The sequence below is a fragment of the Molothrus ater genome, chromosome 15 (genome assembly GCF_012460135.2).
Source record: "Molothrus ater isolate BHLD 08-10-18 breed brown headed cowbird chromosome 15, BPBGC_Mater_1.1, whole genome shotgun sequence".
Classification (NCBI taxonomy): Eukaryota; Metazoa; Chordata; class Aves; order Passeriformes; family Icteridae; genus Molothrus; species Molothrus ater.
In genome coordinates, this window is record NC_050492.2 from 9,591,515 (window position 1) to 9,661,756 (window position 70,242).

General features: G+C 45.2%; 3 protein-coding genes across 6 annotated transcripts in view; 2 read left to right on the forward strand and 1 right to left on the reverse strand.

Annotated features, from left to right (window-relative positions):
* Positions 1 to 10,352: 10,352 nt before the first annotated feature.
* Positions 10,353 to 22,855, forward strand: LOC118692085 (F-box/LRR-repeat protein 21-like). Of its 4 annotated transcripts, none has more exons than XM_036391686.2 (7): positions 10,353 to 10,465; positions 13,637 to 13,758; positions 15,087 to 15,312; positions 17,865 to 18,314; positions 19,035 to 19,157; positions 19,645 to 19,816; positions 20,963 to 22,855. In XM_036391686.2, the coding sequence occupies exons 4-7, from the start codon at positions 17,943 to 17,945 to the stop codon at positions 21,604 to 21,606; spliced, it is 1,311 nt and encodes a 436-aa protein (XP_036247579.1). In that variant the 5' UTR covers positions 10,353 to 10,465; positions 13,637 to 13,758; positions 15,087 to 15,312; positions 17,865 to 17,942; the 3' UTR covers positions 21,607 to 22,855. The 4 variants fall into 4 exon arrangements, with proteins under 4 accessions (XP_036247579.1, XP_036247578.1, XP_036247576.1 ...); XM_036391685.2 differs by having other exon boundaries at positions 15,132 to 15,312; XM_036391683.2 differs by having other exon boundaries at positions 15,172 to 15,312.
* Positions 22,856 to 24,555: 1,700 nt separating this feature from the next.
* LECT2 (leukocyte cell derived chemotaxin 2) lies at positions 24,556 to 29,506 on the reverse strand. The gene is made up of 7 exons (XM_036391752.1): positions 29,461 to 29,506; positions 28,756 to 28,888; positions 26,950 to 27,101; positions 26,268 to 26,438; positions 25,822 to 25,936; positions 25,152 to 25,303; positions 24,556 to 24,746 (listed from the first exon to the last, which is right to left on the reverse strand). The coding sequence occupies exons 1-7, from the start codon at positions 29,504 to 29,506 to the stop codon at positions 24,556 to 24,558; spliced, it is 960 nt and encodes a 319-aa protein (XP_036247645.1).
* A 40,471-nt stretch (positions 29,507 to 69,977) lies between these two features.
* TGFBI (transforming growth factor beta induced) overlaps positions 69,978 to 70,242 on the forward strand; it is a 21,351-nt gene continuing 21,086 nt past the window's right edge. Inside the window, 1 exon segment of the mRNA XM_036391603.2 lies at positions 69,978 to 70,100. Coding sequence (XP_036247496.1) covers positions 69,991 to 70,100 — 110 coding nt within the window. The 5' untranslated portion in view covers positions 69,978 to 69,990.

Below are 70,242 nucleotides of genomic sequence, written 5' to 3' on the forward strand. Positions count from 1 at the left end.
GGAACAAACTGATTATAGGGATCCAGAGATTCCCAGGCTCTGAGAATTCCCCTTGCATGAAGGGAAACCCACGAGGGCAGTGGAGCAGTGTGGATGAAGCAGAAGCAAGAGGTGCAGGAATGCTCTGCTGCCAACCCCATGACTGCTGACAGCAAGGCAATACCAGTGACAGAAATGAACAGAGAATCTTTACTCTGATTTTATACTTATTTAACACAAGGAAGAAGGACTATTACCAAGTTCATGAGCAAAACCTCTGTCTGGGTGTATGGATGAGAGATGCATTAGGCAGTAGCCATGGAGGCATACAGAAGCCTAGCCTGGTACTGGTTTGATACTAGAGATATTTATCAAAGGAAATAAATGAAGAGCATGACCATGTCCTAGGAATGGTCATGCTCTTCAATACAAATATGTTATGAAATTATTTAGAATGTACTCAGTCAAAATACAGACAGAATTCCTGCTATAAACAAAGTATCTGAAGTTATTGGCAAGATATTATAGGCTGACTATAATATCAAAACAGAAGCTCCAAAAATTCTCCAGAGAAGCAGTGATTAGAAGATACTGACCAGCAAGTGACACCTTTGCTACTACTGACCCCAGGAGGTGATGGGGTGACTACAAAAGGCCTGGGACTTTGGAACAAGGTGGCTGTACCTAAACAGTTTTGTATGCAGAAAACGTGGCTATGTGGGATGGAAAAGTGTCCCATCCAAAAATAATTGTTCATTTTCCATCCAACACTTCACACAGGAGGGAGAGGGCAAAGAAGAATGAGACTCACTGGGTGCCCTCAGTTAAGTAAGTGTATTTTGAAATTAGATTAGGCATATCATTAAATGATACTTGGACAAGCTGTCAGTTTCTCTGTTCACAAAGGCCAACTCTAAGTACATTCATTAAAGGTATCTTTTCAATCAACATCCAGGTAAGTACTTGTGGCAGCAAGTTTTATCCATTCAGATTTATCAGTAACGAAAGGAAATCTGGCAGAATTATCACTCCTTACAAGTCTTATCTGATACAGTAAACATAATGGATGGATCTATGATGAATCCTTTCATCCTAAGTGTCTTTGTCTCAAAACAAAACTATTTTCAGGCAACACCTATCTGTTCTTACTGGAAAACTATATTCTTAATGAAAACTTTCAGAAATGTTGTTCATTTTCAGCAAGTGAAAACTAAGGAAAAACCCCTATTTTTCAATGAAGTGTTCTGAGAAAACCTTAGGAGAATTAATAATAAGGAGTACATGCTTCTTGTTCCCATTTGATTCTTCCTCAAAATTTCTTGGAATCAAGCAAATCTGTCATGTGTTCTACAGCTGGCACTCCTCTGGCTCCATTTTGAAAAGAAGCTCAGTTATTGCTGTGCTTTGGTTTTACTTCACACTACAAATTTGCAGTCATCCCTACTGAAATTCCTGATGAAGCTGGAAGACCAGTTATTGCAGATTAATCCACAAGGATTAGATTAGCTAGAGCCCAGACTCAAAAATAACACACACCCTTTTCCAAGGAGGACCACACAGGCTTGTAATTTGGCTGTGTATATTACAAAAAGACACACCAGTAAAGAGCATCTAAAAGTGTATCAAGACACAAATCAACTCCAGAATCAGCAGCACACAAAAATATAGCAGTTAAAAGATACAGCCTTGAGAGGGTCTTTCTAGCAGTGTTTGTGCCCACATCCAGGTTGTGGTACCACACACAGAATTGCAGAATCCCAGAATCATTTAAATTAGCAAAGATCTCTGAAATCTCTGAGTCCAGCCTGTGACTGAACACCACCATGTCACCAGACCACAGCACTGAGTGCCATGTTCCATCTTTCCTTTAACACCTCTAGGGATGGTGACTCCACTGCCTCCCTGGACAGCCCACTCCAATGTCTAATCGCATCTTCTGGGGAGAAATTCTTTCTAATGTCCAACCTAAGCCTCCCCTGAAGCAACTTAAGACAATGTCCTCTCATCAGCTGGTTGCCTGGGAAAAGAGGCTGACCCCCACCTGGCTGCACCCTCCTTTCAGCAGTTATTATACAGAGTGGTAAGGTCCCCCCAGAGCCTCCTCCTCTCAAAGGATGTGATAAATTCTAACAGCATGAGACACGCTCTTGGCTGCTACACCTGGCTTGCGGTCTAACATTATTTGTAGTTTTTCTGGACTAATCCCAGTCTTTAAAGATTTTGAAAATTAGATTGTGCAAACTTTGTTATCCCGCAAAATCAAACTAATAAGATAATGGCATGCAGGTGTGGTGCAGCTATACAGGTAATTAGACTAATAAATCAGATGTAGAGATTATAGATAATGATTACTTACGCATTACCTTCTCTTAGAAGTTTCAGGGCTAGGAGCTGTATTATCTATCAAAACTGACAGATATCAACTCTGATTCACAGATCAGTAAGCAAGTTCAGGTTAGGAAAGCTGATTTCTATCCTTAGTGGCTTTCACTGAATAAACAAGAACCAGTTTAATAGAATCAACTCTGGGCTTCTTGAATCCAAACATCTCCTCCCAGATCTCAAAACATGTAATAGCTCTTCTACTTCATCCCTTTGGGGCAGGACACCTCTTTTCTCAAAGGGCCCCAAATCCATTGCAGCACATCAGTGACGTGCAGCCCAACAGCCCCTGCACGTGCAGCAGTGTCTCCAGCCACGGTGGGGATGTTCTCCACAAGGCTGCAGTTGAAGGGTGGCACTTGAACAGAAATAACACTTGAAGGGAGCTCAGGAACCCATGGAGTCACAGGACAAAATGGAAAATGTGCAAAAAGGACATGATGCACCTGAAAGACAAATCAAGCAGTTTGCCTGAGGGCTGCAAGTGTCACCTGATGGTCTGTCCCCTGCTCCAGTGGGACTGCAGTGCTTCACTGCCATGTGATGAGCCAAAAGGCCACTGCAATCTGACAGCAGTGCTGTTGTATTTGTTAATATGTGTGAGGGACCAGACACACCCCAGGGGCGAGACAAGGTGGCCCATGTTCACAGAGGAAGCTGACTCCTATTCCCAGGAAACCAACCACGCTGAGCATCCACAGCTCAAACAGCAGCAAACCCAGATCCTCAACTGCAAGCTGTGCATGGGCTGTGTTCTCCAGGAGCTGGACAGAAGCAGCAGCAAGGTTCAAAGAAAAGTTCCCACACTGTGCTCAGTTTATTAGGGAGATTTAACATGTGCTTTTTTTGAGGAACCTGCAAATACAATAGCAGGATTACTGGGCAATTTCTTGATTGGGAACATCAGTGTAGGAAGATGTAGATAGCAATGATGTTCTGAGGACAACATTAGTTGTCAAGTTAGAAAGCTCTGGATTTATAACTTAATTTATTTTAGAAATATGAACCTTAAGCAGGTTGGATAACAATCTATGATGTTGTCACTGGCACCTAGCAGAAATTGGAATTAATTAGTATTTGAGTCTTCTCCTTCAGCAAATGCATTTAACAATCAAATTATATTCATATACATTAAATACCATAAATTCTGGAAAACATCCCACGTACTGTCAAGTTTTGGCTAGCAAATCACTCTCTGAAGAGATGAAGAGCAGATAGTTCAAATAAAGAGCTGCTCAAACTTTTTTGGTGGGAACAATCCCTGCTGGTCAGGCTTTAATGGACAAAGCACGTTCTGCTCCATCCTCATACCATTAGTACTGGTTTTGAGATTTACAGAACTGCACAGTGGGTACAGAGATAAGCCATAACCCATGAGCATATATCTATGAGTGTAAATATACACCCATGAGCATAAAAAAAAGCTATTTCTGGGCCATTCTAAGGCTCTTTTCTACTGTCATGCCTGCTAGGGTATGTTGGTGAGGCATTGTTCCTTATTTAAATGAGTGGCTTCCCTTCTTTGGTAACTAGAAGGCGTGAATATATAAATAAATGTAGATGTATATACACACATTTACACCCCTGGCACATATGCATATCCTGCTATCTCTTTATCAGTCTGCAGAGTGCTCCAAGTTCTAATATAAAAATAAATCCCAGAGACTGATATGCGAGTTCCCTCTTGTGACCAAGTGATGTTATAGCAATACCTGAAAGGACACAGAATGTGTTTGAAAAAACACATTAAGAGAGAAAAGAAACAATGCAAACTGCAGCAAATCCGTCAGTTTTGCTTTTCTTTTTTGTTCACCAGCCATTGCTTTAACATTAAAAGAAATTAAAAAAAACACCATCTGTGCATAGTACAGGAAAGAATGAACTAGAATATGTCTGTGAAGAAGATTGTCAGTAAAATGAATTAAAAAGCAAGATGAGGATGCTAAAGCTAAGATACTATTTCATCTATGCATAAATCCTAGACCTCACAGATGAAATCGAAATAAAGTGGAGAAAAATGGTTGATACCCCTTCTATAACCTTTATTGTTGTCAGAATTTCCCTTCCTGGCACAGGACCTGCAACAAACCTACTTCCTCCTCCTGCCAAATGGGTGAACAGATTTTCTCAAATCTGTGAAAAAAAAGCCCAGCACTTGGCAATGGCAGAAAAATAAGATAAGGACATAAAGAGAGCATGAAAGATTGCAATATAGGATTGAAGGGGAACTTGCACAGTTGTTGAATCCCTTCCTCTGATCTGAAGTATGGTCTTGTATGTCTGCACAATCCTTATCCAAAATTTTCTTACCTGCTCTGAGGTTTTCCAAAGAGGGCTCTGGAGGCTTCATAAGCAGCTTTGCCAAGCTATAACTCAGCTATAAAACTACACAGCTTTTTCTGGTATTAAAGCTTAAAATGTTTGCCACTACATCAGGTGCTGACTTAGCAGGTATTTCTTTTACCAGCTATTTTTCTGATCAAATCAAATATTCAGCTGCCTGCTATGGACAGCCTTAGTTCTCTAAGGCCTGTGTTTGCTCAGTGTGAAGGGCATCTATTTATTAAAGAGGGTAATCAGAATCAAAAGTATTACAGATGGCATCTTAAAGACAATTTTTTTGTGTGCTCAACTCAAACACATTTATCAGAACCTCAGTGGATATGGCCATTTCAGAGGATTTCATTACTCAGGCCAGACACTGTGATCTTTATATCAACACCAATAAACAGAAGCTGAATTAGCTGGCAGGTTATTTTTAACTCTGCTTAGATAATATTGAGTCAGAGGATCAAATAACCTGTGCTTTACAGATTAGTGGGCAGTTACTCATCGAAAGTGTCACAGCACTAATACATTAATAACCTAATAGGCACCAACAGCCCTGAAGAGCCCAGGCCTCACCCCCAGCCTTGCCCCAGGGCCCCAAGTGCCCATTAAAGCTCAGCTCTGGCCTGTGAACCCCTCCCTGAGCAAAGCAGGAGCTTGTGCTGGAACCACTGCCACCCCTGAGCCTGCCCAGGAGTCCTGACCCAGCCTGACCACGGACCTGCCCCACCTGCAGGGACCTGCTCCATGGTGTGGCTGAACCTGGCTGTCACCTGTGGACCTGCCTTGCTGAGCTGGGTGCCAGACCCTGGCTCCCAGCCGGCCCTCATCTTACTGGAACCTTCATCAAAAAGTTAATGATTGAAAAACTGTTTGTTTTTTTTTTTGCTAGATAGAGATTATAACTATACAGATATATGTATTGGAATTAAAGAATAAAACACATTGGCCCCATGGGGTTTGAACAGCATGCCTACAGTACACCACAGGAATACAGCAGTTTCTCTACACAGTTTATTTTCAGACAAATTATAAACTATTAATACACCTTTGTGCTGGCTCTTTCCACAGAAAGTACAAACAGCACCTCTATCAATAATTTTCTTATCTTGTTTTGCAGTTTGATGGGCACTGTTAACTGTACCTATTAACAATTTTGTCTAAAATGTATGTCTAGCATAAATACATATATAGGAACTGTAATATAATATCTTATAGAATCACAGAATTAAACAATGGGATTGTATTGGACTGCAACACACCTAGAGTTACTCCCTTCAGTGACTCATTCTTATTTCTGGAGAGACAATAATAGACTGCTGTTGCATTTCTAAAAGTGCATCTCATAAAGATTTGGTCATATAAACCCATGTTTTATCTCATAATTATAAAGGAACGCTTTTGCAAAGAGGCATATAGATAGACCATTGTTTTCCTAATTGTATTTCAAGTTCAGTGTGTACACTAGGAACTTTTACAAAATAACTTGGTGATTTCTATTCCCAAGGCTGTTTCTTGCTGCCTGCCTGGGCAGCAGCTGGTGTCTAGCAGAGCAGCTCATGAGCCTCCAGCAAACACGACATACTAACCCACTTTCTGGGCAGGAGCCTCATTCACTGCTCCAGTCTGCTCTGTTAGGTTTAAATTGTTAATGCTGCCGAATTTGATCAAAAAGTTTAAGTATTTGGGTTTTAAATTAAGAATTATAATTAAAATTTTAAAAGGAATGGCTACAATATAGGACTTATTTGGCTTAGCACACTGATACAAATGCAACTGCTTTCAGAGCCAAGCTAAGACTGACCCTGAATACCCTTCAGCACGGAAATGATGGGACCTGTGTGAGTTCCAGCCAAAGCCCAGCACCATGGCCTCTTCTGTGATCTTCCAAGAGCTGAAGACAGCACTCCCCCAAGAGCTGTGTCCTTTGGTTATGCGGATTTGTCAGAATCATGATCACAATGAAAATGAAGCAGAGCTTGCATTAAAATAAGTCCTGCAATGAAGTTCAGCTATGCCAAAGTATGTGTGTCAAAAAAGCTGGTGGTGAGTTCTTTTTGAGACCTCCCTGTATGAACTGGGTTTGTGCAGCAATATGTACTGTATGGCTTCCTGCCTGATTTTACAATAAACAGCCTAATTTCCTTAATTTTTTTTCTGAACTCTCTCCTCTCACTTTCACAGTCTGTCTGTTAAAAACTAGTAAAGAAATGGCCAATAATTTCTAGAATTTTCACACAGTCCTTGTAAAGCTTTCAAGTTCATGGCATACAGATTCTGAATTGACACATATTCAATCTTTGGTCTCAGGGAAATTTTGATTTCCTGAATGCTTTCTTATACTAATTAACTCATGGCTTTATTCAAACCGTTTTTTTGATTACTACTTCAAAGACCAGTGATAAAAAATCTGAGTATCATTCTTGATCAAAGGGCAGAAAGAGTATGTATTATGAAACCTGTGTGAATTACGATGCACAACATTCCTGTAAACACCATAAACACGAGAAGTGTATCTTTCTGTGAATCTGGTTTGAGGAGAGACAACCACAGGAGGAAGGCTAAGCTTGACTGTGAGTGGCTTTGACGTGGGCAGTAAGGGCTTGGGAAAGGAGAGCCTGGATGCAGGGCACCTGTGCCAGGGCCAGCCTGGAGGGGCTCTGAGCAGCCTGCTCTAGGGGAAGGTGTCCCCTGCAAGGGGTTGGAGCAGCCTGGCCTTTAAGGTCCTTTCCACCCAAACCATTCAGTGGTTCTATGATCCAGGGATGCACCTTCCCTTTATCTTGTATATGACATGAGGGATTTGGAGATACCAAGCTCTGGTGTCAGGCCCCTGGGGTATGAGTAGAATGAGAAGACAGAATCTCCTGGGTGGGCCCATGTTTGTGCCTATTTCCTTCCAGTACTGTCAAATCCATAGCTGAATTTTTTAAAATTCAAATATACCTGTAAGCATCTGAGCAATAATGACTACAGCTATAAAATGCATAGAATTCTTCTACACTATTTTATACTTGTCCATTAGGTATAAAATGGACAAGTATAGGTATAAAATGTGTTTTATAAACACATTTAGGTATAAAATGTTTTTCTGCTAGACCATATCAAAACAGGAAACTCTTCTATACAGAAAGCCTCAGAGATTAACCTATATGAATCTGACTAAGGTACATTTGAACCTGTTCCTGCACAGCAGCCAAAAGGTTACTGGCAATGCACCAGAGAAACCCATGACTGGTGGATTTAGATAGTAGCTGCAAATCTGCACTAATCTCTGTTTACAATCTATCCTCTACTACTGTCTACAGAGAGTAACTAAGCTGAAGATGGCTTTCATAGCAGTACATACTGAAAAAAATCAGTTTTAAATCATCTACTAGGTACAAAATACTTGAAAAATTTACCTGGAACCTAATCTCCTACTTCCTGTAAACTCTGAAAAAACGCAGTCAAGAACCATATAGGTAAGAGTAATTTTGGTAGATTTTCTAAACTATACTGATTTTAAGACTGTGGTGCATTTTGTCTCTCTGTTTGAAGAAACTGAAGATGACTTGAGGAATTGAGGAATTTGAAGACATCACAGTGACTGTATGACAAATATTCCTTTCAGTTTGTTTCATTAGCCTTTCAACATGCTAATTTTCTAGGCTTCTGGATGTGTGGGAATAAACTGTATTTTGAGGTCACATGAATAATCAGTTAATTTTTGCCAGCTTTGGTTTTATGTAGGGCAGATATAATCTACCATGGAAATGCTGCACATGTTTAGCACTACCTCTTCATAAAAATATTATTTAAAGGTCTATTATTGCTATATGCAAGAGCCAGGAAATTTGTGGCTGCAAGTGTTTTGCAGTTGGCAATAAAAGCTCCATTGCTCAGATACAGCAAGATATAACTACAATAATAAAGCGGCACTGATTAGCGATGCACTGTTCTGCAGTGTGTCTGCACAGATTAAATCTGCAAGGTTTTTAAAAATTATGCTTTAGTTAACACATTAAAAGGCATACTTTGGGCATCTGCAGCTTGGACACGATGCAGTGCTCAGCCCTCTCTCAGTAGGGTGCTTTGGAGAGGTCCCAGAGAGGATGCACGCAGCAAGCAGAGAAAGCCCTGCTGCTCAGGATAGGGCCCTTTTTGGCCAAAAGATTGCTCGGAAATCAGTAATAGCTGCTTGCACACCATCCTTCTTTGAGTCTCTGATTCTATTTCTAGCTCCCCCAGGAAAGGTAGGGGACAGCTCTGCCTGGAGGGAGCAAGCCCTGGAAGAGGCTGGTAGGGCAGTTTCCAAGGCTAGGCTCAAGGACGATGAGGGCTTACAGGCATTTCATGTCAGGAAATGATGGAAAATACATGTGGCAGGAAATGAATATGAGCCAGTGTGTGCTCAGATGGCCAAGAAGGGCAATGGGACCTGGTCTGTATCAGCAACAGTGCGGCATTGGGACCAGAGAAGGGACTGACCCTGCACTTGGCACTGGTGGGCCACACTTCCAGGGCTGTGTCCAGTTCTGGTGCCATCACTGCACAAACACTGCAGGACTGGAGTGGGTCCAGAGAACAGCAACTGAGCTGGGGAAGGGTCTGGGGCACAACTCTGGGCAGGAGCAGCTGAGGGAGCTGTGGGGCTCAGCTTGGGGATAAGGAGACTCCAGGGGGACCTTCTTGCTCTCCACAAGTCCCTGACAGGAGGGTGCAGCCAGGTGGGAGTCAGTGACCAGGTAACCAGGAATAGGACAAGGGGACATGGTCTGAAGAGAAGGTTTAGGTTGGGCATTAGGAAGATTTTCTTCCCAGAAAATGTCATCAGACATTGGAATGGGCTGCCCAGTGGTGTCACCGTTCCTGGTGGTATTAAAGGAAAAGCTAGACATGACACTCAGTGCTGTACCAAAAATCATGCTAGGAAAAGCCAGTGTCCAGGAAGGAGAGAGAGGAGCCCAGAAACTTCATTCCAGTAAAGGAAGAGAGGCCACTGGGGAACAGGCCCATGGAGTCTTTCTTCTCCTGAGCTTTTGGAGGGCACAGTCTCCTTTTATGCTAAACTCCTGTCTGCCCATTGCCCTCTTCCTTACCCCTCAGCTGAGGCAGTAGGAAGGTACAGCCTTCCCCAACCACCTACCCCATATCCCCCCTCAAACCTGTATTTTTACCCCAAAGTTCAGAAACTCAGGCTTGTGCATTTTCCCTGTTTCAGGAGTCAAACCATCTGGGTTCTGTAACAAACCCATGGCTTGACGTGGGTAGAAACATTAAGACCTCTTTCGAAGACGTTAACACCCATACCCTCACCCACGGACTTGCTCGGAAAGACACGAGCACACATCCTTCCTATCAGTGCCCCAGTGTGTTTGACAAGTTGGTGTTCGGTTCGACATCAGACTCGATGATCGCAGAGCTATTTTCCAAGCTAAGTGACTGTGTAATTCTGAGATGGAGGCCTGGTGAGGGGGAACCGACGGCCTCCTGTTCTGCTCTGCGGGCCAGGAGCAGAGCGCATCCCTGTGGGGCTGCCACTGCCGGCCCCAAGCCCACACCTCGGCCCCCCCCATTTTACCGCGGGCCGAGGGCGGCGGGCGCGAAATGGCGCCGCCGTCACGTGCCCGCCGCCAGCGGCCTCGCCCGGCGCCTGCGCTGGGGCGGCGGGGCCGCGGCTCCGCCCTCGGCGTGTCCCGGGCGCTGCGGGCTGAGCGCGGTGCTGGCCCTGCTCTGCCCCTGCTCGGCGCCTCGGCCCGGCCTCACGCTGCGAGGGAGCCGCGCACCGGCGGCGGTGAGCGGCGGGGCGGCCGCGGGGACCGGCCCTTGCGCGGCGGCCGGGGGGGGGGGGTGGTGCGGGACAGGCCGCAGGGACGGCCCGGGTTGCGGAGACAGACGGGAGGACGGACTGACGGACGGACGGACAGACAGGCGCACTCCGCGCCTGGAGGCTTAAATTCAAGCTGAGCGCCCAACCTCGTGAGGGGCTCGGTGTGCGGTGCCCTGGGTTTGTGCCATGCCGAGAGCTCTCACCGAGCGCGGTGCCTGGGAGCTGTTTTCCCGTGTAAACAGCTTCAACGGCTTGTTAAAGTCGGGTAGGAAGGTTTCAAGAGAACCTATAGAAGTAACGATTGTTTTTCATTCCTGCCGTGGGCGTGTTGGTGAACGCACAAGAAAGCTTTTCTAAAGAGCTGTGCAGCTTTAGATGTTGAGTAAAACGAGGGGTCCTGGGCATGGGGCACAGGGGGTGGCTTCCTTCTAAAAATAATGCATCACTGGAAGTCCAATATCTACATTTCACCACCGAAATAGGACTAAAAGTGGCAATGCATTTGTATTTTTTGAGTTAAAATTAATGCAAGCATTAAGATGTTCAGCTGAATGTGGTTATTTTTAGAACTCTGAGGGTTTGTCATAAACGTACTAAAAATGTGGTAAATCCCTTGAGTCAGAGGCTCAGTTTTGAGAAGAAATAAGGAGAGATTAAAAAAACTAAATAATCCTCTTCAGAAGCAAAAATGCCATCCATTAAAAGTCTGATAAGCCCTAGATGAAGAAAAAGCTTAATCTCTGAGCTCATCATCCTGAAGGACTAGATCTTCTGAGAATTCGGCTTAAAATGTGTTTTTTACCTATGTTTTGCACCATACGCAGTGGTTGAATTTGTGGTGGCAGCAGTTTTCCAGGGCTGCCTGCCCAGACTCTGAATTCCGAGTTCCTTAACGTGGTGAGGGGGTGGCCTCGGGTGCTGTCACTGAACTGCGATTTCTTTAAAGACTCTGTGATTGATGGGACTGGTATTTCAGCCGTGTAAAGCAGGTCTGTAAACATTAATTTTCAGATGTTAGAAAGTTAAAGCTTAATGATAAAGATGCCAGCTTTGTCCCAGAATATTTCCAAGCTTGTTTATTTGGAAGGGTTTTTATTTTTCAGGAACTGAATTTTTGTTGCATTTGGTTGGTTGCTACTGTTTCTACTAGAAATCTGATTTTATGGTGTTTTATTAATTCCTGTTGAATCCTGCTGTTAAGAACTGGAAGGGAAATCCAGAAATCAGAGGAAGCAGTTACTTCTTTGTGGCTTGGATCTGTGATAAGTTTGTTTACACTATTGAAACCTTTTTTTGAACTTACTTGGTAGCCTGGGTGGTAGTGGACAGCTACTGAAGGCTGGTTTAACAGAGCCACTGCTGACCACTTTTCAAATCGTCCACCAAGCCCCCATGCCACGGGAGAGGTTTTAATGTCTTAATTTTAGCAGAAGTTTACAGCTCTGTTGGCAGGAGAAGTTGCAGAAACAGTTAATTAACTTGATTTTTTCTGAATCCTGTTGGCTTTAGTGCATTTGAGGTAGTTTGAGTAGGATAATGTGCAGCTGTCAAAATACTGGATCACAGGTAGAACTGTGTGGGGGGCATGCACCAATTTTTGATTCTTTGCTTATACAAATGAGGATATTAATAGATTTGGTGCATCTCAGCAGTTATCAAAGTGTTTCATTTCAGTGACTGTGTTGCTGCTGTTTATCTTTGATAATCATTTGGATAACTACCTTAGATAACAATTCACTGCTGTTTGCGTAACAAGCTTGTATTTGATTGCATCTCTGATAACAGTAATATTTTACTATATACATTTCTGCTTACATAAGCTAATATTTGCATTGCTTTGGATGGCTCTTTTGGCCTTAGACACTCAGATGTACATTGGATGTACATCTGATTAAGTTTTTACTGCTAACAGTCACTTCCAGTAACATTTTTTTTAATGTATTATCTAAAATTCTGCTACTTATTATCTGCAGTGTAAAAGTATGAACTTCCTTCTCTTCTGAGGGGTCTTGGGACAGGTCTGTTCAAGAGAAGCTCTTTTCCTCAAGGATACTCTTGGTCATTTGCCTGTTACAAGTCCCAGCTCTGTGAAATTCACAAGCCTGCTGAGCATTGTAGGTAGTCTTTATTGACTACCTATATTTGATACAATTATTATTGCAAAAGGATATTACTTTCCTTTCCTTGATTTTCAGATGTCAGTTTACTGTTAGTAATTACTTTGGGCTGTGGCCACATGAGGAGTGTTGGGAAGAATACTGAAATCCTGAGTTCAGAGCAGGTGGAAGGGTACTCATCCCCTACCCCCATGATGGGGTATGTAAAAGCAATGTAAAGCTTATCACACCAAAGATTTCAGGGTTTTGTTGTGTTTTTGTTGTGTTCCTGGGGGCAAAGCTTTGAATGATTACTTGTTATGGAAGACTGGAACATAAACGTTCCTGTAATGTCATATTAAAAGAAAACAATGTGGAGGGAGGTAAGAGACTTGTGATCTGAAGGCCTTGTGCAGTGCCTTGTGATGCAGCCTGGCCAGGTGGCCCGGGCTGTCACCTGGCTGCCAGGAGCTCATAAACAGGGAGGTGCCTGCGGCCTGGCTGCTCTCAGGTTGTCGGGAGCAGCTCCTGCCGTGTGACTGCAGCCAGGCCTGGGCTGTGCACGTTTGTGGTGGGCAGCTGAGCCATGTGGCCTCTGTGTGTTCATCACAGGCCATTAGACAGCCTTGCCACACAAGGGAAGAAGGCAGGAAAAAAACATTTGGGTGGGTTTTTTTTCCCCTCTGTTTTTCATGACTCTTAGATTACTTTGGTGGCTACGGTGTTGTTTGCCAAGTTTCACTAGTAGTGATAATGATAATGCAAATACTGAATAACTTGCTGTTTACATTGTACTATTGACCAGTAAATGTAAATGCAGTTGCAACATTTGTTTCCCATCACTTTTATGCTTAATCTGAGCTCATGTTTCTTTCCGTGATAATATTTGCATTGTGGGATAAGCTACCTTGTGTTAAGATGATCCCTCTTAAGCTCCTTTACAAAAGCAAGAAAATTTATAAATGGATGTCAATGTATTTCCCCATCATTTTTGCATTGGATGTAATACGAAATTATTTTTTTTTCAAAACTAACACAGGTTTTTGTGGCATTTTATCTGGACAGGAGGGGAAAGCAGACAGATGCATGTGAGTGCCCCATGGCTGCAGCTGCCTCAGTTCACTCATTTATTGCCTATTGTAACTTGGAAGAATTCTTTAGGTAAGAAAGTTGCTTCAAAATACGTGGTTTATAAACTTAATACACTTCTCTGTTGAATCTTTAAATTGCACCTCAGTGTTTTGTGCTCTCAGTTATAATGTTATTTAAGCATTCTGGTTATATGTGGCATTATAAACCTTTTACTTGTTAGACACTGACAGTACTTATGAAAATGAATGCTAGGTGCTGTACAGACTCTGCTCATTTCACAGGAGAGGGAACATGTGATACTTGCAGACTGTGCAATACAAGGCCACCATAAATGACAGATTTCTTCAGGTGCCACCCACAAACAGAGTTACTAATGAGTATCAGCTTTCTCTTTATAGACAAGCATGACTACTCAGCTCTAAATGTTCTGGTGTGTGAGCTGAGCAGCAGCATTACTTGCACAGATTGCAGTACTCGAGTTTGATTCTCTGTGCAAGATGGGGGCTGCTTCCCATGTATTCATAAATAGTGTATACTACACCTTTGTTAAGCTTGGCAGCTATAAAGCTTATGTTAACTGGTAATTTTTCTAAAGATGATGATATGATCTGGGACAATCTAGAGTCTTGTCCAATTTTTAAAGAAAAATAGAGAAGTTCAGCATTGGAAGATTTCTGTAGGTGTTATTACTGGTTGAGCACAATACCTGGTAAACATTTTCTGTTTCCACAATCTGTCATGATTTAGTGAGGTGGGTGTTGCTGTTCTTGTAGCTTTCCATTAAAGCATCTTCAGATAATGTAAAATTGGTAACTGGATTTGGGGGGTTTGGGTCTATTTTCTCATAGTGCACCGAGATACTCTGTCATACTAAGACACAGGATGGTTTCTTCATTAGTATGTGGGAGGATATTTGTACATTATTGATATATTTTTTTCCAGATACAGTTTAATTAGCCAAAATTGTTTGTTTACTGTCAAGATTATCATGGTGCAGTAAGCATACTTTTGGAGTAAAATTGAGTAAAGTTTAATATCAAGAGTCTTTAAATGTCAAAGTATCAGAGGTCCTGTCTTTAAGTGTAACTTTTGATTCACATGGTTTTGGTATAGACTGAAAAAACATAGCCTATATATAGGCTGAAAAAAATTAAATGTTTGTTTTCAAGGTTTGTAGTGTTCTTTGGGTAATACATGAGTGTTCAGAGGTGTATCTGTGTTGTTGCAACAGAGTACTTATGTGACTAAAACTGTAGATAATACAAAAGCTATTTTTTTGCCAACAATTACTCATTCCCCTTAGTTAAATGGTATTTTTCAGATAATGTTTGGTAAGACTAATGTGCTTGTTACATTCTGTTGCTCGTCTTCCACATCTGCCCTTCTGTTCATCTCAGTCTCTGTTCCAGAATTGATGTCAATCTTTTCTGTGGATTTCCCAGACACTGCAGAACAGTTTTTCTTTGGTTGGTGGCTTCACAGGTCGGTTCATCTTCTGGGACCCATCCCTGCCTTCTGGTTAAGGAATCCATGCACACATACAGGATGACTCAACAGTGGGATGGATGTTCAGATACCAGAAAGGTGCTGGTAACTTGACAGGAACCTCCACATTCTTTGGAGGTAGGGCTGTGTGTGTGTGCGTGTAAATCTCTCATTTGAATGCTGCCTGGGTTATATCACATGGGACTGTCATTTAGCCAACTTTGGTTGTGCTTTAAAATACATACTGTTCACAAGGATTCAGAATGAAATAAGGATTCTTATTATTGCAGTAAATATTGGGGCTTCATGTTTGTTGAAATGTTACAATGCATAACCAATGGTACCTTTTTCTGGCTTTGCACCCCACGCTGAATAATAGGAATTCATTTTGCTAGATAAAAAGGACTGTAGTCTAGAATACTAAACATAGAAATTCAGGAGACAGCAGTTTCTAAAAGCTGTAGCAACAAGAACAAGTTCTGGCCAAATTCCAGCAGGCAGAGCATAGATGCTGTGTATACCAGCAATACCACCATGCTGCCTCTCTTCCTACATCTGGAGTGCTGCTTCTGGTCTGTTGCTTGACCTGTTGTTTAGGGAAATGCCCTTTCTGGTTGTTCTCAGATGTCAGAGCTTCCTTGTTGGTGCCAAATCAGCACCCATGAAGTTCAAGTAAGTTTCAAGTAAGATAGGAGAAATTTCCATTTTTATCAGAGATCGATCTTTAACCAAGATGTTGCAGATCTGCATGAGAGCAGCAATAGCAAGGAGAAGCTTCTCAAACAATAGGATGTGTTCAATTTCATTTTTTTGTTCTGGACTTTTGTTTTAGTAAATAGCCAAGTCTGTAATTCCTCTGAAGTAGGGAGGAAGAAGAACAAGCAGCAGGTGTATTTGACTCAAAAGTTATTTAGCCTTTGCTAAATTTAGCAAGGCTATGATCAACTATAAGAGAGAGTTTTGTAATGGTTAATTACTACATCCACACTTAATGGTTTGGAATGCCCATTTGTTGTGTGACTTAAAGTAGTCTAAAGTCATAAAACGTGGTTGTGTAGATGATAACTTGATGGTCTAATAGCAAAATGTTTATTCATGCTGAGCCTGCATCTTCATTACAGTAGTAACACTGTTAGTGTAAGCCATGTGTCTACTCAGGGAAGAAAAACTATTATTTAATATAATTTGAAGAGTGTTGCTGGTTTATCTGTCTGCATATATTGCTGATGGAAATTTAAATAGACTGGGTGAATATGTACAACAACTGCTAAAATGAATTCCTTGGTGATTGAGATAATTTGTCAGGAAGTCAAGCAGTAGTTGAAGCTGGTCATATGGACAGCCCATAATAAATTGGCTGTATTTTTCTTTCCAGTTTCTCAATGAATGCACATGCTTTTTTTTTCATGAAAATGGAGTCTATCAGACATTCATGAGCCAAACAGATCAGATTTTATAGGTTAGGGAGAATGCCAGGTAAATTTTTGATAGGATAGTATGTATTTTTGGCAGCTGTTTTTGCAATACATGGATTTGTGTTTTTTTTTTTTTTCTTCCTTTCCACCTCCCCTCCATAATAAAGATACTATGGAAAATTTTCAGTCCAGAAAAAGCAGGTTGTGGGGGTTGCCATGGAACCCCCACAGTAAAAATAGATAATAGGCTCTGTTTATCAGTAAAAATAGATAATAGACTCTGTTCTTTCTTGAAAAATGCATGGTCTGAGAATACTCACTTCACACAGGTTGGGAAGAGAGAAGGTTTGGATCAACATCTGGTTAGTGGGATATTTGAGAAGGAACTTCAACCTCTACAAAAATGAAGTGGCAAAGCCAGTTGTTGAAAATTGACTGAGCAACAGAATTCAGTCTAGAATGGACTTGGTTAGTTGAACTGCTTCAGCCTGTGAAAGCAGAGCTTTCTTATTATGCTGCTCTTCTGAGCTCTGGCTCGTGAGGCAGACATCCCTTGCTGAACCAGATCTGTGCAGTTTGCTGATTTCCAAGGTCACTGTCCTTCTCCTGCTGAAAAACAGCACGTGAACCTCAGTTGCTTTGCCCTGCTTTGATAGGTGGCCTCTGAAGTTTTTTACTGTTAGTTATGCAGACACTCTGCATTATTTGGGAAAAAAAGTAAACTAAGGAAGGTGGGCAAAACTTTTCAATCTGACTCTTCTGAACATGCCTGTTCCAAGTTTATCTGTGTTTAAAAAAGGAGTTTATGAATTAGGTTTTTAAGTTGATAAACCTTTTTTAGTTACCAACCTTTAGTTGATAAACCTTTTTTAGAGATCATGAGTAGATTCCATATTTTGTCAACTGAGTTTAAATTTAAACAATCCATTTTCTACTTCTAAATTAAACAATCAATTTTCTACTTCTGAATTAAATTACTCTTAAATACTTCTTGATCCTACAAAATGCTTTATGTACTATGAAATACTACTACATGAAACTACACATGGTAAATTAACAAGTCCAAGTTCTCTAAATTAACAACATCCAAGTTGTACAAAATAAAAGGTGTTGAAAGAGAAGGTCCTTGCCAACATCTGTTCCCTGGATATTGACATATGGATATGCTTCTTTTCAAAATAATGTGCTGTATTTAAATGTTATTAACTTGTTATTGCTTACTGTGTTTCCACTGGCCTTTCTCCTTTCCTCCCATCATCTTCTGTGTTTTTCTAGAGACCTGTTGTACGTGAGACCTTTCAGAAACCTGTGTAGTTTGAATACCTTGGATTGTTACATTCTGAAACTTTCACCATGAAGAGAGCTGGGCAGAAGGTGATGGCTGGAACTGAAGCTCCTGGAACATCACAGACAAGCAAAAAACAGAAAACTAGTATATGTGACTCAGGGTTTGGGGACTCTGACCCGTGCACCGCGATGGACTGGGGCAGCCTTCCACACCACGTGATCCTGCGTGTTTTTCAGTTCCTGACTTTAGTGGATAGAGCCAGGGCATCTTCTGTTTGTCGAAGGTGGAATGAAGTCTTTCACATCCCAGATCTCTGGAGGAGGTTTGAGTTTGAACTTAGCCAGCCAGCCACTTCTTATTTAAAGTCTACACATCCAGATCTCATTCAGCAGATTATCAAGAGGCACGCTGACCATCTGCAGTACGTCAGCTTCAAGGTAAGCTGTGGCTGAGCTGTGGGTCAGTGGCACGTCACTGAGCACGAGGGATGCAGCTGTTCTGTGTCAGCTGCCTTAAGGGTTGTACCTGGCAAGTCTTATGTTTAAAAATGCAACTACTGCAACATTTTATTTCCACCTGTGCAGACAGTTTCATCCAATTTTGTACACTCTAACCTCTGCAGAGGTAAGAAATAGTGAATGTGGTGTGAAACAGAAGTGGAAGGTGAGGCAAAATAAGAGATTTGCTCAAAGTTACTTTTCAGGCTTACAAATTTTGAATCAGTTCATTATTTAAGGTGCAAAAGTGTTGTCCATGTAGATAAAATGGATTCATTTGCTGGAGCAAGGACTTTGCCAAGTCTTTTATGGGCCCTAAAAATTAGCATTTAAAAAAAATGTATACACGTCACTGTGTGTTGCAGCACCAGTACTGTTACAGTATTGCAGTAACATGAGGTTATTTGAAGGCAAGACTTAGATTTAAGGTTTATGTTCATACTAGAATTACCCAGCAGTCACACTCAGGAAAATTTTCTAATAGTAACTTCCCTGAACTCTTTCTGGTCTTGAAATTTTCAGTCAGTGTTGCTCTTTGTGCCTGTGATGATTGCAGTCAGGAGCTGAATAGATGTGGAATCTGCAGTCTTGGGTATCCATGGTGCTGTTTTCTAAATAATACTGCAGAATGACTTCACTATTTTTAAATTGCTTTTATAGGTTGATAGTAGTACTGAGTCAGCAGAAGCAGCCTGTGACATCCTTTCTCAGTTGGTGAACTGTTCTATCAAAACACTGGGTTTGATCTCTACAGCAAAACCAAGCTTCATGAATGTCTCTAAGGTAAAGTTTTACAAACTGTAACTAGCATTTTTTAATTCACTTTTAAACCACTCTAGCTTTCTTAATGTTCTGTTCTTAAGTTGATGGCAATTTTATGAAACAGTCTCTAGTTACTTTGTAATAACAGAAGAATTACTTTCTGGGAAATAAAGGCCATTTCTTTTTTTTTCTGCAGAAAAACTCCAGATACTTCAGGCTCATCATTGTATCCAGTTTTCCCTGTAGTTATCAATGTATTACACTGAAATGATAAATCAGAATAGATAAATAATGAGTGTAAGGTTAATTTTGTCACATCCAGCAGCATGTTTTTAAATAAAGATCCCCTCTGTTTATGTTGAAATAATTCTTTGTTACATGAAAAAGGGGATCCATGGGAAGTGTTTATTTTTGTACTTTCTGCCTGTGTAGAATGTGAGGTCAAAGCCCTGAAGTTTTGCTCATCTTTTCATAAGAATTTTTTCCCTCTTTCAATTTCCGTAAATAGGCTCATTTTGCATCAGCACTGACAGTAGTTTTTGTGAATTCCAAGTCATTATCATCAATCAAGATAGATGACACACCCCTTGATGATCCTTCCTTGAAGGTTCTTGTTGCTAACAACAGTGATACTCTAAAACTATTAAAAATGAGCAGCTGTCCTCATGTTTCACCTGCTGGTGAGTACTGAATGCATGTGAAAAATGGAGTTGTAAAATATCATAATTGACTTAGTCTTGAGTTTGGACAGTTGGAAGATGAGGAAGAAGGTTGTTGTTAGTGAATGAGTTGGGTTGATGAAGGTGGGGGTGCTACTCACTTGATTGCATCCTCTGGAATCCTGGGGATGTTGTTTCATTTTCTCCAGCTGCTTTGCTACCTCTGATGATAGGCCTTGAGGAGGAAAGGCCTTCAAAATTAGTGCTAGCCTTTCACACAGACTCAAAGGATGTGATGTTCATTGCTGTACCATGTGAGGGTAACCAAATGGCTCCTTAATGTGTGTGCAGATTTGTAAGCTTAACTAACTGCTGTTCTTTGGGAACACCACAGAATCCCTGATCCATGAATCAGCCACTGCTTGGTGGGATAAAGGAGATTATAACAGTTGTCAGTAATTGTTTTGCAGAGTGTTGAGAGTGTGTACAAATTTCAGAAACCTGTGGTGTTTGACTGTGAGTGTTTCCAGCTTCCACAGTGCCCTCATGTGTCCAGATCTGGGACTGGTGACTTTCTCATTGGTTGGTGAAGGACTCACTTCAGAATACAGCCTTGCTGAAATTTCAGAGGGCTTCAGGATCCCTTCTCACTTTCCTTTCTCCTTAGTGCTAGGAAAAGAGAGTCTGGGTCTGGTCTATTTATTTATTCTTTTCTGGAGTCCACAAAAGAGGACTTAATCTGTGCTCTTCATATTCCAGCAGATTAGGAGAAGTTAACATTATTTAGGTGTTAATTCACAGAAGGTTGTAGCTGTTAAACTGAGTGGTGGTGATTTAAATGGATGAAAGTTGAAGGAATGAGCATTAGGGAAGGGAATGGCAGCAACTTCAGCTGAATCTGACTTGATTTCAGTTGCTCCTTCGAAGCTGAGGAAATTCTGCATAGGGAGGGGTGAAGAGGAGAAACGCAGATCCAAGATGAATGTGACTTGTGTCTTTTACTGTGAAGTATTAATGGCCAGAACTCTGCAAATTGTTGTGGATACCTGGAACTTGGGCATTTCATGGGGTTTGGATATAAGCATGAAAACTCAAGCCAACTTTACAGAGAGCAGTTGTGCTTATATTCACTTTTCATTTTAGAGAGTAAATTTTTTTGTTCCTCAGGCATTCTTTGTGTGGCTGATCAGTGCCATGGACTTAAGGAGCTGGCTTTGAACTACTACATATTAAGTGATGAACTGCTGCTGGCTCTTTCCAGTGAAAAGCACGTTGATCTGGAGCACCTTCGCATTGACGTCGTGAGTGAAAATCCCGGACAAGTTCAATTTCACACCATTAAAAAACAAAGCTGGGACGCTCTTGTTAAACACTCCCCCAAAGTCAACATTGTCATGTATTTCTTCTTGTATGAGGATGAATTTGATGCTTTCTTCAGAGAGGAAACACCTGTCACACACCTGTACTTCGGCCGCGCAGTCAGCAAGGCCATGCTGGGCCGCATTGGCATGAACTGCCCCAGGCTGATCGAGCTGGTCGTGTGCGCCAATGGGCTTCAGCCTCTGGATGATGAACTGATCCAGATCGCTGAGCGCTGCAAGAACCTCACTGCCATGGGGCTGGGGGAGTGTGAGGTCACCTGCAGAGGTTTTATTGAATTTGTCAAGATGTGCGGGGGCAGGCTTACTCAGCTTTCCATCATGGAGGAGGTGCTGATTCCAGATAGTGATTACAGCTTGGATCGGCTCCATCTGGAAGTCTCCAAACACCTTGGAAGAATGTGGTTTCCTGATATGATGCCCACATGGTAAATTCTCTGTGTGATAAAATTGTGGGAACGGGGTGCTGCTTTCTATGCAAATAAAAAAATTTAAAAATCAAATGTGAAAATTTTCTTCCAGATTTGAGTTTTTCTTCCTTGAGAAAACCTCTATTAGACTAACAGCAAAACACTCTAAAATATTAATTATATATTGAAATAGAAAATAGATTTAAGTGTACTTAACAGTTCTGAAAGTATGTCTGTGGTTTACAGGTGCTTCAAACTTCAATGAATTTTGGCTTCTCTGAGCTTCAGTTTAAACATTCCATTTACTTTAAAGTGGGTTTGGGCTTTGGGGTTTTTTTTTATGTCTTTGTTTACTCTTTCTGATCTAGTCAGAAGAGAAGCTATTTTCCTTTAGGAAATCTATCTGTGGAAAGCTGGATAAAACTTTGAGTACAGTATTATTTGTCATGATGTTTTATATAGCTATTTTTTTTAATAATTCATGTTTTAATTGTAAAAGCTTGTATATTAAAATACACTGTCCCAGATTAATCAGATGTAATCTACCTTAAATTCATGGCAGTATAATAAAATGTTAATAAGCTTATGCCTACAAAAAAATTTCCAGCTTTAAATTGCACTTTAAGTAATTTTGTCAGATTACAGAAACTAGGGAATGCATTGTACAGTATGTTGTTTTTGTCTTACGAGTTAAAAGGATGAGAAGGAGATTTTGTTAAAATTACTGATTATAAGTTTGGTTCTAGATTGATTGCTTGAGTGATTAATAAAGCACTTTGGAAACTGTCAGGACAATAAGGAATAGCTTTGGATTTGGGCTCAAGTCTTTGTAATCAGAGACTGATGTCTGAATGCTGTTCCATGCTTTCATTGCTAAGAAATAAGAAAGATTTCATAAATGTAGCTGGTAAGAAGGAAAGATAAAGGCAATACAATTGTCTTTGATCAATTTATATTTGGAATCAAGAATTTATAGCACTTAAAATTGTCACTTGGAGGGCTAAATGGACTGTAGTTATCTCACCTGTTTCTTCCAGAGCTTTGTGTAAGCCCTGATTTCTAGAGAAAGGCTTGCTGAAAGTAATCCTGAAACTTTTATTTCAGGACTGTTTAATACTTGTTGCTATTAATTGTTTTTGAGACAGAGTGTATTATATTTATTTTCTTAAAAGGGGAAAGGCATGGTGAGTTGATGTAAATTAGAGTATGTATTTTTGTGTTAACATTTTGCACACTGTAAATGCATTGTATATAAATTTTTGCTGTAATGATTTTGGTGCCACACTTGTTGCATCTTCCTATTGATAATGAGAAGTCTACAAGAATTTGCTGGTGGTGGTTGTCAGTGTCATGGCTTAACCCTGGCTGTCAGCTGAGCCCCTCACAGCCAGAGGGAGGGGGGAGAGAATCAGAAGGTAAAAGTGAGAAAACTCATGGCTGGACATAAAGAGTTTAATAGTAAAGCAAGAGCCACACAGGCAGGCAGCCCCCAGCAAGGGAATCCATTCACCACTTCCCTCAGCCATGTCCAGGAAAGCAGGGCTCCATCCCCCATAAACTGCCCCCTTCCTCCACCTTCCCCCAGCTTTATATGCTGAGCCTGATGTCACACAGTATGGAATGTCCCCTGGGTCAGCTGGCCTCAGCTGTCCCTGTCACCTCAGGCTGTGCACCCTCAGCCTCCTGCCTGCTGGGGCAGTACAGGACACAGAGCTGCTTTGAGCTCTGTAGGCACTGCTCAGCAAAAACATCCCCGTGTTACCAGTGCTGTTTCCAGCAGAAATCCACAGCTCCATTCTACTCCTGTGACACAAAGGAACTACCCCAGCTAGAACCAGTGCATTCACAGCAGAGAACAAGTGAGTTTCTTCCCCACTTCCACAAAACAGCAGCTCAAGGGTTAAACCACGCTTTTCTTGGGCACATTTGTTCCCAGCTGGAAGCCCAAGGATTCAAGGTTACACACACCTGAGTCAGTAATGCTTTATTGCCTCTTGCACAGTAAAGAAGCATCTGTCTGACTCTGGTTAGCAGAGGCTGTGAGCTGAGCACTTCCATAATCCAGGGGATTATAATTTAAACACAAAACTGAAATATTTCCAAACAGTATTTAGTTCAAGATGTGTGGTTTGCTTCAAATGGAAATGTAATAAAGTGGTTTAACCCATGCACTAGACTCATCCATCTGTTGCACTGAGTCCTCTTGGGGTTCTCTTGCTTGAAGCAATGTATATGACAAGCCTTGGGAGAGACTGGAGCATGGCAAATTAGTCATTGTCATTTCACCTTTGTGCCTGAAAGCTGATTTCTGATCTGCAGACCATAAAACGGAGTGTGGACAAAGCTCTAGCCAACAGAACGGTGTTAGTGTATTTATAAACAGTGGTGACAGAGTTGCAGTTCAGGGGGAAACTCGTAAAAGGCTGCTTTGAATATTGTCCCCCTCTCAGTCCCTCTCACAAAGGCAGTGTAGCTGTGAAGCCATGAATCACAGAATCACTGAGGTTGGAAAAGACCTTTAAGGTGATCAAATGGGGCTGTTTAATGTCAGCTTGTTCCAGCTCCAAGCTTCCAGTTAAATAGGCCTGTATTGATGAATGTTGGGATTTTTTAGAGCATTTGTTCTCCCTGATCTGAGCAAGCGAGGCCAGCTGGTGCTTGGGGGAGAAGCTGACAGGAATGTGCCTTCTCTGCCACAGGAGGGAGTGAGCACCCTGCATTTTAGCTCATTTTTCAGACTTTGAGAAAGCTTATAGCTAGTCATTGCTAATTTCCTTATTCTCTGGTAAATGCAAATTCCAAGAAAAACTCAAATCTTTTTTTGTTTTGTGAGTCTCTGTTGCCATCCAACAGACACTGCTTATGTAAGGCTCAAAGTATTGAGTAGGTGATAGCATAAACTGTAGTGCATGAGAAGAAAAACAACTTTTGGATGCTGAGATGGATTTATTTGGAATTTACTGTTTCCATTTCATTCTCTTTGCCCTTTCCCCCTTTCAAGGTTGCTTGTAGGATCCGAGTGGTCGCAGTTCTCAACGTGAATATGAGATGTGATCCCAGGAAATACTCTTTGCATTGGCAACATTCTCCCAAGGACTTGTCCCTTGGAAATTTGACCACTGTATCTTACGGGATGGATACAGAGTAGTTTTACACAGAACTCTGGTGAAAAAAACGAGGGAAAACGTCAGATGACTGAGGAGCATTTGTTCTTCTGTACTATATTTCAGAAATATTAACAATGTCTGTCTTGTCCTTTGCACTGTGATAGCAATAGTGGAAAAACTGAAACAGCAGCAATACTGTGGTCATAAAAATTAGGTAGTGGTTGAAGTCATTGACTTGGTAGAAGAGGGAATGCAAGGAGAAGGTGGGAATTTGTGCTGTAGGAAAGAGAAAAGCTTGAAGATATTCTGCAGAACTCAATTACTTGCATTGCAGCAGGAGCAAAAAGTTCTGATGTAAGTGGATAGAAGAAAACATGGTAAACTACGTGGCTAACTGCAAGGTAATGCATCCTATATGAGCTCAAAACAAAGAAATGTTAAATGACAGCTAGCTATTTACCTGGTCCCCTGATTTGGACTCCATCATCAATGGCATTTCCATTGTGGAAGAATTTGATAGGCCCAGAGAGCTGGCCAGAGAAGGGAGCGTACACGGTGGCCCCGTCAGCACAGATGACATCCACAGCCTGGTGCTTCCCTTTGCCATTGCGTCTGAAAGCAAACACATCTCTACAGAAACCTCTGCTCGGGCCCAGAGCTGCAGAGGGGGGTTAGGCAGCACATGGGGAGATCTGGAAATGGGCTGTTAGGACAGAAACAGTGTCAGCAAACTGGCTGAGGGATCTGTAAAGGTGTAGGTGAGGCAGTGTCATGTAAGGGTGGATGACCTGTTAGAGTTGGAGAAAAATGCCTTTCTTCCAGGTCTTTAAATAAAGACCATAGAGTCTAATAAAACCATAGAGTCACAGAAAGTGTGGCTCTGTGGAGGACATCAAGTCCAGCCCTGACTTGAGTCAGGAGTGTTCCCAACACTAGGTCAGGTCAGGCATGGCTTAGTCTGATAAAAAGCTCCCAGCAGAGAGGTGGCATGAACAATGTGGGCAGCCTAAAAGTTTCTCAAGTCCAATCCAAGCCTTCAAAGCTGTAATTTTTATGTGACCTAAGCAAAATTTTAACTCTTACTTCAGTGGAAGTACAAGAAACCCCATGTGTTCTAATTATTGTATTACCTTGGAGCTCCATAGTATCCACAGCCATACTTATCACAGCCTCTTATCTCATTGGTAGGGTTCCCGGAACACACCGCAGCCCAGCGCCCGTCCTGTTGTGGCAGTGGTGGAACATCTTTGAAACACAGAATACAGCACATCAACGTTAACTTCTAGATTGTTTCATCACTGGCATGTTTGCAGCTACTGTGTTTGATTTGCAGTTAGGTAAGAACATGCTGACATTACATCCCATGCTTCCAGTTGGATTTTTCTACATAAAATTTGTAATCCTTTAGGAAATGTAAATGGAACGTAGATCTAAACTGGATGGTAACATTTCTAGATTAGGGTTATTTCATAGAAGAAAATGCATTAAATACAAAATTTCAAAAAGAGTATCACAAGTCCTGGAGTACAAATCTACTCTTGTTCTGAGTTGTGCTTTTTGGTATGGGATTTTTTACCAGGTGTAAGCAGATGAGTAGGATCAGAGTGGTCGCAGTTCTCAACGTGGATATGAGAAATAATGCCAGGATATACTTGTTGCATTGGCAGCATTTTCCCCAGCCGTTCCCCTCTGCGGATCTGGCCGTGGTACCGGATGGGGTGAATGCAGACGAGCTTCACACAGTAACCTGGGAGAGGGGGAGAGGAAGCTGGGTCAGGAAACATCAGCTGCATCTTCTCCTGGGGTGAGCAAGCAGCATTCCCTGCCAGCCTCTTACTGGAGACTGTTAGGATGAAGCAGAAATGTAATCGAGGTACCAACAATGGTGAAATCAAAATTACTATATTTGCCAGGGCAAAAAGGAAAAAGGGTGCTGGAAAATAGAGACAGGAAAACATCCTCTCAGCAAAACTGAGGATATATTTCCGGTGCTTTATTTTTACTGTTTCCTATTTTTTTATTTGGAGTTGTTATTTTCCTGCTACCTGTTTTTCAACTCCTTTCTTCCCTCCTCTCCAAGAAAAGCATAGGAAAGGGCTACATCCTGCTGGTGCTGTGTTCCAGTATTTCAGCATACTAGAGAGGATGTAAGATTAATGAACACTGTGCTTGAATTGAAGAACCACAGAAACCTTGCTCAAGTAAATAAAGTGATTACTTGTGCACATCTCCCAGCACACCTGCTGTTAATTACTTGCCTGATCCCCTGATTTGGACTCCATCATCAATGGCATTTCCATTGTGGAAGAAGCGGATGGGTCCCGAGAGCTGCCCGCTGAAGGGAGCGTACACCGTGGCTCCATCAGAGCAGATGACATCCACACCCACGTGCTTCCCTTTGCCACTGTGCCTGCAGGCAGAAATACATAATTAGGGACATCTCTCCAGGTTAATGTTATGTTTCAGGTGGTCACTTAATGCAGGATGATAGCTGGAGCTTGTCTAACAAACATTTTTTACCTGCAATGAAATTGAACAGAAGTAGCAGGTTTGAAGCATCTTTTTGTTGTTGTTGTTGTTGTTGCAAATTGTTCACATTACTCTGACCTTCTTCAGAGTGAGATGAAATTTCAAATTTGAGCTTATTTTTTACTTGCCCAGGTTCATAGGGTATTTCAAACTGTTATGGAAAAGTACCATTTTATCCCCAAAAAACATGTGTGCCATGTAAAATAGAATCTTGGCTGGCATTTTCTCACATAGAAATTTGAAAGTTGCATAATGAAGATGAACCCTTTTAGAGTCTGGGGAGAGGAGATGACAAGAAAATGCGGGAGTCGTTCTACATATAAAAGCATTTTTTCAGAGAAATATAACCTGTTGTTGTATAAGGTCTCTACTTAAAGACAGTGATGCTGACAGATTTTTAGTTTGTGTAATTGAATCTACTCAGCTTTCTGTAAGCTGTTGCTGATTGTTGGTTAAATTTCTAGAGTATAAGCAACAAGGCTAAATGATACAAATCCTTGAAATACTTCCATTTCCTTTACTCTGTCTATAATTCATGTAACAGTCCTGCTCTTTCACCCCTGCATCTGTTGTCAGCAGTGGTTATCACTGTGCTTCTGTAAGATTGAAGGAAAATCCCAAAAATCAGCAAGAGGTGCTGCAGACAGCAGTATCCTCTCATTTGGAGTCTCAACTCTGTGTAGCTGTATTCTCTCTGGTGCCTGCACATTTAGTGTAGGAAAGCAAGGTGACCCCCGGTGGCCAGGCAGCAGTGTCACCTGTCAGCAGTGTTACCTGTCAGCCAGGTGTGTTACCTGTCAGTTGTGTCACCTGTCAGCTGTGTCACCTGTCAGCAGTGTCACCTGTCAGCAGTGTCACCTGTCAGTTGTGTCACCTGTCAGCCGTGTTACCTGTCAGCTTTGTCACTTGTCAGCAGTGTCACCTGTCAGCAGTGTTACCTGTCAGTTGTGTCACCTGTCAGCCGTGTTACCTGTCAGCAGTGTCACCTGTCAGCAGTGTCACCTGTCAGCCGTGTTACCTGTCAGCTTTGTCACTTGTCAGCAGTGTCACCTGTCAGCAGTGTTACCTGTCAGCAGTGTCACCTGTCAGCAGTGTCACCTGTCAGTTGTGTCACCTGTCAGCCAGGTGTTTCACCTGTCAGCAGTGTCACCTGTCAGCAGTGTCACCTCTCAGCAGTGTCACCTGTCAGCCAGGTGTGTTACCTGTCAGCAGTTTCACCTGTCAGTTGTGTCACCTGTCAGCTGTGTCACCTCTCAGCAGTGTCACCTGTCAGTCAGCTGTGTCACCTGTCAGCAGTGTCACCTGTCACAGTGTCACCTCTCAGCTGTGTCACCTGTCAGTCAGCTGTGTCACCTGTCAGCAGTGTCACCTGTCACAGTGTCACCTCTCAGCTGTGTCACCTGTCAGTCAGCTGTGTCACCTGTCAGCAGTGTCACCTGTCACAGTGTCACCTATCAGCTGTGTCACCTGTCAGTCAGCTGTGTCACCTGTCAGCAGTGTCACCTGTCAGCAGGGTCACCTGTCACATGTGTTACCTGTCAGCGCCGAAATTGCCGCAGCCGTATCTGTCGCAGCCGCGGATGCGGTTGGTGGGGTTCCCGCTGCAGATCTGTGCCCAGTGCCCGTGCTGCTGCTGGGGTGGGTGTGCATCCAGCTGCTTGGTGAAAACTTCACATGGAAGAGAGGAAAAACAGGAAAAAATCAACCATGTTCTTAGTCCAGTGCAACAGAGAGAGTTCAGGTACAAAATGTGGTGTTTAAAGGGAAAGACGTGAGCTCCGAGGAGTTTGTCGTTTCAGAAGCTGTAGGTAAAAGGACATTCTACAACCTGCTGTATAGGTTTGACCATTTTTTCCTGACGTCTTTCTTTAAGGTATATACGCCAAAAAGAAAGCAAAGCTATAAATAAAGATGTTTAAAAATAATTTGTGAAATAAATAATTTTTACTTTCTAATGGTTCTGGGTTGATGGTTGGACTTGATGATCTTAAAGGTCTTTTCAAACCATAATGATTTTATGATTCTTTCTGAAAGCTTCAACTACTGCAATATATGTCTCTTAATGCACACCTAATTCCATATTTTATAATAGTCATAACTGTCCACATTACCATCATTCCTCATAAAACTAGAGGGAAAAAAACCCTCAGCATTATTTATGTTCAAGTGAATTTCAATAATCCATTACTGCCCGCCTAAACCCAGTGAAGCCCAGCTGCATTACAACAATCTCAACTCACCAGTGGACACCAAGCTGACCAGAGTGACCAGACTGAGAGCTGGCATTTTGGGGCCGTGTCACCTGTGTTCTTTGATCCAGTCAAAGACATTGAACAGCTGCTGCCTGAGGTATTTATGTGCTTTTGAAAGCCCAAGTCCGTTGTCTTGGCCAATCAGTCTCAAGCGAAGTATTACAGCTCCAGGCTGGTGGTGTTGCCATATTGGGCACTGTGGTGGTCTGCAGGCTCTGACAGTTGTTAAAGCTGGTTGGGAAAGATGGATAAAATAATTGGGCTCTTAACAGTAAGAGATAGAAATGACCCCACATTTCAGGAAATTCTGGTTGAGCTGTTTCTTAACACCTTTTCTTCCCCTTCCTGAAGAAAGGTCACATTTAGGCCAAAAATGGTAGGAACCACAAATGTGGTTCAGAGGATTGAGCTGGAGGGAAAAGGTGGCCAAAGCTCCAGAGTGGATGTCACCAGTTTGTCCTTGGCTGCTCATTTTTCCCTGGGTGTTTGTGTGCACCTGAGCTTTGTGACTGAGAACACAGGAAGCATTTGGCATTCACTTGTTGAATATTCACTTGTGCAAAGAAAACCAGATGCTTTTGCCTCGAATCATTTCTTTTTTTCTGGTTCAGCTGAAATTGTCATTTATTTCACTTATATCCATGAAGTCTGATCACTGAAACCCTGGGTTTTTAACAGTGTAATACTTATTAAAACATCTTCAAGTTCTGAAACAACACTTGCACGTTGCATAGGCAAAACTGACCCGGAGTTCAATAATTCTAGGTTTTAAAGTGATGCCTTCAAGTACCTTCTTGGTTTCAGCTATTGTACTATAAATAATAACCTACTTGTAATTTGTGTCTCTGGTAATCCTTCAGAAAAGTATTAGATTCTCTTTACAGACATGTCTTGGATAATATGAAATTTAAATGAGTCGTGGTGCTTTCACATAAATTATTTGATATTTCAAGTTACAGAAACCTCTAGAAGTCCCACAGATTTTATTCAGAGAAGAAACAGATGTGTCTCTGCCCCACTTCCAGTTTGCAAAAGCATCTGTACATTGTGTTTTCTGAAAGCCTCCATGGAACAAGCAGTTGGAGACAAATTTTTCACTTGCATTTCCAAGCTTTTCTTTACAGCCAATATTTAATCCCCAAACAATCTTTTCGCCCTCCCTGGGGTTACAACAAGTGGTTTGGCTGGTTTTATCCCTGCTGCTTTCTTCTCCATGCTGCCAGGAAGAGCTGCTGGTTTCCACACTCATAACCACCAAACAGATATTTATGTAAAAGTTATGTCCCTTCAGTTCAGTTTGGATGGGGCTTTTTGTTGTAATTTGCTTCATATAATGGAGTCTTGGCTGCTAAATGACAGAATGTGCTGGGAAAGTTTCTCAGTGGGTACTCAGGGTTTGGGAATGCTGCTTATCCCTGAGCTGAAAGATGGGATGTGTGGCTTTGTATGATCCTTGCCAGAAACAACACTCATTGCTTATTCTCCTTCATTTGACACAAGCTCTCTGCAAACCCTCTCAGCTCTCCTTAACAGCAGGAGTCAGCAGGGGAGGTGGTATGGGTGGCATTTTCAGTGAGGATTTCATAGCAGAGAGGTTGTAAAGTGTTTCTGAGCTTGGCTAGCTCTGTACTGGCTGCTGGAAGCTTTTTCCCTTCTGCAGTCAAAACCATTTAAAAATAAAGATTTTTTTCAGGGGATGCCTGGCCAATCCCAGCTGAGAAGTGTCCAGTGGGATATCTGCAATAATGATCTCTCTCAACTAGATTTTATTTCTGATTTATTTCAGTTTGCAGTGGGGGAGTTTTAAATACCTCATTAGATAACTTTAGCCTGGGGCAGACCTGCCTTGAGAAACTCCTGATTTTTATAGACTCCTGTGAACTCACATGCTCCAATCTTACCAAGGAAAGAATCGCAGCACTTCAATCTGCTCTACAAAGTCTTGTGAAGGAAAGGCTTGTTGTAAAGGCAGCCAAGCTGCTCGGCACAGGAAGGAGAGGTGTTATGGGTGCACAGACACTGCAGAAGGTTTTCCTTGGGCCCTGTTCTGCAGTCTGGTGCTTTGTAAAATGGCTCTAAGCTGCCTGCTCTTTGCAATCTTTTCCCATCTCTCCTGTGTGCAGGGCTGACTCCAAATTGCTCGTAATTGTGTACATTTATTTTTATTTCTTCTCTCGAAGAGATCCTAACAGCATTGTATCTTGCTCTGGTCTTTCAAAAACACATCAAAATGCCATTGCAGTGTATCTAATGCACTTGTGATAAAGTACTCTTAATAGAACAGCTTTCAAGTGAAGGATGATGCATTTGGGATGTGTCAGTGCCTTCCCCATCTTCCCTGGGTGAGCTGGCAGGTGCAGACCTCTCACCTGGGGCACGAGGCAGCTCAGAACTGAACTTGGAGGGATGCTTGTGTTGGCTCAAGATGTTAATTTAACAGTTGGTGGGTGCAGTTGTGAAAGACATGAATTGGCCACCTAGCACCCAGAAACAGAAGGATATGGAACAACCCCTGGCATTGCACAGTCCTGGGAGCTGCAGTTGCACCATTTCCTTCCCTGTGGTGGTAAGCAGGCATGAAAATGGAGGGGAGCAAGGTGGGTTGAATTGGGAAATGCTGATTCCCTTCTTTTGCACAGGCTGTGAGGTCCCCATTTTTCCCCTTCAGTGTCAGTAGTAACTTAAGTGGCTGTGTAAGAAAACCCTTCAAGGTCTTCTGATGGACTAAGCAATGTCTCAGCAGGCAAATGGGAGTTTTTGGGCTGATATCACTGAATCACAGAATAATAGACTGGTTTGGGTTGGAAGGGAACTCAGAAACCACCTCATTCCAACCCTCTGCCATGGGCAGGGACACCTTTCACTGTCCCAGGTTGCTCCAAGCCCCTTCCAGCCTGACCTTGGACACTTCCAGGGATGGGGCAGCCACAGCTGCTCTGGGCACCCTGTGCCAGGACCTCCCCACCCTCACAGGGAAGAATTTCTTCCCAATATCCCATCCAACCCTGCCCTCTGGCAGTGAGAGCCGTTCTCCTTTGTCCTGCCACTCCAGGCTCTTGTCCAAATTCCCTCTCCAGCTCTCTTGGAGTCCCTTTAGGAAGGGGCTCTCAGGTCTCTCTGGCGCTTTCTCTTCTCCAGGTGAGCACCCCCAGCTCTCCCAGCCCGGCTCCAGAGCAGAGGGGCTCCAGCCCTCAGAGCATCTCCATGGCCTCCTCTGGTCTGGCTCCAGCAGCTCCACTCCCTTCTGGTGTTGAGAAGCCCAACAGGCAGAGAAGGAGTTAAGCCTGATGCTGTCCTGAAGAAATCCCTCCTTTGCTGGTCAGCCTTTCCAAGATACCCTGATTCTGCTGTGTAAATGATGTCACATTTCAGGAGTGTAAGCTGCCAGTTACCAGGGCTTTTGGGTGGTACCTGCCATGCTTGTGTCCATAAACCTTGCAAACATTAGACTAGTCCCCCTTAACTTATTAATTACCTTAAAATGTTAAGATAACTAATAGGTTAATTATTAATTAGTATAGTATGTTAATAAATAAAGTTGCATAATTAATAATTAATTAAATAAATTAAAGTTGCATTAATTAACATTATCTCTTAATAAATAAAGTTGCATAGTAGAAGAGTAGAATAAGATTTTTGGAGGAAAAAACCCCAGAAAACTGAGATATGCCTGGGCAATGGTAGTGGTGCCTCTGGGCAGAAACATCAGCAAAGCCAGGTTGAAACTGTGAGCCAGAGCCAATCCACCCCCACACCAAACCCTGTGGTTTCCTTCCAGCCATGCTGCCTCCCCCTTCTGCTTGCCCACCACTGAGGGCTGGCTCCTCCATTGTTTCCTGTACACAGCTGGATTCAACCAACGCCCACAAATGGATAAAGTCCTTCCTCTTTGCTACCTCTGAAGGGCTGTTCCCCAGTGAACTGGATAAATGAGTGCTGAGCATTTTATTTCTTGGTCGTTTTACAATCTCACAGCTGTAGGCTTGCCAGGATTGTTGGCAGGTGATTGAAGAGGTAAATCCTGTATCTTACCTTGGGCTTGGTCCCTCTTGGCTAGCCCAATGTTTCATGTGGTAACAAGTCAGGGCTGAGCACTCATCTCCCAGATGAGCTGTGGACAACAGGTTATTAAAAATCTCTAAAAGCTGTTTCTCTGAATAATGACTCATATTCTATGTGCTAATCATTATAAAATGAAATATATTTCAAAAATGACTGTAGAAGAGGTCACTGCTGCCACTTGCAGCGCAGGCTTTTGTGGTGAAAATCCAGTGGGCACAACGTCAAACAAATTGCACTGGTCAATGATTCCAGCTTCTGATCCTTTCCCCCAGCATTGGCTGGGCCCGTGCCCACGGCTGGGGCTGCAGTTCTGGTGGGCTATCAGCAGGCTGTGCTCACTGACCAGCCCAGGGCAGGGCTGGACAAAAAACACAAAATACGTTTTTGCTACCTATGTTCTATCTCCTGGGGAGGACAAAGCTGCAGCTGAACCCTCCAAAAGTCCTTTAAGGCTTGAGGAAAATGGAAGGGCATAGCACAGATTTGGGTTGCAACTTTAGGCAGTTAGTCTGGGCCCTTGTGATACAAACTTATAAAACAAAGGGATAGAAGGGAATGAATCTCTGCAGGACCTGTGCAGAAACAAAACAAATCTGCATGGCTGCGTTTGCTGGCTCTCTACTCAAAAGCCTAACTGTCCCTGTTTCTTCCCCCATGACCCCTTCCCCTCACCTTAAACATTTCTAGAACTGTGTATTTTACCAGCTCTTTATTTCCCTCCCAGTCAGCTACACATTGTATTTTCCCTTCCTCTAGAATCCAGTTAATTTTTAATAGACTGAGAAGATAAAACTGAATTTCCTTATACTATTTGCCCCAGCTGGTCTGTAACCTGAAAGAGAAAGTGATATTTATTTGTTCTCCTCTGCTGCTGGGTGGCAGCCCCTGCTAAAACTGTGAGGATTTATGTAGGAGCATCCCTGTGCTGCTGGAAAAACTCTAATTAACTAATGAATCCCTGAAAATGCTTGGGAAACCAGTCTGTGGGACACACTGGAGAAGTGCTGAGCTCATTAATGGACAGGTGAAAATGTTGCTTTTGGAGGGGCAAAGCTGGGGTGTTGAGGGAGGATCAGAGCCCTGCTCAGTCACAAAAGTCATCTCAGTTCTCATTAGGGTTGCATGGAGAGGTGGGGGTTTGAGTGGGTTCTTCTCCTTAAATATAAGCTGATAACTGTGTTAGAACATGGAATTTTAAACAAGTGAATTGTAGGTGGGAGTATTTCTTTCATAAGGGCAACCAAATTCATGATATAAATTTTAAAATATTTGTCAACCTGGATAAGACTGGAGACTTCTGCTGAAATATAAGCAAAAGAAGGAGAAGAAGGAAGACTGTTGGGGTTTTTTTCACAACAAATTCTCACAACTCAATTGTTCTGACTTGCCTTCAGTGTCTGGTCACTATCTGCCTCTGCAGGTGGGGCTGAATATTTATGTGGACATGCTGATTTTTCATTCACAGCAAAATTAAAATGGTTCCTGGGGAGGGTGAGTAAGACACAGCAGGTTTAGTACCTCTCACAGGTGCAACAGACACCTTTCTGTGGTTAGAAGGAATAAACCTGCTGCCAGGACATACTCAGCCCCCACAGAAGCAGCTTCCCTGCTGTGCTAGGAAATCCGTGAGCCTGCAGCACTTGCAGAGCACTTCAGCCCTTGCCACTCCCAGTAGCAAGTTGGCAGCCTTGGCCTGAGAAGCCCTGTCCTGTTAACAAGAGCTTGTTGTCCCAGGAAAGTCTTCAGCTGATTTACTAATGGAAAGAAATGCCTCACTTGGACAAAGAGAAACCTGAGTGTGCCAAGGCAATCCTGAGGCAGGAGGCTGGGGAAGAGGAATGAGTTACTTCATCACTGTTGTTTTATGGCTTTGGTGATGGGCCCCAGGGAAGATTTGGGTTTCAGCTTTATACAGGTTTTTTCTCCCCAGCTGCCTTATAAAAGCAGAACCTAGCCCAAACTCTATGACAGCACCAAACAAATTCAAAGCAATTTGTAATGAGGCAGCCCTTTAATAATGTGATTTTCCATGTTTAAGCACAAGTGAAATTTCTGGCTTATTAAAGAAATCTTCACTTTTGGCTGAAAGAAAGCAGTGAAATCCAAGAGGAGTGAGCTGCAGCAGGGCTCAGGCTGCTGAGCACTGAGATCCATCTCCTCCCACCATCCTCTGTCCCCACTGCAAGAGCCCCCTCCCAAAAGAACAGTGATGGACTGGGCACAGTACCAGCTTTAAGGCAGGTGTGGACCTTACTCTGAGTCTGGTCGTGCTCAGATAACCACCAGGATTTCGTTCATGGACACTTCTGAGGTGGAACTGCTTGAGGCTCAGTGGTGTCCACGCTGCTGGAGTGGCTGCCTGTGCCCAAGCAGTGCTCCACAAGTGCAGGGCTGCAGGTTTGACCCTGATGTGCAGCCTCCTGCTCACAGCTGGGACAGGATCTCTTGAGGCACAGTTCTGGACATGGAATATTCTTATCTCCATGGAATATAACTGTGACCGTGTTCACAGGGGTCTCAGGTTGAGGGAAGAGACAAGGATCTGACTCCATGTTTCAGAAGGCTTGATTTATTATTTTATGATATATATTACATTAAAACTATACTAAAAGAATAGAAGAAAGGATTTCCTCAGAAGGCTGGCTAAGAATAGAATAAAAAGGAATGATAACAAAGGCTTGTGTCTCGAACTCTCTGTCCGAGCCAGCTCACTGTGATTGGCCATTAATTAGAAACAACCAACATGGGCCAATCCCAGATCCACCTGTTGCATTCCACAGCAGCAGATAATCATTGTTTACATTTTGTTCCTGAGGCCTCTCAGCTTCTCAGGAGGAAAAATCCCAAGAAAAGGATTTTTCATTAAAGATGTCTGTGACATATGACCCCTCAGTCACCTTTTGCATGGGCACCAGGACACTGATTCTCACTCCCTCCCTCTGGGGCACTGTACTTAAAGGTTTTGATGTAAAACATCTTCACACAGAATCCTGTTAACACAGGAGAGACACAGGGAGAAACTTCCTCCCATGAAATGGTTTCAAAGCCTGCCAAAGTTGTAACATTCAGCAGCAAAACACAAATGACAATAAAATGATAGGAGATTTAGCAGCAATGCTTTAAGAAGCAGCAAAGAGTTGACATTTGTGTGTGGGAAGAGCTCAGCAGGCACCATCCCCTTTGGGCTCTGGAAAGAGGAAGGGAAAATTATATGCTGGCACTGGAGGTCTGACCTGAAAGAGTGCAGGAAATCTCTGATGCCTTCCCAAAGTAAAAGAGCCCAGGCCCTAGGCAGTCTTCATTTATTTTATGAATTGTGCATTCTTTGTGAAGTCAAAGGTGCATGCATTAAACACAGAAACATCTCTGGGCAGGCTCTGAACTGATTGTCCAGTAAAAGGCTTTTAAGGAGTCAGGCATGCTGGCAGTAATCAATATGCCTCAGCTGATTCTTGCTTATTCAATCAATATTATTTCTTCAAGAAAATTTTTCCACAGCCCTTGACCAGCTGATGTTGGGCTGGAGTTGGCTTCAGAGTCTGGTGTTTCAGCTCCAGAGATCAGCAAGATGAGAGGGGGCAGCATGCTGCTCCTGTCACATGGGGGGTTTAAGCCCTCACTGTCTTCCCACACCCTGCTCTCCCATTTGGATCCCTGAGTGATTTTTTCCTCAAGAAGAAACTCTCAGTGCACTGTTTTCCTGCTTGTCAGATGTCATACATAGAGAGGGGAAAATCTATTTGACAGTAAAATTGTGAAACAAGATGTTTAGACAGACTATATAGGAAAAAAATATATATATATAGTAACTGCTTCTGTGCACTGCTTCCATGCTCAGGGCTCAGCTAAACCCAGCCAGGTAACATTGCACCATCCTAAATTAATTTTGTTAATTACCAATTTTGTTTGAGAGATCCAAGAGGAGAAAAGAATGAGTGAAGCAATTTCATGTTTCCTCAGAAAATGAGTAGTTTTTTTTTTCCTAATTCTTCTAATAAACATCATGTGGGCTAAATAAATACTCTCTTGTTGCACACTCAGTTCAAAGCAGTGGAGGTGAATGCACGGTGGTGAGAGGCCACAGGGAAACCCAGCAGCTCCCAGGGCATCCTTCAAACACAACAGCAAGGTCACCAGCCCATGACATCTGTGACACTCCTCTGACCCCCAGGAGAGCAGCCACCAGAGCTGAGTTCTGCTCCTGTCCCCACAGAGGGGACACCACCACGCTGGGCTGCAGAAAAATGTGCCACACTGGGAAATTCAGGTTAAGAGCTCTATGGAAATCTGGATTTCCAGTCTGCAGATGGGTTTGTCTGGGGTCTTTTAATAAATTTCTGCCTGGCTGCCACTAGTGTGGGAGAGGAGAAGATGGTGAGGGTCTGCAAGGCTTGGCTCCTGGCACCCTCTGGGACAATTGTTGGCTTCTTTGATTTTGCTGTCTGAGATGAGAGGATTTTACATTGAGTGAATTAAACATGGAAAAGACCAAATTGCTTGCTAACATTTTGCATCATACCCTGAGATAAAGATCAGGGAGGTAAAGAGTGACTCATGAAGGTTTTGTGTGAGCTGTGCAAGAGCAGTGGATGCTTTGCTCACCTTCTCTGCCCCTACCATGCTGCATCTCATGGGGGTTTGGCCTCATTGTGTGTATGAACAACATCCCAAGGCTTGGAGCAATGCAGATAACCAGCCAATTTCTTCACAGTTTGCTTATTCCTTAGTGGATCCAGAGGGTTTTTTAAATTTGCAGAAAAAAGGTTGGCAGACAGGTGGCAGTGATTGACAATTACTGAATTTTGCATTGATGGCAGGAGTGTGGAAGAGATAAACGGGGAGCAAAGCAAGGGCAGGGGCTGTGTGGTGGAGAATGTGAAGGGTCTCACTGGGAAGGAGATGGGGAATTGTGTGGCAGGTAAGTGAGGCAGGATGGGATTTTCCTCATCTCAAACAGTGCTGGGAGCCACTGAGCAAAGGGGAAGGTGTGTGTGAGGCACAGGCAATTCTCCTTAGCTGTGGCTGCAGAGCCTACATAGGGTGTCTGTCTGTCTGTCTGAAGGGGAAAAAATCACAAAAAAACCCCCCAAACACTGCAGCTCTGTAGGCTTTGCAGGTCACCCTGTGGGGCAGGAATTCCCACTGCTCTGTATTTGGGGGTTTTGGTGCCTTGCTTGCAAAGGGGTGAAGAAGAAGCAAAATGGTGAACTGCTTATGTGCAACTAAGCACCACAGAGCAATCAAATTAAATGTAATTCAAGTAAGATTAAATTTAAAAGACAATGGCATTAAATTCTAGCTCTCAAACTCATAAAAGTCTCTAAAAGCAATTTCCAAAATCGTAACCATGCTGAGATCTAATAAAGTTTTCACTGAAGAGGAAGTGCTTGACTCAGTCTGTCACTTAGCAATAAAAGACTTGTTTTCCCTGTTATGGAAGGGATGCAAACAGCTATAATAGTTTCCTTTCTCTTTTACCAAGTACCAAGGCATGACTAAAGTGGCTGGCAATGCTCTAAGGGATGTGAATCCCCAGCTTATGCTAAAAGTGCTCTTTTGGTAAGACAGGTGTCTGAAAGCTCACAGCCTGTTCTGGCCTTTGCCCCAACAGACGAGATCCTTGTTTTCTTCCATTCACCAGTCCGTACAACCTGACAGACCTCAATGTGCTTAAACAGAGACCCAAGCAGAGTGAAATCCATGGCTATGGGTAGATGGCAGAGAGGGTGATCTGCTTTCCTGAATGTCAGGTTTTGGAAATATCCAGGTTTTGCAAGATTCTAGTTTAATTTCTTACAGGAGATAGGCCCTGGGGCACAGCACTGCAGATGCCTATTAGCAATGTCTTATTTTTCCTCATTTTTTTTCTTGCTGGTGATAAATGCCACATGAACCATATGATATGACAAGCTGCAATCCCATGAGCCAGCACACTTTTCCTCTGAGTTGTGTCGCTCCTATTTTCCTAAAAATTTTCCTATTTTATGCTGCAGACTGCATAAAAGAGGGCCTGAATTAGTGTAAAGAGCTGTTTATGGGGATAACAACCTATTGTTTCTGTTGATTATGCTTATAAAATAATAATTTGGATGAACTTGAGGGCACTCTGATGTCCAAAGGCAGCTTTTGCCTTCCCTTCTCTGATAAGATTTTGGACCTTCAAAAAAATAAGATGTAGTTTAATACCAAAAAGTCTTTTAAAAATGATTTGTTCAAAGTATATATTGTTGTTAGCATGTAATGGATTTCTGAAATGCAGCATCCAACTTGTGCAATGGGCTCTGAGGGAAAGGATGGTAATGAAACCATCCAACCAACCAAATTTAACTAATGAGTGTAATTTAGAAAGAGACTTTACTGCAGAGTTTCACAGGAAATAGTTTGGAAACATTCTGCCTGTGGAAAAGAAGGAGTTTGTGGTTCTTCAAAAAGCCTTGCTTCAATCTGCAGAAACACAGTGTGGTTTTTTTATTAGTTAATGTGAGCAACAGAACCACTGTGTGCAATCCTGGCATTGCAATTGTGCCCGCAGTGCTGCCCTGGCTGAGGGACAGCTGCCCCTGCCTGTCCCTCAAGATGCCCCCCAAGGGTCATTTCGTGTCTCTCTGCCCTTGATCCTTGTGTGGGATAAAATGTCTCTGGTGTGTGTGTATATATTGTGTGTATAGGTATGTTTGTAAGATATATGTATGTATATATATATTTGTGTGTATATATGTATATATGTGTATGTATATATGGATATATACATATATACATACACATATATATATACACACATACATATATGTATATATTTGACACCCATTCTGCTCCTTCCCTGGTTAAGGGGAGCTCAGCCCCAGTGTTGAAGTTTATGGGGATGTTTTGTGTGTGCTGAGGAAGGGCTGTGTAGTGCAGAAGTCCCTTTGCCTCCTCTGCTTTTTATTTGACATGAAATGATGACCTGCTGATAGCAGATGTTTGTGGGCAAAATGGAAAAATTGCATTTTTTCCCTGCCATTTCAACACCTGTCTATCCCTGCACCTCCTGGCATCCAAGGTCATGCTCTAGCACCTGTGCTTTCATCTTGAAGAAGGACGAAATATTAATCTCACCATGAGTTGTACAAATCAAAATCCTCAAACAGGTCTTGTGTTGCCCAGGATCCCAAATCTCCCCTGTCTGGGTGCCTCAGCTTCTGGGATCAGTCCACCAACATCTCCTCAGTGCTTTGGCATTAACAGGGTGGAGAACTGGGTGTGCCCGGGTATGCCCAGTGTACAAGAGTGTACATGAGTGTGCCCGGGACTGCCAAAGTGTGTCCAGGTGTGCCAGAGCGAGCCCGGGTGTGTCAGGGAGTGTCTGGGTGTGCCTGAGTGTGCCCGGGTGTGCCCGAGTGTGCCTGAGCGTGCCCGGGTGTGCCCGAGTGTGCCTGAGTGTGCCTGGGTGTGTCCGAGTGTGCCCGGGTGTGCCTGGGTGTGCCTGAGCGTGCCCGGGTGTGCACGAGTGTGTCCGAGTGGGTCCGGGTGTGCCTGAGCGTGTCTGGGTGTGCCCGGGTGTGCCCGGGTGTGCCTGAGCGTGCCTGAGTGTGCCCGGGTGTGTCTGGGTGTGCCTGAGCGTGCCCGGGTGTGCCCGAGTGTGCATGAGTGTGTCTGAGTGTGTCTGGGTGTGCCCGAGTGTGCATGAGTGTGTCTGGGTGTGCCCGGGTGTGCCTGAGTGTGCCTGAGTGTGTCTGGGTGTGCCCGAGTGTGCATGAGTGTGTCCGGGTGTGCCTGAGTGTGCCCGGGCGTGCCCGGGTGTGCCTGAGTGTGCCCGAGTGTGTCCGACTGTGTCCGGGTGTGCATGAGTGTGCATGAGTGTGCCCGGGTGTGCGCGGGTGTGCCCGGGTGTGCCTGAGCGTGTCTGGGTGTGCATGAGTGTGCCCGAGTGTGCATGAGTGTGTCTGAGTGTGCCCGGGTGTGCCTGAGTGTGCCTGAGTGTGCCCGGGTGTGCCTGAGCGTGTCTGGGTGTGCCTGAGTGTGCCCGAGTGTGCATGAGTGTGTCTGAGTGTGCCCGGGTGTGCCTGAGTGTGCCTGAGTGTGTCCGGGTGTGCCTGAGTGTGCCCGGGCGTGCCCGGGTGTGCCTGAGTGTGCCCGAGTGTGCCTGAGCGTGCCTGAGTGTGCCCGGGTGTGCATGAGTGTGCCCGGGTGTGCATGAGTGTGTCCGGGTGTGCCCGGGTGTGCATGAGTGTGTCCGGGTGTGCCTGAGTGTGCCGGGGTGTGCCTGAGCGTGCCCGAGTGTGCCCGGGTGTGCCCGAGCGTGCATCAGTGTGCCCGGGTGTGCCTGAGCGTATCTGGGTGTGTCCGGGTGTGCCCGAGTGTGCATGAGTGTGTCCAAGTGTGCCCGGGTGTGCATGAGTGTGTCTGAGTGTGCCGGGGTGTGCCTGAGTGTGTCTGGGTGTGTCCGGGTGTGCCTGAGCGTGTCTGGGTGTGTCCGGGTGTGCATGAGTGTGCATGAGTGTGTCCGGGTGTGCATGAGTGTGCCTGAGTGTGCCCGGGTGTGCCTGAGCGTGCCTGAGTGTGCCCGGGTGTGCCCGGGTGTGTCTGGGTGTGCATCAGTGTGCCCGGGTGTGCCTGAGTGTGCCCGAGCGTGCCCGGGTGTGCACGAGTGTGCCTCAGGTATCTGGGTGTGTCCGGGTGTGCCCGACTGTGCCCGGGTGTGTCCGAGTGTGTCCGGGTGTGCATGAGTGTGCCTGAGTGTGTCTGGGTGTGCTCGGGTGTGCCCGGGTGTGCATGAGTGTGTCTGAGTGTGCCCGGGTGTGCCTGAGTGTGTCCGGGTGTGCCTGAGCATGTCTGGGTGTGCCCGAGTGTGCCTGAGTGTGTCTGAGTGTGCCTGAGTGTGCCCGAGTGTGCATGAGTGTGTCTGAGTGTGCATGAGTGTGTCCGGGTGTGCCCGAGTGTGCATGAGTGTGTCTGAGTGTGCCCGGGTGTGCCTGAGCGTGCCTGAGTGTGCCCGAGTGTGCATGAGTGTGTCCGGGTGTGCCCGGGTGTGCATGAGTGTGTCTGAGTGTGCACGGGTGTGCCTGAGTGTGTCTGGGTGTGCCCGGGCGTGCCCGGGTGTGCATGAGTGTGTCTGAGTGTGCCCGGGTGTGCCTGAGCGTGTCTGGGTGTGCCTGAGTGTGCCCGAGTGTGCATGAGTGTGTCTGAGTGTGCCCGGGTGTGCCTGAGCGTGTCCGGGTGTGCCTGAGCATGTCTGGGTGTGCCTGAGTGTGTCTGAGTGTGCCCGAGTGTGCATGAGTGTGTCCGGTTGTGCCCGGGTGTGCATGAGTGTGTCTGGGTGTGCCCGGGTGTGCCTGAGCGTGCCCGGGTGTGCCTGAGTGTGCCCGGGTGTGCCTGTGTGTGCCCGAGCGTGCCTGAGTGTGCCCGGGTGTGCATGAGTGTGTCTGGGTGTGCCCGAGTGTGCCTGAGCGTGTCTGAGTGTCTCCGGGTGTGCCAAGTGTGTCCGGGTGTGCTCACCCTTTGCACAGGGATGTCCCACGGGCTGTGCTCACTCCTTTGCACAGGGATGTCCCCACGGGCTGTGCTCACCCCTTTGCACAGGGATGTCCCCAGGGGCTGTGCTCACCCCTTTGCACAGGGATGTCCCCTGTGCTGTGCTCAGCTGGGGGTGCAGGATGAGGAGCCATGCAGAGCATCCTCGCTGCCATTCCCACAGAAATGTTTCATCTTGGTGAAGGAAACAGCATCCAATGTTTATTGAGAGAAAATCAATGCCAGAACAGATCACAAACGGAAGCTGCTGCCTGGAAGGACGTTATCCCTCTTCCAAATCACCTGGCATTCCGGGGTTATGACCTCAAGCTGCTTGCCTGGGTGAAGGACAGAAGAAATCAGATTACAAAATTATTTTGCTTCTGTTTTCTTCTGTTAATGGCTCCGGCTTATTTCACTATAGATTGGATATCTAATTATGAAAACACATAAAGGAGACTATAAAAATAAGCCATGCAGCTATTGTGGTGACTGCTACTCTTTTGTGTTCAGCAGATTTCTTTTACCCTTTAAGAGGAGCTGTTGATGGATTTAGGAAAGTGCAGACAGAAATGTGGTGCTGCAGTGGGGCTGGTTTTGCTGATAGGCAAAGGCAGACACCACCTTCTCCCCTCCCCTTCAGGCTGGCAGAGCCCTGTCCCACTGAAATACAAACTGTGTGGGCACGGCCTCCTGGCAGGTCTCAGAACAGAACCATATCATTATAAACCACTGTCTAGCCTGGAGTGCTGCTAAATGTTTGAGCTATCACATTTCCACAGCTCATTCAGGGGTATTTTTAGTGCTGGTGGAGAAAGTTGCTGACTCCAGGTCAAGTAATCTCTCCCAAGGTTTATGGTCCTGATTCAGGGAAGATTTGGTTAAAGGCTTGTTCTAGTGAAGCCTCTCTCCCTGCCCAGCTTTCCCATGGGAGGGGACTGGCCTGGATTGCAGGCATGAAGAATAAAAACAACTTACACTGGCATTCAAAGCAGAAAAGTCTGATACTGCTGAAATGTAGATCTCTGTCTAAATGTCATTTCTCTTACCTATTTCCATTGCTATGCTGGATTTCCACAGAGTGGAGGCAAGCAGCCTCCATACAGAGTGCCTGAGGCTGTTTGGGGCTCAGGAATCCAGCTGTGCAGCACAGCTGGCTCAAGAGCTTGGATTTGTTTGTTTTCCACAGGAGCCTCTTGGTGACACAATGCAGGGAAGGCATTGCTAGGCTGTCACTCACACAGCAAAGACAAGAGCCACAAGCTGGAGCCTTGCAGGGCATTTGTGTCCAGTGACTCAGTGCCCCATGGCTGATGGTCCCCTCGTGCCCCTCATGGGCAGGGATGTGTGACAGCCCCACTGAGAGGGGACTCACAGGGCTGAACCCACAGCAGGGACATAGCAGAGGGACACCACGGTGGCCAGCACTGGAGGAAGAGCTCAGCTGGCTTTTCCATGCAGGAGGAAACTCACAGGGACAGCTGAGGAGGGTTTCTGGGTGGTGGAGAAGTGTGGGGGTCCCAGTTGTGGGTTTCTCTGGGTCTGGATTGAAGGCACTTGAGACAGCAGTTCATGTTCAGACTCAAGTGTTTATTATTTCTTATCAGTAAAACAGTCTCACTGCTGCTCACTAGCTTTTCATTAGAAGGCCCAAAATGGCCAACAATCTCTTGCTCCAAGGTCTTTTAAGACTAAACTATCCAATTAAGAACTGACACCTGGATTATTTTCCCTTTTAACCCAATAATGATCCCAAAGAGCCCACAATGTGGACCTTTCTGCCCAATTACAAAATGTTGTTGTCTTATTGCAAAGCTCCTATACATTCTTGGTGATTTTTCATGGGCAGATCCTTGCAGCACTAACTCCCTCCCCACAAACACCAGTTCACCCACTCTTTTATAGCACTCTTCTCCTTCTTATTGGGCACAGCTGTGGCCTGTTAAGGGCAGGCCTGTTCCTAATCTTTGGTGATCAGTACAGCTGCAACTCCTCAGGGGTGAGACTGCCTTCTGCACTGTCTTGATTTTCTTACATTCTACCCCTCCACAAAATGCCACCCAAACCCAAGAAGAAGGAAGAAGAAGCATGAAGAACAAACCCAGGATGACACCCTGTGCCCTCCATCTTGCTCCCATCCACAACACACTAAAAATCCCAAACCCTAAATTTCTCACCAAGTGATACACCTGCACTGCTCTCTATAATCTATTTCACACTTGTGTGGATTCCAGTCTACCTTGACATCTAGGAAACTTTCTCCATGAATGAGGGTCAGGGTCAGTGCTGCCCTGGGGGTCAGGGCACCCCAGAGCAGACAGAGGAATATTCCCAGTGCCCTGGGTTTCCACAGAGCAGAGCTGTCCTGCATGAGGAGGGTAGCTGGGTGATGGACAGGAGCTTTCCTGCAGGCAGCCGGGCAGGGCACTGGCTGGAGTTTGCCTTTGCCAGGGGAGGGGAGTGGGGCTGGCAGATTGCAGTGGGTGCTGATGGTTTGACAGCACGTGGGAGGAGACCAGCGTGGGGATGAGCTGAGGAGCTGTGAGATGAAGATGAATCGATGAGTTTGACATAACAGGGGAGCCATGGAGAGAGAGGAGTGATGTGGTTATGCTGACAAGCCAGAAAATGAGCCTGGGCTCCTCTGAGTGAGGAGATATTCTACAGCAGAGCCACAAATGCTGGGGCCAGAGTGCATTATTGAAATCATCCAAGTTCTAATTTAAAAAGAAATTCTAGAAAATACATCTCATTTAATTTTAACCTGCCAATGAGTATCCAGCAGCAAGTTTTTATTGTGGGCAGCAATCCCTCAGAGTGGAGGACATGAGCAGGGCCTCCCTTGATACATTTGAGGGGTCACAGCTGCTTTGTGATACCTTAAATGCCACTTGCAGTGGTACCAGCACTCTGCTGCTGAACATGTGCTCCAGGTTTGATAACTCAATTTCTCCATTAACAGAGGGTTTGTAAATAACTCCTTCCTGTGCCATTAAATTCACTGATCATTCCCTGTGGTTTTATTACCTTTGTGCTGATAACTTTCCTCTATGAGTTCTCTCTGAAAACAGTGTTTCCTGCTAAGAGTTTCCTTTCGCTGGTGGGTGAGGATTAATTAAAACATCCTTAGGATTTGGTGCTTTACTGCAATGAGGGATGGGGCAGGGTTTTTTCCCTTTTATAAAATAATCAATTGTCTGCAGGTAGTCTGCATGCTCCTGCATCTCTAATAAGAAATTCCTATTTTTTTGCAAGTTCCTTCTTGGACACACAGCTTTGATATTGTGAAATGGGGAACACCTGTGGCTCTAGAAAACCTTGTGGACTAATGGTTTGTAATGGAAACTAGGAGTGCTCTATCTCAGGCCATGCTCATGTCCAGCTCTGGAGCTGGATGATGCCTCTGCTTTGTTCTGTTGCCTCTCAGAATTTGGCCATGCCCCTCCTAGAGCGCTGGGATGTGAGCAGGGGCTCACATGGGGCTGAGGATCCCCAAAACCTGTTTGGGTTTGGAGCTTGCCCAGGGCTGTTTCAGCTGATTTGTGGCTGCTCCTCACCCCAGCAGCAAGGGGTGCCTGGCCCTTCTCCAGCATTTCTGACCCAGATATTCCCAAACCAGTAGTGTTGGACCTCCCCCATTTGCTCCTGGATGCTGCTGCAAGTCTGTCCCTGAGCACTTTGGATACTTGGGCTAAAAAGAGGTTTAATTGTAATTATTGCTGGAAACAAACTTGTTTGCTGCCCTATTACCTTACAGGTGTGGCTGACTCTGAATTTATAATACCTGCTATCTAGAGCACGATTTGCACCACTGTTCCTCCCTAATCTGGATGAAAGCCATGCTGTGCTTTCATCTGTGCTGTACAACTGGAAAGACATTGGCAGGAAAAATTGATTTCTGTTGGACAGGACAACACATAATGTGTGCAGCTTGCCTGAAGTCAGACTCGAGGAGTCCCCTCTCCAGGCTCCAGCAGAGGGTGCAGTGGCTTTTCCTATCTCCAGAACCAGCTTTTAGGGAAGCTTGTCTTCCCACCCTTCTCTTTATCCTTTTTTGTTTGATTGCAAGGCCCTTTTGCTTCCTGAAAACTGAAGTTGTTTAATGCCCATAACAAAAAACAATCTCTAGTTAATCTTGGAGAAAAATATTGCAGTATTATAGTCCATTCAGCAAACATTCTGATATCCAGCTGTCTGACACTTTTGTCAATAGGCAACAGATGGGAGGTTTATAAGAGTCCTTTTATATTTAATGTTATATTTTTTAATGAAGCCTTTATCTATCAAATTGTGTTGCAGCTGTTAAAACTTTGTAATACTTTTTGGGATGTGCTGAGCACTGTCTGTAGTGAGGGCAGGATATTTCTTTCCTCATGTTACCAGTTCCCAGTATCAGAGGTGCCACAGGAGAGCATTATCTGGTGCATCATCTGAACTTTAGACTTTTGCTTCCAAAATGCAAATATTGTGCAAAATTAGCTTTCCTTTACAGCAAGAATGAAACCTGTCCCAGTGCTCAAAGTCTGCTCCTTCCAGTGTCTCTGTAGACTGATGTGAGCTTTTTCCCTCAGAATAGCAAGTTTTGAAATGTGTCCATGCTCTGTGCACAGGTGGGTGGCAGGAGCCTGATGCCACAGTGATGAAGATCTCCCTTGTGGTGCTGGGTTCAGAAGTCACTTTGATGCTTTAAGATTTTAGCCTTTATATTTTTCAAATCCTGTACTGCATTAGTGCCTAACTCTAAACTCCACATAGAGTGTTAGCTGCTGTCTTCACATTTTGGGCAGACAAAACAATCCCTCTGGGCCTGAAGCTCAAGGACAGCCTACAGCCTCAGGCCCTGAAAAGAATAAACAAAAGTGAATTGGCAGGAAGCAAACTGGGGGAATATGACTTCATCACCTGAAGCTGTAATTGGAAGATTAACCCCTGATATGCAAATAGACCAAACTTCTATTTGACTGAACAACTCATGGCCATTGTCCATCTTGGGTGTAGCCTCTGGGAGGCTTCTGACTGCCCAAGGTGAACCTATTGAAGGCCTTTAATAAATACCCACTTTATTCTCTTAACCTTGTCTAGCCTCTGTTCCAGGCAGCCATTCCAAAGCATCAGCTTGGTTATGATCCTGATATCAACCAGTTGTGAATAATTCCTCTGCCAACAAGGGTCAGCTAAGCTGTGCCCGAGAACTGCTGGGGGTCAATTTTGGTCAGCAAAGTCTGGTTTCATGCTTTTTTAAATTAAAAAAAAAAATAAAGAAGAACAAAAGAACAAAATCCCCCAATCACTGGTCCTCCAAAGAGCCTGCAGGACTTTTGGCCCAGGTGAGGCAGGAACAGCCATGGTGAGAGCAGGGCAGCCTCACCACACGGTGCCCAGGCAGGCTGTGGCCTCTGTGTGCTGGTGCCTGGTGAGAGGGGAGAGGATCATTTCCCTGGATTACAGACCAGGGTTTGATGCAGCAGGCTGTGTTGATCAAGGCCTTGATATCCTCATAGCAAGGAGCTTCTGTGCCAAGTTCCCCCAGTGGAGAGCAGTGAGACAGGAGTGCCAAGCCTCCAGAAGGTTCCCAACCTCTTTGCAGTGGTCTGAGGGTTTATTTATTTCACAGTGCCAGTTATGATTGACAGGAATTGGCATGGGGATAATGAGGACTGCTGCAGAAATGATCAGGGGGTTTGCAGAATCTGCTCTTTGAACACCCAGCATGTAATCTGTACATCTCCAGTGGGGTGGGGCTTCTGTGGTCTCTCTAAGACCTGCAACATGGCAACTCTATGCAGCCTAATTGGATTCAGCCTCCTAATTTAAGACTATGTTCTCTTCATAATGAGCTACAGATCTTACAGAGATTATTGATGGGATATCAGTGTGTGTGTTGTGAGCAATGCTCCAGATTTATTCTTCCTGCAAAGGCAGGGAGAGCCAAGAGCAGGACAATGCTGGATGTGCTGGTGCACCCAGGCAGAGCCCCCCTGGCTGCTGCAGCAGCCATGGCCATTGATCTAATGAGGGCCAAGAGTGATCTAATTCCTGCAGGAGCCACGCTGAGCCCTTCAGCTGCCACACTCAGGCTTGCTGCTGCCATGGACAGCTCAGCTCAGGCCTGGGGACAGCCTGGGACCATGAGCTCTCCTGCTTATGGCTCCTTGATTGGTCTCTTCATTCTGAGCTGTCTCTAGGCATCACTAAAGGGCTTGCTAATTTGTTTCAAAAGCTTATTATTTCTCTAAATTCCCTCATTTAAATGTGACCTTTCTTTGTGTTTCTATGTGCCAAAATGATCCTTGTTTTTACACCAGGCTTGGAAAGTTTCCACTGAACCTGTTCAGATGTGGTGGGGTGAGATGATTCAGCTGCAAGTAAGAGGCACAAATTCAGCAGCTCCTTGTCACTGTTCTCCTGTTAGAAAGAGAAAGTGAGAAATTCCCCATCCCAATGAATGGTCTGAGAGATTGGATAAACTTCCCACATCTGTCAAAGAGGAAACCAGCCAGATGCTGGTCAGTATTCCAGTTTCCCCATTACTGGTGCTGTGGGTCAAAGCTGACCTGTGTGAAGGTCACAGTTTTCATTTCTGGAGGTAATTTCTCTGTGGAAGGGCTGAGACCCTCCCCCATTTGCTGTTGAGGGTGGCCTGGAATGCAGCAGCAGAGCAGAGGAGATCTCTGCAGGAGGGTGGTGTCAGTGCAGGTTGGGATGGATTGATTTGAAGGGCAAGATAAGATCCTTTCATATATTTATCAAATTAAATCATGGAATGGTTTGGGTTAGAAGAGACCTTAAAGCTCATCTTGTTCCAACATCCCTGCCACCTTCCACTAGATCAGGTTGCTCCAACCCATCCAACCTGACTTTACGCATTTCCAGGGATGGGGCAGCCACAGCTTCTCTGAGAAACCTGTGCCAAGGCCTCACCACCCTCACAGGGAAGAATTTCTTCCTAATATCTGATCTAACCCTCTCCTCTGGCAGTTCAAAGCTATTCCTCCTTGTTTTCTTCTTGCTTGTCTCCAGTGGCCCCTTGGTTCAGGCTGGAGACGTGGGTGGGGGACTCAGCTACTCTGTTTCAGCAAATTTCCAATGGAAAAAAAGGAATAAAAATGTTGTAAAAGGAACAAAAAACGAATAAAAAATTAAGTCCCCTGAGACACCTTCCTGTGTAATTTCCTAAACTCTTGAGTAAATTCAAAGTCTTACTTGGACTTGAGGGGAACGAAAGGGGACTTGCTCAGGCTCTTCTGCAATGAGCAGGACTTGTGAGCTTGCCCTGAGCAAAGGGCTGCCCACTGCCCTGCTCTGCTGATGAACAGTCCTGGAAAGCTTTCAGCCAGCTCCTGCTGGCAATTAAGAGGTGACCAATTAACATGATTCCACGGTGGGTGTTTCCAAGAGGGTATTGAGTTCACTGCTTCGTTAGGGTATTTCCCTAATGGCCAAAGAAAACTGAAGCCATGGTGTGCAAGCTGAGCTGCATCCTGTGCTCTGCACCCCTTCAGGGAAGGAAACTCTGTTCCCCCAGTTTGACATGCTTCCTAGCAAAGAGTTCAAACCCCAACCTAGCTGTATGTATGTTCTTCAGAATGATGAAGCAGTATTTTCCAACTGAAAAGTTATTCCACCTCCCCTCCCCCTTCAAGTGAGCCTTCATTTTCACTCTCCTTGAAAAAAAAATACATCTTGTTTCAGCTTTGTCCTGGTCTCATTTTTTTTGCATTTGCAGTTAATTTACTACTTCAAAGAAAAACAGAAAAGTCTTTGATTTACTAGATTGCCTAAATTCAATATCTTTTCCAGAAACAGTGGCTCAGTGTTTCCTAAAAATAAGTTCAAACATTTGAGTGATACAATTTCCTCACTTCTGACACTCATCAAAATCAGCATATTGCATCCAGTATGGGCTCCTTCATCTCCCTGTGGCAAGCTTAACATAAATTTTATCCACTTTAAACAATAGTTGTGTTTGCCACACAGTGTCCTAAAGCTGCAAGGTCTGATTCGTGATACAAATAACATGCACAGTTGGATACCTGCATTAAGTATGTATGATGAGATCACTTCCAGTAAAATCCTGAAATGCAGTAATGTGAAAAACATCTGGTTGTTGTGCATTTGATTTAAAGTTGGAAGTCTTGGACAAAGAGACTATACATTTATTAATGAGTTCTCTGTTTTATGGAGGTTTCCATGCAATTTACTCATTAGACTTCAAAAGCAGGAAATTATACCACCTCTTGATTGAAATTAGCTTATTAGACATCAAAAGTAGGAAAATATATGATCTTGGTGGAAAATAATTATTGCACTGGTTTGGTTTTTAAGAAAAAAATATTTGAATTTAGCACAGCAATTCCCTCCTATGAACCCTCCACTGATGCAATATGTCTGTGTTTGTTTATGTATGTATATGCCAAAAAAAAAAAAAAAAAGATGGGGGAAAATATTTGGATGCTGGCAGTTGGCCACCCTGAGCTGAGCTGATGCCTGAGCTGGAGGTGCTGGTGCATGCACAAGGGGCAATCCCAGAGCAGGGAGCTGAGGGTCAGCCCCAATGTTTACAGCCACAGCAAGTGGCCACAACGTGTCTCTAGGCCAGAGCAAGGAGGAGCAGGGACAGAGCAGCTTCTCCCCATCAATCACCCCTGGCCTGGGTTAGTGCCTGACGCCCCCTCTGTGCCCCCAGCAGGGCTCACTGGGCTCTCAGCTGCACCCCCAGCAAAATGTGCTGAGTGTTTGAGTCCTGTCCACAGCAAGCTGTGGTAGCCATGGAAATCCCTCTGTTTAGCAAATTGTAGAGAGGAAAACTCAACAGAGATGGCCAAGGGGATGAATTAGAGCTGCCCCTTGGCAAGCACAGCAGAGAAACTGGTGGGTTTGGGTTTCTGATTTTTCATTCACTGCTGACTTCCTGCTCTGAGAAGTGGAAAATACTTGCAGGGGCACTGCAAACTCTGCCACATTTCTCTTGTGGTCCTGCCTCACCTTGCTGGGTTGGCCTCTCCCTGAGTGCCACTGGGGTGAGGTGTCCCTCTGCCCCTTCCACCCCTGGAATGTGCTCTTGGCATCCCCAGAGTCCCATGTCCTGAGGGAAGGTCCCCAGATATGTGGGAAACGCTGCTGGAAATGTTGCCAAGAGCCAAACCGGCCCTGTGTGACCCGTTCCTTTGCCCATCACCTCTCTTTCCATACATAAATCTTTCTATTGGACCTCTCTGTTGGTCTCCTGTTGTGCCCAGTTCCTCACAAATACCCAATTATGGTGGTTTTTTGATAGTTCTTTCAAACATGGAAGCTGTGCTGGTGGATTAGCCTGGAAAAATCTAAGAAATGTGTATTATAAGGTATCTATACTTCTGGAATTGCTTTGTGCTACAGTCCTTCTGATGCTGCTTAAAGGTGCATTTTTTTCTGTATTTTATTTGCTGCTGCTGAGGATTTTGCTGCATTAATCCTCAGTTTCTAATAAATTGCTATGTATCTATAGAGAGAATTATTATTTTAGTCCCTACAACCTCTGGTGTAGGGAAACAGGGATGGCAAAGCAATGTATCTCTGCAGCAGTCACTGTGCTGCCCTTAGAAATATGGGCAGTGAGCCAAGCAGAATTTAAAGAGTTTATTCAGAAATAACAGTTATTTAGATCTTGCCTCAGGCTGCATATTTGGGATGTGGATACACAAATCCTTTGGCTTGGGCACAGTGGGGATAAATACAACCAGTTTCCACCCCATGTGCAGTTCCCCATGAGAAGGAAAGATGGAAACCTCAATCTGTAAACAGTTTTTTCTGACCAGTCATTTTTAACTCATTCTGTTCTGGTTACTCCTCTTTTGGGTCCAGCAATGTTTCAAACACGACCATGCTTTGCTGCATGCCCCTGCATGGGCCAGGAAATGTCTGAGGAAACCTGGATGTACAGACCATGACAAATGACCACTTACTGGAAAATGCTCTTCCACTGAAACCATCTGCGTGCAGCCTGACTCATCCAGGAGCTGGCAAAGCAGACAAGCCACCTCTCCTGTTTAAAAAGCAGGTTAGCCCCATGTATAAATGTTCTTTTCCAGTAGCAGCATTACTTTATCCCCCAGGCATGTTCTGCTGAGCCTGCTGTGGGTCAGCTCCCAGGAAAGCACAACCAAGGCACGACAGCCCCACGAGAACAGCACCACATCTGCTCTGTGTTTTCACATGATTTATGGCAACATGTTGGAAATAAATATGCAGATGCATGTGTGTATATATATGAACAAATAATACCTTATCACTGATCAAAAGTCCTGCTTGCTACTCTAATGCCAACAAATGTATTTTTAGGCTTCTCGGATCACTTGCTGCCAAAATTCCCACGTAGCATGCTTGCATAATAAAGTAAAATGAAAACAGCAACTCCATTGATCTTCAAAACCAACTGCATTTCGTTTTTCCACATGAAAAGATGATGGAGAGATTTATATATGGTACTCCTATATTCCTGCAGTTAGGACTAAGGTACTTAGCAGGAGTACGGTTCAGCTTTGGGCTGTATGGAATCATTTATCTTCATGCAATACCAGTGAAGGTCTCTAATTATTTAACTGCTTACAGGGTTTATAACATTAGCTCAGATTCCTCACATTAGGCTCTTTATTTGCTTTTTATTCTGAAAAAATGTGATAGCCTTTGGAAGGAAGAGAAACAGGGTTTTTTCCTAGATAAACAGAAATTGGAGCTATGACTTGGCAGGAAATTTTCTTGATGACTTTTTTACAGACTAGATTTCACTATTTCAATGCTTTTGTGTTTTGTTTCTTCTTCCCACTCTGCCTTTCTTTTCTTTTTTTTTTCCTTTAAATGGGAAGGCCCCTGTATTCCTTCTTTTCTGCTTTTTACAGACTGAGCAGAACATGAGGCAATAGAACTGGGAACTAACGTTAGTGCCAGACATTTCCCTGTGGGCAGACAAAACAGGAAAGTCAAATTCTGACTTGAAAAATATGAAAAACCCTGGCTGAAGATGCCCAAGGGCTTAGTGCAGTGCATGGTCCAGGTGCTCAGCTGTCATTGGTGTGTGTGGATCTGTGAGCAGCAGTGAGACACCCCTGGCTCCTTGGTGCTGGATTGCACCAGGATTTACAGTGAGACATCCCCAACTCCTTGGTGCTGGATTGCACCAGGATTTACAGTGAGACACCTCTGGCTCCTTGGTGCTGGGATTGCACCAGGATTTACAGTGAGACATCCCCGGCTCCTTGGTGCTGGGATTGCACCAGGATTTACAGTGAGACATCCCCGGCTCCTTGGTGCTGGGATTGCACCAGGATTTACAGTGAGACATCCCCAACTCCTTGGTGCTGGGATTGCACCAGGATTTACAGTGAGACGTCCCCAGCTCCTTGGTGCTGGGATTGCACCAGGATTTACAGTGAGACATCCCCGGCTCCTTGGTGCTGGGATTGCACCAGGATTTACAGTCTGGGGAGCACAGAGAGCTCAGGGCTTGGAGGTGACAGCTTGATGTGACAGGTTAATTCCAGATGTGGCACAGCAATGAGCAGCTGTGCTGGTTTCCCCGGGCTGCTCTCTCTCACTGCTCCTGCTGGTGGGTTCATCCTCCCTCAGGTAACCCCATCTCTGCTGGTGGCTGGGAATGCAAAGGAGCCTCAATGGCAGTGAGGAGCATTCCACAGGTAGCTACAGGATGAGGTGAATCATGGGCTGTAATAATGTCAGACTCTGCAATCTATTCCTCATTTGCTGAACTAAAGCTTTTGTGGGACAATAGTGCAGTGTGTGCTCTGTAAAAGCCAAGCGAGTGAAGGGCAGCAGGGAAAGCAGAGCAATGAGAACTAAATAGCCCATGGCAGGTATGGAGCCTGCTTACTTCTCTGATTTTTGGTTTAAATGCAGTACTTAGATAGCACTGGACCTGTCCTCCTGTTAAAATCAGTCTTGCCCCATATCCTCCTTTCTTCCCTTAGGTTACTTAGAGCCTTCCAAACTTTAGGGAGAAAAAATATTAAATTAATCATTGTTAAAAAATAATAATTTAATGCAGTTGTTCATTAATCCACTAATCAGGATATATAGGAATATCAAGCTCTTCTTACCCCAGCCAAGCAATGCTCACCTTTGCTGGTGGAGGTCACCAGCCCTGTTTTCAGAGTTGAGGTGTGGTGCCAGTCAGGGGCTGTGGCCAGGGCTGCCATTCCTGGTGGCAGTGTCCCCATTTGCAGGCTGTCTCCAGGCCATGGAGCAATCACAGCCACTGCAGGACACTCCACACATGACTGCTCTGCCATAAACACTTCACACAAATCCTCCAGGGCTCATGATGCCAATTTTGTGTAATGACTATTTTGGCTGAGAGCAGTATAGACTTACTGAAAATGAATAACCACTGTTACAGGTGTCAGAACTAAACATTTGCTTTGCTCCCCACTTTCACCCATCTCCTTTTCCCCTCAAGGTCTCTGTTTCCATCCAACCTTGCTGGAGCCAGTGCCTGGGGGTTCCTGGGTGCTCTGGACCAACCCTGTCACTCACTGGAAGATAATTGCCTGGTTTTGTCCTTCATGGGGGGGGAATAAGGTGACACCTGTGCTTTCCACCATACTGTCTGCTCCTCAGGAGAGCTGCACTCAGGCTCCAAGGTCTCCATCACCAATAGGAGCTGTGGGAGGAGGTGGAGGCAGGCTGAGGTGGGCAGGAGGGAGGTGCTGGGAGGCATTGGGTGTCAAGGCTGCACCCAGCAGACCTGACACCCAATGCCTCCCAGCACCTCCCTCCTGCCTGTTATATTAGCACAGGGGACCCCAATTTTGCAGGTTTCTGGGGTTTTGGTGAGATTTCCTTTATTTCCATTTACTTCAAGGAACAATTTCTATGAGGCAACTCCCCAGGGCATTGGGGAAGGGAGCAGGGAGCAGGGAAAGGCTGAGGGGATGGAAAGCAAACCCACCTTCAGGGTGGGGAGAGGAGGGACAGGGCTCTGGGAGATGGGCTTCCCCAAATTTCCTCAGGGAAAACCTGAAGCACCCAACGTCTGAGATCTCGTTTTGGAGAGAGCCAGTGGTCATCTCCTAGGGCCAAGGATCTGATAGCAGTGGAGGAAAAAGGAAATAAATCATCCCTGGGAACTGTGTGAGAGGCAATGAGCTGAGTCAGCACTTGTGGGCTCAGTGTCACACAGACACATCTTCTGGTGGTTTTGTGTCAGGAAATTTGGAGGACTGGTTCCAAGCAGTGCTGGCCATGCTGGGCTCCCCTGGCTGATGTGAGTCTGGGAAGGGCTCAGCCTCCAGCTGCTTTTCAAATGGATGTGATGTGAGCTATCCTCTGCAAAATTAGTGGATTTGAGTTAAAATGAGGCACTAATGTCTCTGAGGAGGTATCTGTGTTCTTTTACAGCACACAGTTGTGCTGTTTTGCAATCAAACCTTGTGTTTTAGGATTTTTGCTGAGTTGCTCTATTTTCTGCTCCACCCATTTAGGGTACACTGCTGTGGAAGTGATGCTGGTGGTGAAGCTGGTGTCACACCAGGCAGAACATCCCAACCCATGGCATCTCTGCAGCACAGAGAGGTGAGCAAGGCCTGACTTATTGCTTTATCTAGCAAATGTCTGGAGCTTGTTCTGAGGCTGCACTCAGTTTAACACACTCAGAAGTGTTTGCCAGTCTTCCCTGGTGCTTTGTGTGTCCCCATTGGGCCCCTTGTACCCCTCACTGAGGGTCCTGTTGAGCTCCAACACAGGGAGCTGTGGGCTGAGTCCTGCACAGGTCAGTGCTGAAGCCCATGGACAAGGAATAAATCTCCAAGAGTTGAGCATTTCATCCTGTCAACCTGGGAGAGATTTGCTCAGATGACTTACATTAATTTTAATGGAAACTGCGTGCAGAAACCACAAGCTTAAATCAAGAAGATTATGTCAAAAGAGCAGACTTCATATCCATAAATCCAAATGACAGACTCCAAGTGGGTTTTTCTGTTCACTGCAACGAACCCATCACTATTTTCAGCTTCTTAGAGCTGACACAATGCCCAGCCTTCATGGGGATCAAGTTTTGGAATGGTTTTTGTAATTCAAAGGATAAAGGAAGAAATCTCCCCAAGTAGGGTCATGTTAATAAGCAGCTGCACTGAAGGAACAGTTCTCAGAGGCTTCAGCCCAAGTTCTGGCTTGGCATCTCACTGCAGTCTCTGTGCCAAGGTGGGCTGGGCCGCTGAATTACATTTCCTTGTGGTGCTGTGGTTGGGAGCATGGCAAAGGATGTTGCATCAGTCCTGCCTGCCCATCCCAGAAAGGAGACTGCCACTTTCCATGGAAGAAAGAGTCTTTCCTGTCCAGCTGTACTTCAAAAATTCTGTCCATTAACTGCAGTGAAAGGAAGGGGAAATATAACCTTCAGAAATCTCCACAATGGATAGTATTGATTTTTTTTGAGGATAATTTAGCTTGATGGAGCACCTCTTGAGCTTGTGTGGAGATGGAGGTATAAGACAAATCCAACACAGCAATCACAAACTGATCAAAATGCAATTGAAGAAAGGGATGAAATTTGGTGTATTGCAACAGGTCAAGAAAACCATGACATGTTTTCGGGCAAAGAAAAGAACCTGGCAGGCAGGCTTGGAACCAAAATCCTGCTGTGTTCTGTGCCTGACAGAGCCCCTCATCACAGTCACAGCCTTCTCCATGAGCAGGACAAGAGCCCCACCACAGGGCTCTCCTGCTTGTGGGGAAGGAACAGTCAGAAGAATCCCCTCTCTTCTATCCTGAACTGCTCCCAGCCAGCCCTCCCACCTGCTCCTTTTCTCCAAAGCCACCCTGACCTCAGTGCCTGCTTGAGTTCCTGCCTGGCTCCCTGGGGCTGGCATTACCAACACAGAAATCAGGCCACCAAATTTCTGGAGAACCTCACAGCCTGGGGCTGTCAAGCCCCACTGGCTGGAGACAGATCTGCTGCTTGTTTTCTCTCTGTAGATCCTAAAACGCCTGTGCAAGGTGGTGCCCTGTGCCAGTGCTCCAGCAGCAGCTCCAGGGCAGGTCTCAAGACCAGCTGGGATGGGGATCTCCTCATGACCCACCAGAAAGCAGCCCTGTTTCTGGAGAAGGAAGAAAATCCCTCCTGCAAACCCCTCCCTGCTTTTGGAGGCAGGGCAGAGAAAGCTCTTCTGCCAGGAAACAGTAGCCATCCCTAATGAACAGGGAGCCACTTGTCATTAGGCTCTTGTCAGTGACTGACATGTTTGTGGCTCTGGACATCTGGAAGGGATTTAGCAGAAAGGTCTGGATCCTGTGACACTGCTAATCTCCCTGGCTGATGGATTGAAGGGAATGAGGTGGAAGGAGAAAACTGAAGATCCAAGGGCTGATTCTTCCCACATGTGAAATAAATAAAGGACCTGCTCAGGGAAGAGAGTAAACAACAGCATTCTGCAGCATCAACCCACTTTCTCTTGCTTTTCCATTCTCCAGTTGTTTATTGGAGTTAACTACAGTGTGCCAAAAGCAAAACACACTCAGACCCACAGGGTTTGGGTTTCTGCAGGGTGGTGGAGCTCAGGGACTCTCCCCTCTCTGGCTCCCCAGCCACCTTCCCCTCTTGGATGGGGTGTTTGGGGCTCAGTGATGTTTCCCCACAGAGGTGGTGAGCAGAGCTTGAGCCACACCCCAGATCACCTCCTGCTACAAACTCTCACCCAGATTTTGTGAGTACTTCTGAGGCTCAGCCTTTGTGCAGGATGGCCCCAGCAGACCCCATGGCTGACCCGAGACAAACGTGGGAGTCCTCCCACTGCTGCAGACCTGGGGGAGAGCCAATGGGACCCAGAGGTTTTAACTGTTGGCTTCATCTTCCTGTGATGTAAGAAAGAAGAGTTATGGCAAAAACTGGCAGAGAGATTTCCCAAAGTCAAATCTGGGGGCTGGTGGTTGGGACAGAGCTCGTTTGTGGGAGACCTGAGCTTGGCTGCAGGTAAAGGGGCTGCTCTGGGTTAGTCATGCTCAGAAATCACCCAGTCTTACAGAAAAATGCACAGCTAAAGGCTGTTTCAAAACAAGGGACATGATCTGCCTTTTCAATCTCTTGACTACTTGGTTGTCAGGTTCTTCTGAGTGACTCAAATTTCATCTTGACTGAGGTTTGGGAAACCTTCCAGCTGCAAATGCCACCCACAATAAGTTGGTTGTGTTCTTTGCCTCGGTTCAGTCCTGCTCAAGATAACCTCATGCCTAGACATGGTGCTGCTATACATTGTGTACTGATGAGCAACATATTTGAAGTTGTTTCTAGGAGTATGACACATTATTTGGACGATTATCTTAAGCATGGCATTCCAAAAATATACCATTGGATGTCTCATGGTTTTGAGATGGTCTTTTTTTAGTACCATCTGGGCGAAAATAATAAGGGTCTGTCCAGGACCCATGAGCTCAGACCTCAGTAGGATTCACATACAATTCCTAATTTGGACAATTTCGGATTCAAAGAGTCACTGGAGGAAAATGGTCAGGGAATTCCCTGGTTCTTCAGTTTAAAGTGTAAATCACCAAAGGCCAGCGAAAGCTAATGAACAAGTCAAAGATACTTTAGCCAGCTAAACAAATATTCCCAGCAGTAATCAGCTCAGAAAACCTTTAAATGACCTTTAAAAAGCTGTTTTATCATACTCTTCACTTTTGAGAAGGATTTGTACTTAAAAGAGCTTTCAGGGAGTTTGACAATTGGATTTTGCCAAGTTCTGGAAAGTTAGAGCAACAAGTGCCCAGAGTTGGTGCTGGAAATTCAGTGTTGGCAGCCCTGACGTGCTCTGGAGCAAGCCCTTGTGCGTGTTCATAGGTGCATATTTGCACATCATGTCCCTAAACCCCTGTGGTTTTACTCCTGGCCAGCCTCAGGCAGGGATAAGTGTGCTCCATCTTCCACCTACCTGACCTGGCCTCTAGAAAAAACAGGAGAGTCTGGGATTCAACAAGCATGACCTCATCCAGGGAGTTTCACATTACTGCAAGGATTAGGACCATATGACTGGAAAGCCCATCTGATAAATATTTGTTCCTGCTCATGGATGAAGCATCTCTCCTGCAGCAGCTGGAGGAGGGAACGTTGTCCTCCTGCTTCTCCTGGCTCTGCCAGCACTCTGGACTCCTGGTGTAAATCAGCCCCTCTCTGGGCTGCAATAAAAGAAGCAAATGTGTCCACTTGCCAGCTCCAGAGTTGGAGAGTGATGAGTGTGGACAGTGCCAAACCATTGTGAAAAGCAGACTTAGAAGAATCAAAAACTAATAATGAAGAAATTAGTCCGTCTTGGTCATGTTAGAACTGCCAGACTAATCCTACTGGAATCCTCCCAGGCCGGAGCATCACTTACTCACTTTCTCAGTAGCTGGCAGCTCTGCTATTTAAAAGTAGTGGTGGAAACTACTTTGGCTTTAAGAAAATCTTTATTTGTAGTGAGGTTTTGCTTCATTTGAATTCCAGATTTCCAGGCACTTGGGGCTACTGGGAATACAAACTCCTATTGCATCACACCAAAGAAATCACTTCTCTGACTCTTCCCATCAGTGACCAAAGCTGAGTTTGTTGACTCTTTCTGAGTGAGAAGCCCCACCAAAATCAAGAGCTCAGTTCATCTAAAGGAGAGGAACTGGATTTTAGCCCAAGATGTCTTGCTTTACAACGTGCTATGTCTCCTATAAAATCCATGTCTCCAGTTTCTCACTGCCTTGGCTATGCCAAAGTCCTGGTGCATGTTCAGACATCCTCTACAAGACCTATTCCCACACGTGCATCTCTTGTAAAAAGCCATAAACCTACGTGCATGTGAGCTCAGAAATGTGTGTGTGTGTGCCTTGCAGGACAAATCAGAGTGTGCCTGCTTCAAATACTTGACTGAAACCTGTAAAAAATGCTGCTCCTCATATTTTATGGAAAATAAACGACATGGCCCTGGCTGGCTGTAAAGGTGTTTTATCCAGGAACATGTGTCTGTACATTGAACTTGCACAATGAAGGCAATTATTTTCCATTCAACCCTCCTGACACATATTGCAATGCTGCTTCTCAGCAGTGGTGAGGAAATGGATCCAAACCCCTCCAGGTCTGCCTGGCCCTTTACTGAGGAGCGTCTGCAAGCACTGCAGGTTATATCATTAAATCATTCCCTCCTAGAAGCAGTCACTGGCCTTGTCATGTTATCTGCTCAGCTGTAACGAGAAAACCACTGCAACTCAATTAAGGTGTAAGTCCCCCAGAATTCCTCATGGTGATGGTGGACTTGCAATATCTCATTGAGAAGTGTGTGTCCCTATGGTTTTGGGGTTTCTAGGTGCACGTGCATCATGGGCTGGGGGAAAGCACTGCTTTTTGGGCATGCAGCCCCAAAGCAGACAGTGGTGAATGGTGTGTCTCTGTCTGAGGAAGCAGAAGGAAAAGGTGAAATCCAGACATGAAGGAGCTGGTGAGGTACAGAATCACCTTCAGAGTGTGATGTCAAAGCTGAAGGAAGGCCTGAGGAGGTGTTTTGCTGCCAATGGTGTGATGCCAGGCAGGAGAGAACATGAGGTTGTTTTGTTCCTGTACCCACACAGTCCTGCCCTGTGGGGATCAGTGTGGAGGTGGCCAGTGACATCTTTCCAAGCTCTTACAGAAACCAAGAGCAGAGATCTGTCAGTTTTCTGCCTCCCAGCTGTGCAGGGCCTCTCCAGTGTCAGATCTTTATCAAACAGAATTATTAAGGCTGGAAAAGATCATCACCTTAAGACCAGCACTTCCAAATATTAACCCAGCACTGCCAGGCCCACCGCTAAACCATGTCCCTAAGTGTCACAGGGCCACATCAGCACGTTTCTTGAACACTTGTATAACTCTCCAGAACTGGGATATCAGGGATGTTCAAATACTACATGTAACAGATACCAATCATTTTAAAATTTTCATTATTATTTCAAACCCTATTTCTTCTCTTAGATGCAGCATCTCTTCTTAAGGTGTGACTCAAACAAGGCGAGGCAGCCCTGAGAAACACTCTGGTGTTCTCCAGTTTCTTACCTTCCCAGAACTTAATGATTCTAAATATTTTTAATATGCTCCTAACTGCAAGAACCCACAGGGCTTGGATAAACCTTTGGGATTACTTCAGAAGTAAGGATAATATGTTGGAAAATGTAAAGTAGGGAACATGATGGAACTTTTGTGCTTTAAGGCTCTTTTTCTTCTCTTCCATAACACATGCAATGCATGGAGAGATTCCTGTGCAGAGGCCTCATGCTCTGTGAGCAATTCCCACCTTGCCATGTTGGGTCTAGCATAGTATAAATGTAGAAATCTGAAATTATTGTTCTGAGCCACATAGGCACTTTCTGAGGCTGGCCCTGAAGCCAGAGTTTTGTCATGTTCTCAGGGAGCTGAACTTCATCCAGAGTCTGCAGGCCAACAGGAGCAGCCTTCTGGCTACACAGCTCTGGTTATGAGATGGTCTATTGACATAATGGAGTTTGTGTATCTTTTTGGCAGGCAATGCCTTCTTCTGCCTGTTCTATTCAACCAGAATTAATGAGTACCTTGGGTTTTGTTTGGTTTTTTTTTCCTTTTTTTTCTTTTTTTTAAGGAAGTTCCAATATATCATAATAAACTAAATGATTTCAGATTTCAAAGCTTAGCATCCCAAAATAACAGTCAGTTGTAATTTGGCTCAGGATGCTCCAACGTTTGCTCTCTTCCTGCATTACAACATGGCCCGGGGCCAAGCTCAGCAGATTACTGTGCTGATGCTGGGCGTCTATCAGGCCTTTAAATCAGATGGAGCAGGCCAGAAAAAACTTGCTTTTATCCGTTTTAAGGGCTGCAGACTCTGCTTGTCAAGTGGTTTGCTCTCCAGTGATGCCACAGACTTCTCCATGGCTTATGCAGCTATGCATGGAAATGAATATTCCCCAGAAAGATATGTCAGAATAAGATTTCTTAGGGGTTCTCTACTTCATTGCTGGCTTGCTGAAAGTAAGAAGATAAATTGCAGGATAAGGAATAAAATGAGAACATGCAAGAGCTGGAAATGCCTTGTGGGAGAGGTTTTCTATCTCTCTTTTTTATTTTTCATATACATGGATGATATGAATAAGTGGCCCTGAATTATTCCCTGAAAGTTGAATTGCTACTTCTTGTGACTTCCTGCTCTGTAAATCTACTGTATCATATATCTGCAATATTGGGCAATGGGAAGGAGGGGAAAATAGAAAACAGGTGACGAGATACCAGCTTGGCCCATAGCTCTGCTCCTGAGATTCAGTGGGTTTATTTTGTGTGTGTGCCTGTCAGCAAATGAGAGAGCAACAGCAACAGAGAGGTGTTCTTAAAAAGACTTTTCTCAAAGTATCTAATGTGGGAAGATACTTGCAAGTTTATATGATGAGTAAGAGAATTGTTTTGTTTATACAAGGGAAGATAAAGCACATTTTTCATCCATCATAATGATATATTAAAAGGAAGTAGAATATTGTGTGTAATTGCCTTTTTGGCCAGCATTCCCAAGGCCCCTGAGGACAGGACAAGGGGTGCCTGTCCCATCCAGCTCAGGGCAACAACCCTGCTTAAATGCTTGGGGGAGGCACTTCAGCCCTGCTCAGTGGAGATTAATTGGGCCAGACCTAACAAGACCTACAACAGTATCCTCACTGTTAATCAGAGAAGAGAGACAAACAAACAGTACCTGTACATGGGCATGTAGTGACAGGACAGAGGGGAGTGGTTGTAAACTGACAGAGGGCAGGGTTGGATGGGATATTTGGGAGAAATTCTTCCAGGTTGCCAGTGGCTGTTGGCAGGGCCAGGTTGGGTGGGACTTAAGGCACCTGGTGTCAGAGACTGAAATGTTGAAACTTGTGGCTAAAACATCCTCATGGAGGACTTTTGCCTGTTATAGCAAAACTGTATAAAAGCTGTAGAGAAGACCACCACACCCTAGCTAAGGCCCTGGACTGCTCACTGATGGAATAAGATAAAGTGATTCAATTCTGGGCTGGGGGAAGAAGAACACACTCACTGAGGGACGGAGCTGAGCACCTTCAGGGTGGAGAGCACAGCCCTGGGGCCATCAGCTGCCAGGCTGGCACAGACCTCACACCAAGGGTGAGGAGAGGCTTTGGGTGTGTGGTGAAAAAGCCTCTGGTGAGGGGCAGTGAACACCCATCCTCTGCTGTGCAGAGCAGCTCAGGGAGGGAACCCTTCACTCGGGGAAAAATCCATGTGCAGGGCAGCAGAGGGGGTCTCCTGGCCCATCAAAGGCCCCCACAAAGGGGTCCCCAGACCCTGCAATGGACCCTCAGTGTTGCAAGGGACAGTGACAAACTGGGGCCCTGCAAGGGAGAAACCTGGGTGCTCCCAGTGGCCCAAACTTGTGTTAATCCTCTGGATTCTGTACTCAGCACCAAGGCAGGGGACACGCACCAAGACCAGATGGAGGGAAACCACGAGATGTCCTTGGGACCCCCCGAAGGGTGACATGTGTCTACCTAACCCCTGTCAGTCTCTCCCTGCATACTTCTCTCTCTCTCTCTTTTTCTCTTTCTTTCTTCCTTTTCCTTCCTTCCTTCCTTCCTTCCTTCCTTCCTTCCTTCCTTCCTTCCTTCCTTCCTTCCTTCCTTCCTTCCTTCCTTCCTTCCTTCCTTCCTTCCTTCCTTCCTTCCTTCCTTCCTTCCTTCCTTCCTTCCTTCCTTCCTTCCTTCCTTCCTTCCTTCCTTCCTTCCTTCCTTCCTTCCTTCCTTCCTTCCTTCCTTCCTTCCTTCCTTCCTTCCTTCCTTCCTTCCTTCCTTCCTTCCTTCCTTCCTTCCTTCCTTCCTTCCTTCCTTCCTTCCTTCCTTCCTTCCTTCCTTCCTTCCTTCCTTCCTTCCTTCCTTCCTTCCTTCCTTCCTTCCTTCCTTCTTTCTTTCTTTCTTTCTTTCTTTCTTTCTTTCTTTCTTTCTTTCTTTCTTTCTTTCTTTCTTTCTTTCTTTCTTTCTTTCTTTCTTTCTTTCTTTCTTTCTTTCTTTCTTTCTTTCTTTCTTTCTTTCTTTCTTTCTTTCTTTCTTTCTTTCTTTCTTTCTTTCTTTCTTTCTTTCTTTCTTTCTTTCTTTCTTTCTTTCTTTCTTTCTTTCTTTCTTTCTTTCTTTCTCCTTACCTCTTTTACTATTAAATCAAATATATCACTTTCTTTGGAACCAACATCCAGCCTCGTTTGGTTTTAATCAAGTTTTGGGGTGTATGTTGAACCTTTCTGTGTTTTTTCTGTTTTATTCACAGAGATTTCTTTTTCTTTGCTCTTCTGTGTTTAAACCAGTTCATAACACATGATCTAGGATCTTCTTGTTCAACCAACCTGCCATGGGCAGGGACACCTGCCACTAGACCAGGTTGCTCAGAGCCCCCTCCAACCTGGCCTTTTATGTAGTTGAATGCATGTTACTGTGCATTTATTACATGGGGTGATGTATTGCATTTATTACATATGCAGTATTGCATTCATCACATGGGCGATATATTGCATTTATCTCTATTTTATTAGTGAGTTACTGTACAAAATAATAACACTTCAAATATATAGAGGGCCTTTTGGACACAGTTTGGAGTGGAGCTGGAACATAAATCCCATTAATTCCCTGCCGTGTGTGGTAGAGGCAAGTGGGATTAGCTCTCTTCCTTTTCCAGCACGCTCTGGACACATCAACTGGAGCTGTCTGTGAAGGGAAACGACGAGAATTATGTGATCTTTATCAGGATCTTTTTAAAAGACTGATGTGTGAAAGCAAGAGCACGTGTGAAGGACCATCTGCCACATCGTCAGCACTTTGGACATGGAAAGCAGCCCCAAAAGGCAAATGCGGGAGCATTTGGGGTGAAGAAGTTGTTCCAAAAGAACCAGAAAGACACAGAAGGGAAATATATTCCTCTGATGTCAGTATGGACAGTGAAAGCAGGGAACAGAGTGAGGGTGTGGGATGAGATGGGAAGTATTTCACTCCAATGTATGCATGGCTTGTGGTCACTGTCATTTCCCCGCAGTTCCTGACTCTGAACTCCCAGCCCAAGGCAGGCAGGAGCCGCTGGCTGCCACCAGGGAATATTGCTCTGTGATATTCTCAATGCCCTCTCTGGGCCGTTTGCTGTTTGCTCCAGCCCCATTTGTGCTGGGGCTGCTCTGATCCTGCCGTGTCCCGTGCAGGACTCTGCCTCCTGCCTGGCATTCCAGGAACACACAGGAGGCAATTGGATGAACCTCACCTTATTCTTCCGAATAAATTCTGCTCAGTTTCAAACAAAAGCACAACAAAGGTGCTCAGAGATATTTTCAGTGCTTTTTCTCCTTGTGAAAACAAGAGCAGAGGCTACTCTGGGAGAAAAGAGATTCAGCCTGAAATCACCGTTAAGTTGAGCTCTGAATGAAATTGAGATTCAGCCTGTTGCAGGAATGTGAGGGTTACCAAACATCACTATGACTTTTTATTTTGGGAATTAGAGATTTTTCTGAGGATAGCAGAAATTTAATATGGCACACACACAAAGAAACCAATTTTAATTTTATGCTGTTGATTATTTACCTTGAAACTATTACTAGAGAGGTGGAAAGGTGGTTTTTGTGCAAAATCTCTCCTTCTGGCCTTTCTGTGCAGCTCACAGAACAACATGAAAAATATTTATGGTCTTAATGATTCAGTAATTTCAACCTTCAGTTTTGTTTATACAGGAAAAGCTTTTAAAATAATAGATGTTTATTATTGCTGAAGATTTCTTCGTTTGGCTTGGGGTATGTCTTTGGGTTCCTCCCTTTTGGTGGAACAGCTGTTATGTCTGAAATGTGTACAGAGGGGTCTATTTGTGTAGAGTGCAATTTTCTACATGATTGATTTTGGAGTATTTGTATGAGTGTGCAGAGAGTCCACTGCCTGTGGATTTCATTTCAAACTAAACATCCGTCTGGAGGCAGAGGTTAAAACAAGTGCAAATCAAAGCACTGGTTACTCACAAATAGGTTTGTCACAGTCTGATAGCCCAGTATATTTAAATATTTCTTTGCAACACTTGAACTGCTCTCAAACGGATTCTAGAAGCTAATTGAAAGCTTAGTCAGTACAGAAAGTCCTGTTGGAGAGGAATAATGAATAAAGATGCACTGAAGAAGAACGAGGAGGCAGCTGGGCTGGGAGGGGATGGCGAGGAAGCAAAGCAGCAGTGGTAGATAAAAGCAGTGGATTTGCCAGTGGATTTGCCTGCATGTGACTGGGGGGAGCCAGAAGCTGTCAGTGCTGGCACAGCATGGCAGTGGGGCTGTCCCATCCCTCCCCACACTCACCCTGACCCCTCACAGCTGGCTGTCCCTCCTCACTCTCTGTTGGCTTAAACTCCAGGGGAACATCTCACTGGGAAAAATCTTAGTCACTTTAATTTCCAGCATTTTGGGTTCAACAAACTTCTGCTGGGTACAGTGCGGGGTTTGGTGTCTCAAGGACATCAACCCTTGTTCTGGAAGGTTGTTATAGGAACAGGGGGTCCTGGTGGCTCATCCCAGGACAGGCAGCCCTGTGCTCCTGGGGAAAGATGCTCTTCTGAGGACCTGGGGCTCCTGGTCCTTGGGGTGTCTGGGAGAGAAGCTCATACATCTTAAACCAGCTTTGTGAGTGAAAGGGACCTTGTGATTCCCAAAACAGCAGCCTAGCACGTGGGGGGCAAGGCAGGAGCCTACAGCCATGGCTTGGCTCTGCCACCATGTGGGATCTTTGATGTTTTTCTTCAGAGAAATTGCAATTGGCTGCTGTTTTCACAGGCCTCAGCAGTTGGCAATGCCTTTGCTTGATTTCCCTCCGCTTGTCATTCTGTTTTTAAGAGTTTTAAGCCTTCCCCTGGCAGAAAAAAAAATTGCAATAGCTTGTGGAGGAGGAGTTAGACCAAGGGGTCTAACTCTGACCTGGGAAAATGCACAACCATCAGATCGGGCTTCACAACTGAAAATCTTTGCCCAGAGCCAGGGAACCAAGTCACCCCTTTCTGGGCAGAGCATAGATCACTGCTCTCTTTTAAACAGAGAACTGGAGGCTCATAAAATTGCCTCCGTTTTACAGAGATGCAGCTGAGGCTCTCAGGCAATGCTCAAGAGGGTTTAAAACATCACCTTTTCCTCAGAAAGACCTGAGACCTCTGTTTCTTGTCTTTTATGCTGGAGTCATGAGTCTTTGCAGGTAAGATTTCATTATTTACCTACTTAGATGGAGGAAGTAATGAAACACTCCCTGGGGAGAGGAAACCTGACTGAGGAATGGTTTAATGAATTTTTTCCAAGAAGCAATTAATAGGTTTTATGCAGATCAGATTTATTTACTGGGGGAAGGGGGGGAAATCTTTGTAAATTTAAAGTGCTTGATATTGCTAAAGACTTCTTCTCTTTGGCTCAGTGGCTGCTTGCTGGACACATTTCAATTCCCATCCTTTGCTGAGCAGCTGCCCTTACTGGCCACTGCCCAGTCTGCAAAGCCACAGGAGGATTTTGCACAGATCTGTCCCTTAGGGCAAGTGGCCCCAAAGGACCCCTTTTGCTTCCCAGGCAGATTTAGGGAGGACAGAACCCTTTGACTTTGATGTCAGTCCAATCAGAGCAAATCCTTTACAAACACTGGGATGCTGCAGTGAATCATAGAATCACACAAAGGTTTGGTTTGGAAAGAACTTACAAGCTCATCTTGTTCCAACCTCCTCCCATGGACAGGGATGACTTCCACTGTCCCAGTTTGCTCCAAGCCCTGTCCAGCCTGGCCTTGAACACTTCCAGGGATGGGGCAGCCACAGCTTCTCTGGGCAACCTCACAGAGAATAATTTCTTCCTAATATCAAATCTAAATCTCTCCCCTTTTAGTTTAAAACCATTTTCCTTTGTCCTAACACTATCTACCCATAAAAAAGTTGCTCTCTTTCCTTTTTGTAAGCCTCATTTAGGTACTGTTAGAGTCTCTAAGATCTCCCTGAAACTTCTCTTCTCCAGACTGAGCACCTCCAACTTTCTCAGCCTGAAACCTCCTGCTTTCATTTGGTTTGGTACAAAAGCAACAAGAAACCTCTTGCCAAGGGTGACCCCTGCCCGTGCTGAAGTGGCTGGGAGTGGGTGGACACCAGGAGGCACTGAGGGGACCTGGGAGCAGCACGGGTGTGGCAGGGCTGGGCTGAAAGCAGAAGAGCCCCCGGGGGCAGGGGGATCCGGGAGGGGGCAGAGCACCCACCCGCTCTGAGTCCCGCCTGGGGCAGGTGGAGGGGAAAGTCCGGATGCAAAAGAAATTGAAAATGAAACGCTGCTCCCTGAAGGGGGATATAAAACATCCCTGTCTGCTTCCCCCCCCCCCGCGGCAGGTCTGCGGGACACGGACGGAGCGAAGTGCGGGCAGACGGACGGATGGATGGGCGGACGGAGGGACGGATGGATGGGCGGACGGAGGGACGGATGGAAGGGCGGACGGAGGGACGGATGGAAGGGCGGACGGAGGGACGGATGGATGGGCGGACGGAGGGACGGATGGATGCCCCTGGCGGGGGGCGGCCCCTCTCCCCTCTCCCCTCCCCTCCTGCCGGGCCGGGCCGGGCCGGGCGGCTCCGCTCCCCCCGCGGGGCCGCTCCCGCCCCCGCTCCGCCGCCTCATTTAACGGGGCTCGCTGCCGCCGTTCCGAGCCGAGCCGAGCCGAGCCGAGCCGAGCCGAGCGGAGCCGAGCCGAGCCGAGCCGAGCCGAGCGGAGCCGAGCCGAGCGGAGCCGAGCTGAGCCGTGCCGAGCCGAGCCGAGCCGAGCCGGTCCGAGCCGAGCCGAGCCCAGCCGAGCCGGTCCGAGCCGAGCCGAGCCGAGCCGAGCCGAGCCGAGCCGGTCCGAGCCGAGCCGGTCCGAGCCGAGCCCAGCCGAGCCGAGCCGAGCCGAGCCCAGCCTAGCCGAGCCGAGCCGAGCCGAGCCGAGCCGGTCCCGTCGCGCTGCCCGGCCATGGCGCGCCCGCTGCCGCTGCTGCTGCTGGCGCTCGGGCTCGCCGCCGCCGCCAAGTCCCCGTACCAGCAGGTCCTGCAGCACAGCCGGCTCCGCGGCCGGCAGCACGGGTAAGGGGAGGCAGGGAGGGGGGAAAATCTCTTTTAAACCCTTTTTCCCCCATGCTTGCCCGGCCCGCGGGGGATGCGCCCGGTGCGGGCTCGCCCCGGGGTCTTTGTGCGGGCCGGGCCCGTGCGGGCATCGTGGGGAGCT

What these genes read in the sequence shown, in the direction of transcription:
- LOC118692085 (XM_036391686.2), top strand. Translation starts at nt 17,943, where the DNA reads ATGAAGAGAGCTGGGCAGAAGGTGATGGCTGGAACTGAAGCTCCTGGA. An exon ending in GCTTCATGAATGTCTCTAAG is followed by an intron (nt 19,158 to 19,644) that starts GTAAAGTTTTAC and finishes TTCCGTAAATAG; the next exon opens with GCTCATTTTGCATCAGCACT. An exon ending in TCCTCATGTTTCACCTGCTG is followed by an intron (nt 19,817 to 20,962) that starts GTGAGTACTGAA and finishes TTTGTTCCTCAG; the next exon opens with GCATTCTTTGTGTGGCTGAT.
- LECT2 (XM_036391752.1), bottom strand. Translation starts at nt 29,506, where the DNA reads ATGCCAGCTCTCAGTCTGGTCACTCTGGTCAGCTTGGTGTCCACTG. An exon ending in GGTCAGCTTGGTGTCCACTG is followed by an intron (nt 28,889 to 29,460) that starts GTGAGTTGAGAT and finishes TTCCATGTGAAG; the next exon opens with TTTTCACCAAGCAGCTGGAT. An exon ending in GGATACTATGGAGCTCCAAG is followed by an intron (nt 25,304 to 25,821) that starts GTAATACAATAA and finishes GTTTGCTTTCAG; the next exon opens with ACGCAATGGCAAAGGGAAGC.